At 35.3% G+C, this 72,089-nt stretch overlaps 1 protein-coding gene across 1 annotated transcript; it reads left to right on the top strand.

Moving 5' to 3' along the window:
- The first annotated feature begins 34,925 nt into the window (after positions 1-34,925).
- Positions 34,926-69,411, top strand: LOC145690927 (uncharacterized). Its single transcript, XM_081766374.1, has 2 exons — positions 34,926-35,955; positions 63,300-69,411. Exon 1 carries the CDS (start codon positions 35,314-35,316, stop codon positions 35,689-35,691), a length of 378 nt encoding a protein of 125 aa, XP_081622500.1. The 5' UTR covers positions 34,926-35,313; the 3' UTR covers positions 35,692-35,955; positions 63,300-69,411.
- Positions 69,412-72,089: the final 2,678 nt, after the last annotated feature.

Here is a 72,089-nt window from a genome sequence, read left to right as displayed (position 1 = left end):
GCATATATAATTATTAATTATGCATTTTATTACGTGTCTTTCTCTGTAATCAATTGTCAGAAACATTGCTTTTAAAAAGTATATGATTCTTTGCACATTTCTCATTGACATAAAATAATAATACACGTCAATATCGTGACAGATGTTAAATTATTATTAATTGAAAATGGAAAAGTGCATTGCTGATACTACTGAATTCCGTATGAGGAGCAAACTTTCAGTTTTGAGCACTATTTTTGTGGAAAATACTTTATTTATTTTTATATATTCCATATCAGGCAAATCCCTATATATTTATCTTTTGATTGGTACCACAGTTTTGGATATAGACATATGCACTTGAAAACAAGAAATGAAATAATTTCGTAATATGTAAAATGCCACCCTCTTGGTTTGTGAGGTGGCGCCTCCCACTTCAGGCGACGTTTTTTTTTCGGAACTTCTTGCAGTCTGGATAAGTCTTGACAGAGTTACCAACGCGCAGTTTTATTCAGCTAGTGTTTTAGAAATGGGTCGAACGCGGCGATGTCTTTCCAGAAGTAGGATGAGAAATAAGTTTTCTAAGGCTATTCGTTTATCTTGGATAAAGAGGCGTGAAATAGAAGATAGCTCCAAGTGTGACACTTCTGTTTCTGTATCTTTGAAGAAACAAGTGGAAGTTCTATGGATATTCCAATTGCAAGGGATGAATCAGATGATAAAGAAAGGTGAGATTTATTTTACTTTCCAACCTGATTATTAATTACTTTGAACCAACATAAAATTATTCTTTTATAAAATTGTTATCATTCTATCTAAATGTATACAGGGAAAGAACTTTGTAAATCCAGTTTTTTTGATTTTATACCAAAACTATTTTTGTAGTCTGACTGAGCGTGTTGTTTACGCATATAGCTGCTTTTAACACCAATTTACAGAGGAATGATCAAAATTGTTTTTACCACTTTGGGTAGTCTAAAACATCGTGTGCAACGCATACTTTTACGGTTGGGTGCAATCTCAAAATCGAAGAAAAAAATGTACTTACCCTGTTCTTTCCCTGTACCCTTCACATGTTTCACTAATATTTTAGTGGATTATTATAATATTGCTAGGTGTATTATTTTTAAAAATACAATTACGTGAAACATTTGCGTGTTTAATTTTATACAGCGATACATATAATAATACTATTATGCGCAATGTTATATATGAAGGGCTTGGAACAATATGCCACATTTAAAAAAATCACTATTTTTAGGATCCTTGCATATCTTACGACCTGCAATAGTCGATTTGGAAGTGGGGGAACACTATGTATTAATATAAAATGCTCTAATAGATTGAATAACAAAATTATTATCTAAGATTCCGGGGTAACGCGTCCCAGAATGAAATAAAGTAGGGGAACGGATATTCGATTTTCTGGTAAATGGAGAAACACGTTCTCCGTATTCCCTCCAAATCGATCACTGATAACCCGTTGATCTTGACAAGTTTGCAAAAATCGAAATTAGGGTCAGTAGATATCATAAGTATTCTTGTTTAAATTACTTCTTTATGATGCAATGGCAAATTTCACTTTTCTCTCGGATCATAAATATATATTAGTTTAGCGTCCCTTGTCAGCAGCGAGGCTATATGAAACATGGACCTACTGGTTAACATGATATCCGAACCATAATCGTTCTATGCTCTCCTTTCGGGACTCGAACCCAGGACCCCTTGCAGTGAAGCGCACGTGCTAGCCACTAGACCAGCGACATATATATATATATATATATATATATATATATATATATATATATATATATATATATATATATATATATAGCATCTTATGTCTGAATATTATGTGTTTGTATATGTAGGTATTTTAGGAAATGTATTCTACCTTATTTATTAAGTGTTTAGTTTTATTGGTTCAATAATATATATACCCTAATACACTTGAGATCTTCTTTGATACTGTTTAGAATTCACCTGAGTTAGATGCTTTACAAAAACTTGTTATAATATACAACTAAAATAAAAATTAGGAATTAACTGACAACATATAGAATTACAATAAGGATTAAACGATTATTTTACTTTAGGACTATTAATATTTCAGACTTGAAGAAATGTACTTTACTCGACTCATTCTATCATACATTTTATAATGGTTTACTGCTAAAATATGTACACTTCGAGGAAAATCACCTGTTAAAATGTTTATTGTAACTGAAGGTTTAGAGGAAAAAGTAATTATATCAATACGTAATTTATTAGTGGAAAGCTTTTTAAAAAATTATGCTTAATTTACAGATTATTCCTACTAAATAATTTTTAGAAATACTCGGTCAACTCACACCTGAAGGGGACTCAGCCTCCTACAACAACATTCAGTTGTTTGTTTACATCAAAGATTCCGGCAGCGTGATTTTCGCCTTCAACGTGTTTTTTTTTTTTTTGTTTTTTTTTTCGTCGTGGCTTTTACTCCACATGATTTTCTACTCTTGGTTATTCCCCGAAAAGTCATGAAACCAAGTCTAAAATTGCACTGTTTTAATCTATCTAAATTGCAAACGAAAGAACAAAACCAGTTTCACATTTGAACTTCCTATAAAATTTACTTTTTTGGTTCAATTTTCGAGCGACAATAGGAGATAATATAATAATCATAGAGAAGAAAATCTAATTCGAATTTTTAAAAAGATAAACACATTTCGTAGTCCTACATACAGGAAAAAAGTAATTTTTGACCATCTGTCCTTCAATCATTCACCCTATTCATATAAGCCATATCGTTCAACATATAAGCACTAAATTTCTATAAATTTCATTTTCATTTCTATAAATTTTATTATTATTATTATTATTATTATTATTATTATTATTATTATTATTATTATTAATTATTATTATTATTATTATTATTTTATGTCATTTCAGCTCTGAAACTGAGTCTCTACCATCTCTTGTAGTGGAGCCCGAAACAGAAATTGTTAGTCGCAATGACTTTTCAAATGGCTATGGAATTGTAAATTTGGGACACATTCTCAAGTGGTCCATAAAGCTCCAAGAAAACCACAAAAAAATATGTGTTTTAGGAAAAATGGATTTTCATAGAGAGAGACGTTCAGGACTAGTGTCTTACCTCTATTTCAAGTGCCGCGTGTGTAAACGCGAAGTATGTCACTCTACGGAGGAGGAACAACAGTCTAAAAGATCTGTAATCAATACTGCAGCTGTTTGGGGCACTGTTTCCATTGGAAGTGGGTATTCTCATCTAGAGGAATTCCTCAGTATTATGGATATCCCATGTATGAGCTTCAAACTATTCAACAAGATTGAACAAGATCTGGAACAGGTAAGAAATAATTGACAAATCCGTTTGATCTTCCCGAAAAAAAAACTGAAAAATAGACTTTCCTACTTATCAACAATATCACAAGTGGCTAATATAATAGTTGCATTGATATAGTTCTGTATAGAAGATTTTATCATAATAGCACTTGCGCAAAGCAGGCCCGCAACCAGCCATAGAAGTCTGGGGGTGCCATAAACATGTTAGGGGAGCCCAAGTCTTAAAATAATTGTTACAAATATACAAATTCATGATTTTTTTTGTTAATATAGTATATGATGCATTGAGATCTGCGAGCCATGAAAAATTTAGGGAGGTCTGCCCCATTGCCCCCTTCTATTTGCTGACCTGGTTACAAGGGCAACGTAGTAGTTTCAATTGCCAAGAATGTGGAAAACTCGAAAACGTAAATTAATCGTTAAAAAAGAAAAAGAAAAAACTTAAGCACATAAATCGGTGATTTCAGCTTTGATAGCGATCATATATGACGGATTTATAATAAATTACTTTTGCTTTTGAGAAAATCTTTTTTTTTCTTCTTCTGCACCGCGACTAAGGAAGGCGGTAATGATGAAATAAGCGATAATGGCGGAATGAAGGATGTGGAATGAAATTAGAGAACTCCAAGGGAAACACTTACGCGGTGTTTGTCCACATTGGTGGGATCGAGATGGAAGCAGGGACGCCCTCCGCTATAGGTGAGCGCTCCACCGCTGAACTACCGCGATCTCATAAGAAAAAAAATATATTGATGGGTCTCCCAAACGGCCAATTTTGAATTGTAAATAAATTAATGACAAATAAATTCATAATCACTTCATATTGAACGGGGGAGTCTGAAAGAAAGCATGCATTCGCCGCCTAATTGCGAATATTTTAGTCGTGGTGGATGGTAGAGCGTTCACCTGGTTCGTGGGTTTTCTGATTTGATCCCATCTCGCGCCAAACGGACAGATATCATTGCGTGAGTTTACTTGGAGGGTTCTTTTCTTTCCTCCACTTTCTTCATTCAACCATTTTATTCATTATCATAATCACCGTCTTCTTCAGGATCGGTGCATAAATTTCATATCTAAATGCGAATGCAGGATAAATTTGGGTTAAAGAAAATGGGGTCAACATAAGCAGCTGTTGAAAGGTGGGGTGTAGTGAGATTTTTGAACTCACCATACTTTTAATTTTGCAATTTCAACTCAAAATAATGGAAGAAAGATGTTATAAATAGTTCAATAATATATTAACAAGCAAATTTTATTACAATTAACGTACATAGTTAAAATCTACTTATTTTCAATCGCTGACTCCATTGGAGAAAATGATAAAATAACTTTAATCACAAGGAAATTGAGCGAGCGAGACCTTGATGTGAGGAGTTCGGCGTTTAGATTAATAAATAAAAAAACAGTATATACATCTGACCCACAAAACCGGGTTCCTAATGGTTAAAATACTAACCTAACCTATCTATTTGGAGAAGTATCAAAGTTGAATCTTCGATTTAGGGGTTTCTGATTACGTTGTCGAAGTTTGCACTACTCTGCGACCAAGCGTAGTCTCGCTATGATCCTCAACTTACATAACCCGCCATATAACGAATTGTGGATCACACCCGTTTTGCTGCTCTCGTGGAATTTTCATATTGATGTTGTCAAGAATACTTTATGGTGTGTGTGATGAGATGGTTGCGCACCGGAGCCATACGAGACTTTAATCTGTAAATTAACGTGAAATCCAAACCATTGATCTTTCACGAAATATTATCCGAATATCCCACACAGCAAGGGACAACGCTATTTGGCCACAATGAAATAGTTTTAGAAACCGTTCTGGAACAAATCCTCCGGTATTTAGACTGCAATTCAGCACTCTTGCACAGACATAAGGTGCGGAGCGGTAGGCTAACCAAACATTGATGATTTTACGTTTATGACATGGCGAGATCGGAGAGTGAGCATATGTGGGATTCAAGAGGTGAAGCCTCAGTCGCTATCTACATTTTATACAAAGTAAAATTCAAACTGATATTTACTGAACGCTGCTAGTCTTTGCAATGCATACTAGACAAAGCATACAGAGACAAAAAATAACTATTTATCCGTATAGTTTCTGCACAATCATAGAGAAACTGAGTCACATTCTCGATGACTAGGGAAATTTATCTTGTTCGTTATTGACATCACTCAAAGTAGAAAGTAAACGTAAAGTAAAGAAATTAAAGAAGTAAGTAGAAAGTAAAGAAATTCGGGAAATGTACAGGTATATGATATGAAGCACCATAGGCAGAGCAAATGTAGGGGATCTGAGCAGTAGCCTAACTAAAGGCTTGGGGGCCCTCCCGCAGACAGCGTGGAGTGGGCCTCCTTCCCTACTTCCCACTTCATGATTTGGGGGCCCTGATGGCTTGAGGCCCCCCGCAATACAGGGTCTACGGGCCCTTATTTACGCCCCTGGATCTGAGGGCGAAGCCCCCACGAACTCAACCTGACTCAACCTGCAAACCTGGGTTGTAGCTAATCCTTTCGCAACTTCAACTGAAATTGAATATGCTTGCAGGATTATAAGGTACGATGCCATAGGTCGAGTAAACGCCTAATGAGATGCGAGGCCGTACACGGTGCGAATTTCCGGATCTGAAATGAAATTCGGTGTGCTTGCAAGTTTATCAGATGCAACGCCGTTGGCCCATCAAAAGGGATAAGGGAGGCGAGGGCGAAGCCCCAAATGAAATTAAATATGGTTGCAGGGTCATAAAGTGAGAGGCCGTAGGCTGATCAAACGCCGATGGTTCTAGGTTCATGAACTGAGAGGCCTTAAGCCGAGCAAACTGGGAGATCTAGGGGTGAAGCCGACGAATATTTTATCTATATATTCAACTAACCACATTCTTTTAAAAATAATGTTTGTAAGTTGTAATTTCACCCTACCAATCATTGTGAAGATGGGAAATGAATTATTTTGTTTGCTATCCATGTTCTATTTGGGGTGACCCTCCCTGCTGGTCTAATCGCTATTATGCGCGAAACATAAAATCAAAAGTTCAACTTGGCATTCTTTTATGAGCACAAGTAATATAATTTTTGTTAGTATACATTCTGTGGAGATTGGGAACACCTCCCGACAACAACAGGGCTTTCAATAGTTTCCGCTTCCACTCCTGGCTGTGTTAATTTTTCGCGAAATATGTTCATATGAAACACCCAAATGAGCTCCGAAACATTCCTGAAAGCTTTCACAGATAAATGGACAAAGCAACCAATATTATTTTTCTTCAGAAGCAGAAATAGTCTTTTGTGAAGGTCACTGCAAATGGAGGTGGGGGATTATTGACCACGGAAGAGAAGACTGAAGAGCTGTTCCCATTTGCAGCCTTCCTTCTGCGAACTCGATATTATCTCATTGCCAGAAGCAACAGCTGAAGTGAAGGGATGAAATTTTATAACCACAATACCTTTTCCTTTTCCAGTACATTGTTTGCACTAGCTGATTGACAATTTAGACTAGCGGCAATTATCGTAGCCAAGATTCGAAGCACCTCGGTCTCCTTTCCCAACTGGGATAGGTGAGAAGAAAAAAAGACAATCTCTTGTTTCTGACCCTGCCGGCACGAATTATTTTTATACTCTTACATCTCGGCCGTGACAATAGCTGTCATATTCCATCGTCTAGTTTATTCCAGGAATTACAATCTTACTCCTAGCAGGTCACTTACAGTAATACATACAACATACAGTACTACACATTATACGCCGCGTTCCCAGTTTCCATTGTGATAAACAGCACGAAATATTTCAGAGCAGTGACTTATGCACACACACAAAACTTTGCGCAGGGATATGTACAGTTAGTCGGTAATCATTCGAGGAAGGGAAAAAGCAGTTAGGAACGTCCATTCGCAATATTTGAAGTACCGCTGTTCTATTCAATTTAGCAGAAAGCCTGCTCTCTGTTTCTTGTGCAGATGTACAGGAAAGAACAACGCCACACATGATCCCTTCGCCAAAAAAAAAAAAAAAAAAAAAAAGAAAAAATCGAGTTTCATTGCGATTTTTTGGTCAACTTCCTGGCCAGAGGTTTGTCTGCTGAAGCCAGTGTCGTAGCAGCTGCCCCCGCAACCCCCGCAGTGCGGGGGGCCCCGAGGTATGAGGGGGCCCCGAAGTCTTGCGATGAATAAAGTAGAACTTCAATCTTACTTCTGTCGGCTTTACAGCTAGGGCCCCTTCTCTGTACTTTGCGGGGAGCCCCGCAAAAGTGTGCTATGCCTCTGGCTGAAGCGGTTAGGATCCAAAGAGAAAAGTGTCATTTTGTTCGCTCTTTCGTTTCATTATTTTTTCTATCTACCGTATCTCCACACAAACAGTTGTTCTTCCTTATGCACAGAGAAAGTACGCACTCGTACCAGAGGAAATTGTATATTCCACTACCCAATTCTAAAATTATCGTACGTTTTATAATCAGTGAGCACAAAAATATCTGTTTTGATAATTATCGTACACTCTTGCGATGCTGTCTGAGTGTCGGCAGACAACTACCTTTATTCTGCCTGCTTTTTTACATACTTTTTGCGTTGGCATTATAATATAAAATGGCCTCTGTGCAATAAATGAAACATTGAATGTTCCTATGTATCGTAGGTGCGAGCGACCCTCTCTCTTCCTTCTGACTAATTTCAACCCCAAAGTATATAGGAGGACCCTCGCTTGGTCTAATAACTAGAGCGCTTGCCTTCGGTGCGCATGGTCCTGGGTTCGATTCCTGGTGGGGTACAACCGAAAAAAGTGGTTCAATCTCTCTATAATCAATAGGTATAGTCGACAGGGGCATCCAGTGTGGACCTCGATCTATACAGATATGCAGAACTACATATGATATTGCATGCTTCTACGATGCCTGGAAATGTGACAAGGGAATTTTTTATGATCGTTCCTCGTATATAAATTATTTCAAACAATTCGGTCATAAAATCTTAAATTAATTTGGTTATCATCACCCATGCCTTTTATAGATTCCTAATAACCAAATTTGTAAACAGTACCGTAACTTGGAACTTTTCCTGGTAAGGAGAATTTAAAATTTTATTGATACTTCTAAGGGTCCGAGTTGGCATTTAACTGACGTAGGACCCTGTTTATATTTATGTTTTATCTAACGGAAATATGCTTTGAACACATAACAGAGGAGCAGCAACTTCTTTGGGAATGGTATTGTGTGTCTATTTCACTCACCATATTCTAGTGCACAAAATACCAAAACATATTTTAGTGCAAAAATTCTATAAATGTTTTTCTTTTGATATTATGTAAATATTTACACTTGAAATATTGTGTAAATGTTTCATGTTAGTGATTCAGTGAATATTTGAAAAGCAGTGTTGGATAAAGATTTATGTAATATTAAATTACAATGTTCTACTTAAAAACAATATATTTTTGGTTTAATAATCATTCATAGAATATTTATAGTAACATAATTTCAATATTTAATAAATGTTCAATGTGTGGTCAAAAATAGGCCGGTTTTCAATATTCAATAAATATTCGACATCCAGAAACAAATGAAATTTCAATACTTTATAAATATTATTTCACGATTCCTTACTGTTAGGGGTGTTTTTCCATTTTACCATTGATTTTTAGTTATTTTTTTATTTACTAAGTTTTCCACATTTATTTCTCTGTCATAAACCGAACGGTGTAAGCATGAAACGAACAGTGTAAGCATGAAAAAAGTTTGCAGTAAGGAACATCATATATCACGGGGAGAGGGTATCATGATTTTACAGAGGCTTACGAGAGGCATCCCAATACTTTTGCCGGTAATGCCGGAGTCGCCTTGCTGATAGATTTCTTCAATCTAGCTACAGTGAGTGAGTGGCAAGGTGACTCCGGCATTACCGGCGAAAGTATTGGGATGCTTTACTAAAGTATTGGGTGTGTATTCTTGTTTCTTTTCCTGTATTTAGATTTTTATTTTACTTCAGTTTTTGTTATTTTCTTTCTTTCTTTCTTTCTTTTTCATCACTTTATTATATCACGAAGAATGAAATAATCAAAATGACTGTGAGTACTACAAACATAGCGGCTTGCTATTTACAAATTCTCAGCAAGGGAATTTCGGATCTTGTTTGAATGACCTAAATATGGCAACGCGGAAAATAAGTTTCACAGATGTATGTGTGTATATTAATTTGTTATCTTCTACAGCCGAAACTTACGATTTAAACAAAGGGGTCTTTGGATTCGTTTTGATAGAGAATATGTCTTAGCATATATGAATTCATAATTTAAAAACTCAACATGGTGGAAATGAACAAAATAGAGATATGAAGAAATCATAAATCTAGGGTAGTTGCCTATTGTTTATCCTGTTAATTATGCAACTCAGTATGTAGAGTATGGATAACCTTCATAATAAGAAAACAAGGGTTTAAATCGAAGAAGTAGGCATTTCCAAGCGTAACAAAGGTTGTAAATACAATTAAAGTAAATAAAAACTACACACAACTACAGAAAGAACTGAAAAATGCACCAGCAGAACAAGAAAACTTCCAGTCTTGTAATTGCATGCTGCTTTACCCTATAGATCATTATAAAAGTATTCATGTACTCTGTGTCTAGTCTGGCATTTGTTCCATAGAACGATTGTGGACTGAGTGAATAGGACACCGCAACGCTACCTCTTCAGAACCACCTATTATTATTATTATTATTATTATTATTATTAGTAGTAGTAGTAGTAGTAGTAGTAGTAGTAGTATTTTAAATATTATGATCTCAGCCTGTTTCAATATATTTCCGCATCTTTTCATATAATGTATAAAACGAACCTTCCACATGACGCACTGTCAGCAATGGATGGATCCAAATCTTTCTAGTACTGCTTTGTTTCCTTTTTCTTCGCTGTACGTACATCAAGGCAAGGAGATGTCGTTTGTTTATTGCTGGACTCATGTTCTATCCTTCACGTTCAAACTCAAACTACTTCTTGGCACCGGCATTACCGGGATGTGTGTGCAAAGCAGCGCCGGGCCCGGTTTTGCCGGCCGCGTGTGCAAAGCATCCTCGGTTCCGGTTCCGGCATTGTCGGTACCGGGGCCAGCATTGCCGTGGACGTGTGCAAACGCTCTAAGGCCTACACTGTGCTTTGTTAAATTTGAATACGTTTTACGTTTTATCGTGCATAATGCTGCTAATACTTAAATTTTACTTACATTGTTGTATATATTATCTTTTCCAGGCATGTATTCTTGGTCAAGAAACTAACAAGCTATTATTTTTGGGAGTGAGAAACAAATATTGTTCAGTGTGCGCTGCAGCGTCATCATCAAATAAAAAACCAAGCGACCATCGATGTTACCGCAACTGGTCCTTCTCATCTTCGTCTTCCTTGGTCATCCTGGTCATCTTCATCCTTGTTACTTTATATACATATCCTGCTTGTTATGCAACCGATCCGCGCAGAGAGCCAGTGTGAGTTCCGTATAAGCAAGGATATTTCATAACTTTCTTATGAACGTTGAACTTTAGATCTTAATAGTGTTGAAACACCCGATAGTATTGAAACACCCGATATATATGTAATATGTGTGTGTGTGACAAGGGATGCAGCGTATACCCACCTAAAAAATTAGCATTACATCACTGTATATATTGTATATATACAGGATGTTCCAGAAGTCCCCTAACATAGGGTAGATATTATCGGTTTTTCAACAAAACGTAAGAGGGGAAACCGTCACCAAATATGTTTTCCATCCAAAAGTGAAGGAATTTTTAAATCGGACTACTATTTGGGCTGTACACTCTTTATGCGTCCAATAATGAAAATTCAACGTTGCCATTTATCTGGATCAACAACATAAATGAATGAAGTTACTGTCTTTTACGCTAACGTGTCGATGGTCAGCCTCCATTGAAAACACAGCTCTCATTCCCCATACTGTGACAAAATTTATTCACCTCCTGAATCGCCCTTCCATCCTCCAGTCCCTCTATTAAAGGAAACGTTGCATTTTCATTTAACATTATGCACATAAAGACTACAGCTCAAACGGCTAGTCCGATTTAAAATATTCCCTCACTTTAGATTGAAAACATATTTGGAGACCGGTTCCCTCTTACATTTTGTTGTACATTTTGCTTGATAATAACAGAGTTACGCTATGTCAAGGAAGTTTTGAGACGCACTGTATTTAAATGGCAAGGGTAAACTACCCAGTTATGGGCCCGGAGGAAGTTAAAAAAAAAATTATGTATTTCACACATTGTATCACTAAATTTTGTGAGTTTCTTTATTTCATGAACAAATAAATTTTTCCTGAAAGGAAGTCTATTTAGACATAGTAAAATCAGAATGTATTTATTTATTTATCTTTTAATGAGAAACCGAAAATGACTAGTTTTTGGTGCTTACCAAATAGTCATTTTGCACTTTTAAGCCTAATTATTTGCACTTTATATTTAACTTATATGTTAGTCCTACCAATGTACACATTTGCGCGAGGAATGAAATGGATAATTCTCCCACTCATTTTTTTTTTTTTTTTTTTTTTTTTTTTGCTAAAGATCATGAAGAAATAAACCAATTTTTAGAGTTCATCAAATGTTTTGGTAAGCAGTAACTTTGTTATACATGGTGTTTTAGAACAAGACCGGCAACGTTTGAGAGGTGATTCCTAACACCAAAATAAGACAAAAAGTATTGATCAGCCTATGGTCAAAAGTGCATAGTTTGGGAGTTAGAGGCTGCTGAAAACGTGATAAAATTAACTTAAAAGGCCCATTGCTACACTACTATCAGACTGATCGCAGTTGGGTCAATACATCTTTTAGGTATTAATATGCGTTCTATCTAAACATCTATGTTTCAGAATTCCCCGGTACTTGCGCAACAGTTTTTACAGAGGCAGTTGGAAAGTACTTCAAACCTTTTGAGTACTGTTCAGCTGCTTCTCCAAAAATTCTTGTGCAAATTCCGGGAGATTCTGAAACATGCATATTTGGATACAACACGTGCTAGTTTCTAAGTGATGTTTTGGCCCGACTCCAATCGGTCCCATAGCAGTGTAGGGATTGACCTTTAAATTAATTTTTTTCACGTTTTCGGCAGTTTGTAACTCCAAAACTGTGCACTTTTGACCGTAGGTTGGTATACAATTTTTATTTTGGTCACCTCCGAAACGTTGTCGGTGTTATTTTAAAACATCCTGTAAAATAGGGCCGGGGGGGATCCAGGACGGACTTTAACGGGGGTGGCGAGAGGGGAACAGTCTGGTTTGTGGCGGTAAAATATTCCACTGGTGATCTGTAGTTGGTACAAATTGCTACTTAGGTACACTGTTCATGGTGTGGGATTTCCCTGAATTCATTTATAAATAGTAGTATATACATCTAAAAAATATTTACCTCAAGACTTACTCAGACACAGATGCGCAGCCAGAATTTTTTGTATTGAGAGGTGTCCAGTACTACAAGACAGTGCTTGTATGTAATATTGAAACGATTCTGCACTTGAAAAAAAATATACATATTTAAAATTTTACCAAACTTCCCTATGATAGAATTATATTATTATTTTTTTTTAAATTAGGATTTATAGTACAGATGAAATGTAAAATCAAATTATGAGAATACACCAACAATTTTTCTGCTAAGGAAGTGTTGTTTTATTACGGAAGTGTACGGAATCTTTTGAGTTATTGTTTTTGAGGATCTGGTGTAAGCGGAGTAACCCGTTGGTGCGCTCGTGCTCAGAAATAAGCTTAGTGGCTAAGGCATAAGATTCTACAAGACAGTTAGTGACCAGTTGGGATAATATTTTTTAAATTAAAAATCAAGAAAATCATTATTTTTTTTTATTTTGACGCTTTACTCTTATTCCATGGTGGCTGTAGGAGATCTACTGCCTTTAGTGGTATCTGAACATTTTTTTATTGTTCTACTGTACCCTATCTCTTATCGGAATTGAACCCTGGATAGCGAGCTCCGAAGGCAAGTGTGCTAGATACTAGACCAAGTAGAAGGCCTTAAAATCAAATTAATCTTTAGTAGACTGTCATCTTGAATAGTATCAAATTAATATCTCTAGAACTGCTTTATATCCTTGTGCCAAGCAAAGGGAGTCTATGTACACTCATGTCTAAAATTATTGTCGCATATCTATAACTGTCTTCTTGTAAGAATATAATTTGATAATGATTTTGCAGGTTGCTTTTAATACTGATACTATGTGGATAATCGGTAAATGTATGTTTGTGGTAAATTTCATAGGAAAAGAATTATAAATACGAAAATTATAATGAGTAAAATAAAATGTTGCTAAATGGACAAGGCAATTTTCTTTTCGTTTTATTGTACCTATTTACTGCTCTTTTGACATGAAATTTGCCACATATAGTCTATGTTTTGGCATGTCATTTGAAATTTGCCACATATACACATACTAACATTGTAAGAAATACTGGGCGGACTCGTTATCAAATTTTATTTCTAGAACAACATATTTATAGGCATGCGACAATACTTTTGGACATGAGTGTACATTAGAAATCCTAATTTTTTATACCGTTCAGGAACGTAGCTAGAGTTCTGATTTTGGGAAGCCATATTATAAAATGGGCTCCTTCATATAAATAACTTTAAATAAATATTTAAAGGGCTAAGACAACTTTTAGGGGGTACGTGGGCCCCCATGTCCTCTCCTAGCTACGTTCCTGGCACCGTTGTAAGCATGCGACGAATATACAATTTTTAGCAGTATGGCATAAATGCACATTAGCGTTTAACGAAGCAATCAACATAAAATATGTGCAACATTTCCATTAGAACAATAAATAACGCGAAAACACTGAAAGCATATTGCTTAACGTATTGCCTAGAATCGAGTAGAAAACTTGAATATCATGAAAACCTTTCACTTAAACGCGATTTTTTTTACAATAAATTAAAAAAAAATAAACAGACGCCACTTGGAAATGTCATCGACGAAAGACAGGGGAAAAAGTAGAAAACGCCGATGTTAATAAATCTGCAAAATCTACAAAATAAAAAAAAAACTGGTCTGTGCCAATTTCAGGGTGATTTACCCTGTACTTGCGAAACCTTTTGGTATGTTGGAATGGAAACACTTTACTTTACATTAAGAAGCTAGTTCCAACTTGAGCTCACTACAAACGCTAGAAGCGACCTACGCAGGTGACCTCTGTTGACACTGACACAAACTGCGTAGTAGATCCGCCCGCTTTAAACATATATTTTGAAAATTTATTGCCAATCCAAAAATAAGAGTTGTTTAATTTAGTGCGAAAGTCAAAATTTGCAATTTTCACCAAAAGAAGGGAACACATTTCATAAATCAACATACAATTAGGAAACATTGATACATTCTTTTTATTGTTCTATTTTTCGCTTGTTTCTGTTGTACTAGAGAAGAAACACCTCCTCCAGTTCCCTTCCAGGCGGCAACGTACCAAGAACTGACGAAACGTTGCCACGTTGGACCGCAATGGATATACGTTGGAATAAGAAGGATGCTGAACGAACATCTCCAGAAACGACAGATATGCGTCTGCCTACCTCTGATAAAATCAAGGCTTCTAGAACCCCATGCTCCACTGGTCTCGAAAGCTATTGGAGCAAATATAAATTTATCGAGGAGATTATTGTATTTCCTTTCCTTTTCTGCCTCTCTACGTCTAGCAACTTCTCCAGCATTCACAACAGTCAATGGCAGGCTTGAATGGGCGAATGTGTCCGAACATGTAAAATCCCATACTATAAAATTGCCTCTCATCCAAGGTATTAATGTCATGCCATCAGGTCGTTTACCACCGGAACGACAACAGCCTGACGGTTCACGAATCGAAGGAATTCCTGCCGTCGTGAGGGCTCGCAAAATGATGTCATTAACAGATGTTTCTGCCTATGCTCTTCATGCATGAGAGGCCATGCAGGCCGCGTTGGGTAACTTGATCCCTGCAAGCTGGACAGCGATGTGGCTCACAAACAGCTGAACGTAGTCTTAGGGCTACTGCGATTCGAAAGGTTTCATTAGACATGTGAAGACCTAATTGGGGAGAAGGTAACGCATTTAACCATGCACCAGCATGGGGAGATGACGCAGCAAGAAGTCTAGCTTTATCCTCTGGAACAGCAACGGATTGTAAAAGAAGTTTATGGAAATGTACTGCTATTGGTGTGTACCAAGATGCCTGATAACCTCTTTTGCTGATTTCTGGAAGGTCCGTATTTGTTATATTTATCCATTTGATAGAGCCTTCTTCAACTATCCCATCTGGGTCCAGGTGGTAGCATTGAGGAAGGAGAGCCTCGATTAAACCAAGGGATCCGTGGTAGGACGCTAAAAAGGTAGGAATCGCCATATTAACGGTTCGTCGAATACCAAGGCCTCCTAATCCAACAGGTAAGGATGCTTGCATCCAAGATTCGTCACTCAAGGTGCAGTTCAAAATTGACTCCAGACCCATTTTGAGGATATGATCATATTTCTTCAGCAGTGGAGTCTCATTCCAAGATGGAAAGCACCGTAGAAAGTAGTTTAGGCGAGGGATTGACAATGAAGCACGTAGAAGAAAAAAGCTCCGTGTGCTGAAATCGAGTCAAGACGAGACAGAAAATATTCTAATTTGGATATTTTGGTTGATAGCACAGTTGAGTCAATTTCGATTCAATATGGCGTATATTTTCTTTGCGGCTTGTCGATCATCCCTATTAAAAGAAGTTGGAATCGAGTGAAAAATGAATCTAACTTTTTCAATTTTATGTCCAACGATTATACCCTGAAGACTAAGGGAGACGATGACTAAGGAAAGTGAATTATTATGGTAGACTTAGTGGAATGATACTGTGAGAGGAAACGGAAGTACGCCGGCTGGCAAGAATTAGGTGTTGAATTACTTTACCCTGCCTTTTTAAAAAGATCCAGTATAACTTCTGTAAAAAGTATTTAATTTTTTAAAAAATATGGTACGAATGTAATTTCCAGTTTATTAACAAGCCTCACGTTTACGAGTAAAATTAGTCAAGAATGACCAGTCGCCCCCTCCTGATCATGTCCCTTTGCAAAATGCCAAATATTATTTGTAGTTTCCCAATTATCTCCGCTGTTTGGAATTATAATTGGTCAATAATAAAGGAGTAAATTTTATCCCTGTTGTCAAGTAACAAGAAATATTTCGTGCAAATTAGAGTTTTGTGAAACATAATGTGTTTTATTTGAAATTACAGCTTAAAGCTATTGTTTGGAGTTGAGGTTGAAGGAAAAAAGGTAAATTAATTTCATTTCGTGAAACTGTTAATATTTTTCTCCAAAGTTCACAATTTTCATGAATAGTAGGTATGTTTTCTTTCAGGCTGTAGTTAGGACTATTGTTTATTCCGTTACGCATGAGAGTTTGGGGAAACTAAGCCATCTTCAAGATTATGTTTTAGGATAACTTCTATGCTTTTGTTAAAAGTGATTTCATGAAGCAACATTTTTTAAAATGTACGAACTACTGTTGTTGGTTGGGACTGAAACTGATGAAGAGAAAGATAATGTAAATGTAAAAGTTGAAAAGAAATCCGCTCGCTTCTTTAACACCCATCAGCAGTAGTGGTGATAGAACGTTATTTTGTAAAGAAGAAATAAAATATATAATTCTAGCCCCAAATGTCTTTTGGTCATTAATTAGGAAAAAATATTAAAACTGATTTTTCTAAAAACGAAATAAAATATTTAACTTTAGCTCCAAAGATCTCTTGGGCATTAATTGCGACGAAAATAAAATCAAAGATGAATTTGATGAAGAAAACATAAAACATTTAATCCAGCTTTAAATGTCTTTTAGGTTAATTGAGAACAAAAATGAAATGTATAAGTTCTTTACCATGGAACAAAACAAGAAAAGATCAATAAAAGGCTAATACTTGGAAATGAAAGAATTCTAGTATTTTGTGTAGTCACCTTCTGCTTCTATGCCGCCTCCCAAAGGATTAGGTATACTAGCTACAAGACTCGAGCACATAGTTGAATGTTGTTGGAAATGATTCCAGAGTTCTATTACATGTGCCTCAAGAATTTCTTTGTTTCGGTCTTGTCGACGTTATTCCCACACTTGAACCATTAAAGCGCAAAGATGTTCTATGTGGTTAAGGTCTGGCGATCGAGGAGGCCATTATATAGATATTAGCTCTGGATGATCTTCCAACCATGCTTGAGTTTGCCTCGCGGTATGAACACGACTGTTGTCTTGCATAAACACGAATTCCTCTTGTTCTGGAAACTTTTCGTGTAGAGACGAAAGCAGTGTATTCTCCACTACTTGGATATAAGTCGCACTAGACATTCGTTCAGGAACCCGGACCTTCAGCTGTCATATAGCCTCAAAAATGAGCTGAAACGTCCCGAATGCTCGGTGCGAATGACATGTTGTGGGAGATATCATTTCCCGCGTAGCCTGTGTAATAGCATTCTCCCTTGCTGATCAGAGAGGAACACCTTCTCATCAGACTAGATGACGAGATACCAATAGGGTTATGGAAGACTCACGTCTTCTCAATCCATTCTAAACGCCTTTCCTTGTGGTAATCTGTCAAAACAGTTCTCATAGCTGGTCGTGCGTGATGGAGTCTAGCCGCAGTAAGATGTTGCCTTACTGTCTCGTGTGAACATCCTAGTTCAACAGCTTTGTCTCTGAAGACAGACCGATGACGCAAAGGATGGTTCCGTACTTCTTCAACGAGAGCTTCATCTTTGGTCGTTGATGTTGCCCATGGTCTTCCACTTCTGGGTTTTGACTTAGTCCATTATCTGTTTCCGTGCTCCCCATGACGATCCACCCACTTCCTCACGGTTCTAGGATCACACTCGAAATCTTTAGCAATGAGAGACAATTTCTCACCATTAGCAGACGGCCAATAATCTCGCCTTTTTGAGCGGCAGTTAACTCCAAAGCGCCTTTAGTTCTAGGCATTTTTCTGACACTAGAATCACACACGAAATACTTCACAGGATGAATGAATGTGAAGGCGTGTACTAAGGATCAGAGTAATATTATGTGTTGATTTATTAATTGACGCGTGTTCATTGTGGGTATTATTAATTTTATTTTTGTAAAGAAGCAAGTTCCTACCCGCAAATATAAATATAATTCTAACTATATTTTTTCTATTTTTGACAAAATAATATGACGAGTGTGGATCTTTTTATTTGTTTTTTTTGTGTGTGTGTGTGAGACTGTTCACCCAATACAATTTGCTTCAGTAGTAAGCTACTACTTATTCAGCGAGTCATCACTAAACGCTATAGGCAACGAAAGGCAAAGCATTATCGCCTGAAGGTTGTTTGAAATGCGTGTCTTGTCTCTGTTTTACCAGTGAAGTGAAGACACTTTGCTTCCCAAACTTGGTTCTGAATAGGTTTGCTTCCCAAACTAGGGTGTTTTATAAACGTTCATTTATATGTAATTTTTTGGCAATTTTTATTGAACGACTTTTAATTCATTTTGATTTCATGATAATCATAATATATTTTTTTGATTTATGGTTACATAAGTAAAATCTTACCAGGACACTATTATCATGTTGACGATATTATATCTCAAATTAATCATGAAAGTTATTACAGACTGTAATATACATGGACAACATTAAGAAATAAACATAACAATCTTTCCATTGTTACTTCAACGCAACGTTTCAACAATAAGGTAATAGAATAATCACCGCAACAACAACAAAGGAATCTACATGAATTGAAAAACATTCCAATGAACATAGGACTAAATACTGCATGTATATATAACGCGTGAATAGCAACTAACAAGGAAGGGTCACGCAGCGGCTCCGCTGAGATCCGAATGAGACAATTGTGTTTGCATTTGATATGTTATAATTAGACGAATCCCAAAGTTATACGTGCCACCGAGCGGAATATCGTGAGTTACAACATATTTTGTAATGTAAAAGTTACGAAAAAATTACATTGTAAAATAATTTGAAACGGGCCATTTGTTCGGAAACGATTGGATAAATGGAAAACTCGGTGAACACGTGTCCCATAATTTTCAAGGGAGTACTTCTGGGGCTAAAATTTTTTGCCCCAGGGTCCTCTGTAGGGTCCCAGACGGGGTCCAACTCAAAAGTTTCAAATGGCAAGGGGGGTTAAGTCGCACATCGTTTGAAAGCTGTTGTTAAATGAAAGAAGATGGAGCAAGTCTCGACTCTCTACGACAACTCTGTGCAAAATCGCGGAGGGTCAAAATGTAAACAAAAACTTAATTGAAAAGTCCAAGGTAAACATAAATCGGAAACGGTGAGACAAATGTGAAAACAGGAAAGGACGTGTGGTATTACTTCCAAAGTACAACGATTTAAGTTAAAACGTCTTGTTCTAGGGCCCTCACAGGGTCCCAGGTGGGGTCCAACTCATAAGTGTCAACCGGCAAGGGGGGTTAAGTAGCATATCGTTTGAAAGCTGTTGTTAAATGAAAGAAGATGGAGGAAGTCTCGACTCTCTACGACAACCCTGTGCAAAATGGCGGAGGGTCAAAATGTAAACAAAAGCTAAATTGAAAAATCTATGGCCACCTTGAATCCAAGATGGCCGCTTAAAACCTATGTCGAAAGTATAGGCATACCAAACTGCAACTACCCATTCGTACATGATCATGCCAAGTATTTCGATGGATGGAACACTATTACCACATATGTAAGTTCTTGTTCCAGAACCAACTGGAGAATTTCCTGCCAATTTCCAAATCGATTTACCTAACATCAAAGCCTTTGCTGGTAAATCTGCAAACATGTCAAAGAATGACCTTACTGTTTTCTTAACGGATGTCTTATGGCCAGATTTGCAGGGTAAAAAGCAAGTTCTACTACTAGTTGATTCGTGGACATCCAATAAGGATTCTGACCTATATAACTCTACTGTTCCTGCAGGTGTGGAACTTATCAAAGAATTGATACCACCTAAGTGTACAGGACTTATTCAACCAGCAGATGTTTACTTTTTCAGACCTTATAAGAATATGGTACGATTCATCACAGATACCGTTCTCACACAATTTGATATCAATTTGTGGCATAGAGATCATTTTCTTCGGCTTCAGTCTTTCGTACATTATCAGTTCATGACGGACAGATTTAAAAACATGATAAAGTATGCGTTTTTCGCAAGTGGTTATGTTGATGACAAGCCAGAAAAGTTCGTAACGCCTCTGGAGTATTGTTTTGAAGCTGGATTGCTAGACAATTGTGCTATGGACAATTGTCAAACGCCAGCTTTCATGAAATGTGCTCATTGTAACAAATGTTTTTGCCTCAATCACACTTTGCTTGCATGTTTGCACACCTTTTGCACTGCTTCACTTACATAGATATGTTAAACATAGATATTCAGTTGTTAAGTACAATATCCTATGATATTTGTTTCATTTGTACAATTTTGCGTATTCTATATTAAGTCTTTCCGGTTGCATTACATTTTGTATCTGTTCAATATCATTTTGCTATTGTGTACATTCATAACAGTACAAATGTAAATTTCCACTTTTCTCTATTATGTATTTAGAAACAATAGGAATATTAAAGAACAACTGAATTTCGATTCACTTCAACTATTATTTCATTCCGTAATAACACATATATGTTTTGTTCCTAATGTACGATCGTCACGGTTCTTTCGATATCACTTACGTGAAAATAATGAATATGCAATGAACACATAACTCTGACTTTCTATTCATAATGCTAAACAAAAGTTGAATATCTTCGGGACTTTTCTAATTTTCTCATAAGTAGTTAATACATAAAGGACTTGCTGCACCAGTTAGGTTGAGAGCTCTATTGTAACGTATTCTTGATGGTTATATTTGTATGCCATTAGTTGGTTTGATCACAATGTTTCAAGCAATACTAGATATAAAACAAAACATTCATTTACAAGATTGGCGAGCAGTACCAACCACGTGCAAATCACTCCAGTACATCGAGCTGCGTCAAAGTTTGTTGGTTTGGTCATAATACTCCAAATAACATATTTATATACAAACTCATTTTTCACGCTGGCAGACATAATGGATTATAGATGATACGCCTTTGATATTTTCTGGATATCTACTATTGACCATAAACGTAAATACCACATTTCGCTTCTCCAATTCCAGTGGTTTGAGCTGGACATGGTTCGATAAATAGTGTGGCATTTTGAACACAAGATGTCACTTTTTGAATATTTCGTATCCTCTTGTCACTTATTTTTCCTGATCAGGATTCATACCAAATTTAGCTTTCCTAGCTTCAGCAGTTTGGTATGCCTATACTTTCGACATAGGTTTTAAGCGGCCATCTTGGATTCAAGGTGGCCATAGATTTTTCAATTTAGCTTTTGTTTACATTTTGACCCTCCGCCATTTTGCACAGGGTTGTCGTAGAGAGTCGAGACTTCCTCCATCTTCTTTCATTTAACAACAGCTTTCAAACGATATGCTACTTAACCCCCCTTGCCGGTTGACACTTATGAGTTGGACCCCACCTGGGACCCTGTGAGGGCCCTAGAACAAGACGTTTTAACTTAAATCGTTGTACTCTGGAAGTAATACCACACGTCCTTTCCTGTTTTCACATTTGTCTCACCGTTTCCGATTTATAGGGGTGGCCATGGACTTTTCAATTAAGTTTTTGTTTACATTTTGACCCTCCGCGATTTTGCACAGAGTTGTCGTAGAGAGTCGAGACTTGCTCCATCTTCTTTCATTTAACAACAGCTTTCAAACGATGTGCGACTTAACCCCCCTTGCCATTTGAAACTTTTGAGTTGGACCCCGTCTGGGACCCTACAGAGGACCCTGGGGCAAAAATTTTTAGCCCCAGAAATACTCCCTTGAAAATTATGGGACACGTGTTCACCGAGTTTTCCATTTATCCAATCGTTTCCGAACAAATGGCCCGTTTCAAATTATTTTACAATGTAATTTTTTCGTAACTTTTACATTACAAAATATGTTGTAACTCACGATATTCCGCTCGGTGGCACGTATAACTTTGGGATTCGTCTAATTATAACATATCAAATGCAAACACAATTGTCTCATTCGGATCTCAGCGGAGCCGCTGCGTGACCCTTCCTTGTAAGAAACCAGACACGAACAATTTTACACACAACCCACTCCGCATTAAGTCCGCTGGCAAAACTACAAAATATTACATTCCTTGAACAGTGCACAATTTACATTTTACAGAATATCAAAATATAATTATTCACTAATACACGTTATTGTGATAAGCCTTGCAACAGCATCCTCAAACCTTCGCCGAGATTACAGACAAAGATCTCCTCCAGTTCCTTACCAGAGGGTAGCGTTCCCAAAACTGATGCAACGTTCCCTCTTTGTACTGCCATGCTGATGCGTTGCAGTAGAAAAGAGGTTGCTCTAGCATCTCCTGACGATAAATAAATGCGGCGACCAACTTCTTTTATAAAGTTAAGGCCTTCGGGACCCCATGAACCACCCGATTCGACAGCTAGAGCGACAAAATGATATTTGTCAAGTAAATTGCTATACTTCCTGCGCTTTTCTGTTTCCCGGCGAGCAGCCACGTTGCCAGCTTGTGCTGAGGAAGAATGTAGATTTGAAGGGGCGAAGGTGTCGGAACAAGTAAAATCCCATAGAAGTGCTTTTCCTTTCTTCCACGGTATTAGGGTCATACCATATGGCCTCTTACCGTCTGCACGACTGCACCCCAACGGTTGACATATAGAAGGAACGCCTGCTAAAATTAGTGCCCTCATGATAATGTCGTAGACGCTGGAGTGTCGTGAATGTCTGCCCGCACTATCGGCACAGGAGAGTCCATGAAGGCCCTTCATGTCTACGACTCGATTGATTGTCTCGATTGAAAAATTGTCTCGATTGAAAAAAAATTGGCATGTATTTTTATTTTTATTTTTCTTAGGCCTATAAGTTTTAAGTGTGACTTACAAGAACAGTGTTATTTAGAGTACAAGCAGGTTCTTCAGAAACATTAAATATAAGTAACCTTACGTACGTTATTGTAATTACTGTATGTACTGAATAACCACTGTATCGATAGGAGAACATACCGTACAGTATATGTAAGCCTAAATTGCATTTTCTTGGTCATTTTCGAAAATCCGAACAATTTGAAAATCCGAAATACCTCTGGTCCCAATTAGTTCGGATTTTCGACTTCCCACTGTATATGCTGCAGACATGTTACAGCAAGTAAGATTACTAGCATCAGGCCAACAAATAGATTTTAAAGTATATTTTTCCTGTTTTTGCCAATATTTCCGAACAAATGACTTTTCTAATGGTTTCAAAATGTCCTGAATTTTACATAGAACAAGAAAGACACCTCCATGAAATAAATGTTTGATTTAACGTATTAACTAAAATAATTCTGTGATTAACTAAAATGATGATTCTGATAATACCCACATTTTCCGTTTTTTCCAGCCCGGGAAAACCGTAAAAAATGGTTTTTACCCAAAATTTCCGTTTATTTTCATAGACCTTCACAACACTAGTCTGAACACACAGTGCACCGAACATTCATAACGATGGCGAATGTTAACACCACGACATCGGCAAGTACAACTGCAATGAACACATAACTATTGCCACTCGACCTTGGCACAATGGCAGAGCGTTGAATTGTCTGATGAATACCGATATCTTCATCATGACGATGTGAGGGTGCGAATCCTCCGTGTTCCAAGGGAACAGCTCCTTGACATCTGTACTGCGGGACGGAGACAAGCTGGCTGCGGCTTAATTATTATCTGGGGAACATTCAGGTGATCATCCATGTGTCTAGTGGAGCTCGAGCAAGGCACCATGAGGGCCGAGGCGTATCGCACCCTGTTTGCACACTACGTACACCCCTTCATGACGGCCATGTTTCTCATCGGTAGTGTCATTTTTCGACAAGATAATGCACCATGTCACAAGGTCAGGAGTGTGATGGAGTGATTCGAGGAACACAAGGGCGTGTTCCAAGTGATGTGTTGACCCTCAAACTCTCCGGATCTGATTCCAATCGATCACATCTGGGATGTGATTGAACGTGACGTGAGGGCGCATCACCCCCTCTGCGGAATTTAGAGGAATTAGATTACCTGTGTGTGCATATGTGGGGCCAACTCTCTCCAGCGACACACCGAGGAATATTCCGACCATGCCAAGACGCGTTGCCGTTGCTATTCGTGCCAAAAGGTGAACATATTAACAATTAGGTAGGTAGTCATAATGGTCTGGCTGATGTGTGTGTACATTTTATCTTGTATATTTTGTCTAGACTCGAATTCGAGTCAAGTCGAGACAAAAACATATCTTAGAGTCGAGACAACATTTTCTCGAGACGAGTCGAGACAGGCTTGAATCTCGACTCGACTCGACTCGTGCGCATCAATATCTACAGAGCATTTTCTTCATAATAACAAGCATTCTGTTAAAAAACACCGAATTATTCAGAAACCTATCAAAACAATTCAAAATGGATTGATGTAGTAACCTCTACCAAAAATAAGTTCTACCATGCAAATTGGGCTATTTTAGCATTGTTCGATTTGATCAGTTGCTACATTTGCTAATGAAAGGTTGACGTTACATGTTCTCCCTGAAATTTATGCAAAGGAGAAAATATCTTGATCAAATATCCGGCTTTAGATACGTCGATTTTTATAAAAATATCGGCAAACAGGAGTTGGTTTAGTTAGACACTCCCGGGATTTATCCTTGCAAGCCGGCGTACTTCCGTTTCCTTCTACATTATCATTCCACCAAGTCTACCATCATAATTCACTTCCCTTAATCATTTTCCCTTAGTCTACAGGGCATAATCGTTGGACATAGTGGAGGCGCGGTGGCTAAGTGGTGCTTGGGGTCCCTGGGTCGATGCCAGCTCACGCTGTGTGGACTTTGTGGTAAACGAACACGGTGGTCGTGGGTTTTCCCGGGGTTCTCCCGTTTCCTCCCACTTTATTTACTCCACCATTTCACTCATCTCTCATTATAACCTTCTTCTTTATTCTAACAGGCATAACCGTGGAAAGTAAAACTTAAAAATTTCATTTTTTTCGTTGAATAAAACTGAAAGAGTTAATTTCATTTTTTCTTGATTCCAATTAACTTCGCTTAATAGGGATGATCGAAAAGCCGCAAAGAAAATATAAGCCATATTGAATCGAAATTGACTCAATATGGTTAAAGTTATTTTTAAAAATATTTTATTATAATATTTAAAAAATTAAGTTTCGAAGTTCAGAGGAACTTGGTCCCTTTTACCCTATAATCCATTGCCAATTTCACCTGCAACCAATCCGAATGATGCGGATGGCCGAAAGTAAAAATAGGCTGTTTTGTCTAATCAAATTATCTTCCACGTTGTTTTGCCTATACCACAAAAATGTTTCTATGTATATGTGTATAGGGTGAGTGTTTCAGCTTTCACCCCTTATTCTTGCTAGAATTAAATCCCAAACAATAGGATTATTATTTGAAACCATAAGCCAATTTTCATTAAAATGAAACAAAAACACTAGAAGGTAGTTGTGGAACAGACAAACGGCCGCAAATACTCACAAATGTTAGTTGAATCGAATTATAGCGCTAGTTTCAAGTTTAAGTAATGTGCATTGTAGAAGTGAGCGAAGTTTTTTTCATTCCTCTTTGATGAATTTCACTATGTTTCATAAAAATAGGATTTGTTTAAAGATGTCTTCGCGGAACAGCTTTCAAATCCGGGAGGGATAATTAACTTCCTCGTTATTGACTGATTTCTGCCCCAAGCAGTAGAATTATGGGAAAGGCTTATAGAACATATACTTCATATTGCATTAGCATCTAATCACTTTTACGAATCTGGAGCCGGCTCGGTAGGTTGAGGTGTGGACTCGGCTCGAGAACATATTATACATAATATGTATTTCATTTATTTATTTATTTAGTAAAATACTTTTATGATACAGCCAAAAGATCATTATTTTTGTAAAATGTTTATTATTTTCATGAAGCAGAGTGAATATTCTACTTGGGTTTAGAACTATCGCATACTACACTTTTAATTGACAACTAATAGTTTACGTTCATTATTTCTGTCCATTTTCTACAAATTACTCGCAGAGACTATTCGGAGTAAATGTTTTACTTAGGTAATGTTTCATTAAAGTTTAGTCATATGTTAATAACCATTTCAAATATGTATTTCCCGTTAGGATAATGATTAAAATGAAGTTTCCTTTTTTATAAAATTCTTTATAATTGTAATACTTTATTTAAAGCACGTAATTCTGTATTATTTGGATATATTAAAATAAACTAGAATGAAGACGATAATACTAAGCAACTTTATTAGAACAAAACATTGCTGTTTAAGAAATTGACCGAATCAATCTCTGCTAAAAAGTAAAAAGGGTGCGTAGGGGATTCGAACTGATGATCGTGAATAAAAACGAAATACTGCGGGTGCGTGCGCTAACCGTCCATTTTACGGAGGGATGTTAAGGTTCATTCTCTTAGTAAACGCATATTAGAAAATCACTGCCAAAAACTGTCTGATCGCTTCGCATCTTTTATGGCTTATTTCCTTTTATCTGTTTTTTTATGTATAAAATGTATAATATCTGTTATTATTAGTGCTGTGCAATATGTATATTAACTAACATTATGAAATATTTATGCATAGCGTTCTAATAAAGCATAGAGTTCCCTCTCTCTGTGTCTATAAATTTCGGCGCACGTTTGCAACGCTTACGAAAACGGAACTTAAGATTGTGGCTTCGTTACCTCGATCTGTGTGCGAATTTATACAACTAACTCGGTCTTCAAATTTTATTCGTGATTTCGCCAACAGGTGATTATTAGCTTTATCGCTATATGAAACGTTGATAAGGCACTAAAGGAATAACACAAATTACAAATAGAGATCGAACTTACAACTCTATTCAAGGTGTCATCTCACCTTCCTATCTAGGAAACGACCCGGGTTAGATTCCCGGCGGGATCTCATGTGGTTCGGATCCCTCGTTAAAGAGTTGGTCCCATCTCATTTAGCCCTTCTACTGAAAGAGGCGTTAAACTCAAAATCAACTCAACCTATCTAGAAAAAGGGCAAAACAAAACTCATTACTGCTACCAGCTAACAATTATTTATACTCCATTTCTTGTTCTCATAAAATAGTAATTCTATGTCTCAATCTTTAAATGTAATAATTTTATTACGTTCATGGGTAAACCTAAAAGGAATCTGATATACAGTATATATCTTCCGTTCCTATCAATAGCTTCTACTATGTTTCTTTTTCTTTCCTTATTTTGTCAGTCTCGTAATAATAATAATAATAATAATAATAATAATAATAATAATAATAATAATAATAATAATAATAATTATTATTATTATTATTATTATTATTATTATTATTATTATTATTATTATTATTATTAGTATTATTATTATTATTATTATTATTATTATTAGTATTATTATTATAAATGGACACTGTTTTCTTCAGAAACTTGCGACATTAAGGTCTACAGTGTAGAGCTCTGCCGACAACAACACATTGGACGTTGTTTGTAAAAAGACCGTAAAACATTATTCACTAACATATTGTCTACGGTTTGAACTGCAAGAAATGATCATATTTCCTCGCGATAATATGAATACAAAAGTGAAATGTTGTGTTTCTACACACTTTACTTTTCTCGCATGACAGGTCAGTTTTAAAAAAAAGCTATTCTTGTAAAGAAAATAAGAAGCATGTGTTCACGGGGAATCGATCTGACGACCCCGTTAACTTGAGCCCATGGTGTTATCAATTACACAATCAAGACCTGCTTTCATGGGAAGCACTACATAGAGTGATTTGTCGAAAGAGTGTACATCGCATTGTATTTTTCTCTTGTTTCCTTGTTTTTATTGCGTTTACTCTTTGTGTAGTTCGTAGAATGCACGAAAAAGCAAATACATTTTTCGCCACGATGTACAGGAATATGTTTTAACTGATCAGCAAATAGGAAGCTACTGGCGAAATGCTATGGGGTACTGTGTAGTATTTTATTTTCATAGGAGCAAGGGCAAGATACTATCCCGCGGGTAACATGCATAAACTTTCTTGACAGAGTATACACCCACTGAAAATTAATGAAATATGCATTTCTGGATTGCGTATGCGTTACTTCCTTTACCTGATAGGGTTCACAATCCACAATTTCTGGAATTGAAATAGGTCATATTGAAGTTTTGCTTTTTCGCGATTTGGGGCAGCTCTAGCTCTGAAACTATGCACTTTTCCCCACAGGTCCATGTGAACTTTTTCTCTTATTTTGATGTAAGGAATCACTTATTAGAGTTTGTCGGTATAGTTCATTAACACCCTTTATAAAACTCTAATACTACAAGTAATGGCTGTTCCTTTGACGAAAAGATAAAAAGTAAATATTACAAGTAACGGCTGCTCCTTCGGCGAGAAAAAACAAAATAGGCGAGGACGAGGACTCGAACATTGATCAACTGATTAGTAAAGTAGAACGTTATCTACTACGCCACATACTGAGGTGCTTATTTTTGTTCTACTCACTTTAAACTTCCAGTTTGTGATTTTTTTCTGTTGTCTTACCATATAACAGTTTCTCTACTTTCCCTGGTTGTCACACTATTGGTGTTATTTGTTGTGTATATTGCATCTGCAAACGTAATATATTTTGTTGATTTACCAGCATCCAGAGCTTTTAAAGTTTTTATGGTCAATTACATTAACTGGCCCGATTTTCTCGTATCTTCCATCACGTCAAGAAGCAGCACATAGAATCCTGCGGAGAACATGCATTTTCTTATGGGACAAACAATACCTATTCGACCCTGAGTGCAATTACTTCTTTCTACACCATTTCCCCTGGTTCGGATCAACTTCGTGCCCCTTCGTGTGCTACGAAGAAAGCCGAAGGATCGCGGTCGACACAGTTTCTCTTCAGGCTATCGAGTCAGAGTGATTGAATTATATAATTGTATTTTTTTATTTATTTACTAAACAAATTTTCGATACAGCAAAAATACCATTATTTTTGTAAAATGTTTATTATTTTCATGAAGCAGAGATACTTTTCTACTTGGCTTTAGAACTATCCCTACTAATTTTTAATCGACATCTAATAGTTTGCGTTCATTATTTCTGTATATTTCCTACATATTACTTGCAGAAACTTTGCGGAGTATTTTTTTTATTTAATTACTGTTTTATGAAAGTTTAGTAATATGTTAATTGAAATTCCACTATCTGCAAGTTTCTCATTTCGGTTATGAAAATGATTATAAACGAAGCTTGTGCTTTTTGATAATTTTAATGTTTTTAAATATGTAATTCTAAATTATTTGGAAATATTCAAATAAACTAGAATGAAGAGCATAGTACTAAGGAGCATTATTACAACAAAACATTGTTCCTTATGGAACCCACAGAATGAAGCTTTTCGTAAAAAAAGATACTGTAGGGTAGGGGATACGAAGTGCTGATCCTGGATAAATAAAGTATGTAAAGAACAAGCTTCAACCGACTACTCTACAAAGGCACGGTAAGGACTCTGCACCTTCGCAGGCGCATATAACGAAACCACGAACACAAAATGCCTGATCGCTTCGCACATTTTGTAGCTCATTTCTATTTAGTCCTCTGTATAACTGGAAAATGCTTAATAGCAATGATTGTTAGTGCTGTGCCACATGTATAGTAGCAAATCTTATGGCAGATTTTCGCTGTATTTCTAACAAAGCAAAAAATTCCCTCCCTCTTTGTAAATTTCGCTGCGCGTTTGCCACATTTACGAAAATAAAACTTAAAATTTTTGGATGAAAATTCCGAGATTTCTTTTTTAATTATAACGTGCTTTTTTCTTAATTTTTTATTGAAATATTTTTTGGAAATATGTGTTTTGTTTTTTTTTGCTTATTTGCAAGAAAAATGTGACATTTTCTATCACAAGAAAGAGAGTTATTTCTATTTATGTAATTTCAACATACGTGCGACCACAATTTTGTACATACGTGTACACAAAACATTTTGAGTATTTCTTCGAAAATATTTTCTCTCTCAACGTTGAAAACATATTACATTACATTCAGCGCAATATTTCTAGTACAGTTTGTGAAAATTTTCCTAACATTCTTTTATTCCTAACGTTCAAAAAAATGCAATTCCTGTACTCCATAAAAGGTTTTCCAAACATATTTTAAAAAAATATTTCCGGTAAATATTTGGGATAATTCTGATATAATAAGGAAAATATTTTCTCCAGTAACGGAAGAGTATATTCTATAAAAATGTAAAAATGTTTCTCTAGTATGCCAGAAAATGTTGTTCACTAAAAATACACAATATTTTACAAAACACAACGGAAAACCTTTTCTGTACATTTTAATGAGTCTCCTCTTCCCTGTCTAAAGTTTTGTAATCAAAATTGGATAAATTATTTTGGAAATAATACTGAAATATTGCACGAAAATATTTCATTTAAGTTATAAGCGAAGATTACTAAAATAGTTTTGTAAAAATTATGTAACCTTTTTAAAAATATTTCTTATATTAAAATAATTTATTTTTAAAATATTCTATATTTAAAAAAAAATATATATATAATATGTTTCCTCGTAAAAATAGAAAATATTTTAAAGATCGTATTGGGAAATAGTTTTTTTAAAAATATATGGAATATATTTTGTTTTATTGTTTTCAATATCATACGTGGAAAACATTTTTAGTATCATTTAGAAAATATTTATCTTCTCAACAGCAAAAACATATTACATTGCATCCAATACAATATTTCCAATACATTTTGTGAATATTTTCCTGGATTTACTTTCCGACGACCATTCTCAAAATGTACTTTCTTTATTTTCTAAAATGTTTTCAAACATTACTGGAAAAATATTTTCGGCAAATATTCGGAATATATTGGGAAAACCAGCATGGAAATCTCCAGAGAAGGAAAACCTTTTGGAAACCAAGGAAAATATTTTCTTTTGGTTAAGAAAATATTCCTCGGTGTGTGGGAATGTATACGAGCATGAAATTGTTTACTACCATTTTTTTTTTGCGTACAGAATCACTCGATAATTTAAAAGAAAAAAAATACATTTTTTTCGCATAAGGTATTCAATTTAGTGCAATTCGAAATGTAAAGAGATCTTTGCACAGTTTTAATCTACGGATGCACTGATTGTAAAATGTACGGAAAAAAATGAGGAAGCTTTTAATTTGCCTATTTTTTGTAGAGAACAGAACCCAACGAACTTCTTCAGTACTGTTAACCGGTTTCCACTACCACTACTACTACTACTACTACTTATGCTATGGATCAGTTTTGAATTCAGACATTTTAACACGGGGGGAACGTGAACTCTTCGGGAGAGTGAGGTGCTTTTTTGTATTTTTCAGGAAAGCAGTATATCTAATAATTCAATTAACATGCACATTTTATATATTTGGTCTAGGAATTAATTCGTGCGGTTGGTACGCACACATTGAAGCTGTATTACAAACACAAAATACATAAATACCTTAAGAAAAATATTGTCCATCGCTAGCCACCACTTTCGCCCATCTGTCAGGCAATGTACGGATTCCGTGGCGAAAGAAGTCCTCATCCTTGGAAGCGATCCAGTCAGAGACCCATGTTTCGATATCTTCTGAAGAAGTAAACCGCTGTCCAATCAAATCGTTGTTCATGCAATCGAACAAGTAGTAGTCCGAAGGAGCAACGTCTGGTGAATACGGCGGGTGGTGTAAAACTTCCCATCCGATATTTTCTAAATAGGTTTTGACCGGTTTTGCGACATATGGGCGAGCGTTATCATGTTGAACAATAAGTTTATCATGTCTGTTCTCCTATTCTGGTCGTGTTCTGGCCAGAGCTTGCTTCAAACGCATTAATTGTCGTCGATAACGTTCTCCATTCATAGTTTCACCCGGTTGCAGCAGCTCATAGTACACCACACCTTTCATATCCCACCATATGCACAGCATAACCTTTGCACAGTGAATATCTCGTTTTGGTTGTGATGGACCTGGTTCACCTGGTTTCACCCAGGCCTTTTTTCGTTTTGGGTTCTCGTAATGGATCCACTTCTCATCACCCGTAATAATTCGATGCAGAAACCCCTTTCTGCTCTATCGTTGAAGCAGCAATTCGCAAATGGTTTTTCGTCTTTCAACGTCTCTGTCTTTCAATTCATGTGGAACCCAATGTGACATCTTTTGAATCATTTCCATGGCTTCCAAGCGTTTGGAGACTGTTGTTTGATCAACGCCTAATGCTGCTGCAAGTTGTTTCTGCGTTTGACACGAATCCTGCTCGAGCAATGCTGGCAATTCTTCGTCTTGAAATTTTTTTGACTGTCCAGCTCGCTCTTGGTCTGCCAAGCCGAAACCACCACTTCTAAACCGTGCAAACTACTTCTGACACGTTCGCTCAGCTAGAGCATGGTCACCATACACTTCCACCAAAATACGATGACTTTCAGTCGCACTTTTCTGCATGTTAAAGTAATGCAGCAGGACACTCCGCAAAAACACTTTACAGGCACAAATTGCGCCATGTTCACTTAACTACAAACTGGTGTTGTTGACGCTTTAATCCACTGCCCTATACTACGAACGATACGCGATGACAGAGGTTTGTAACACATGTGTGGATATACGGAACTGTGGGACGCTCCGTTCGTTGCGCCATCTCTTGTCCACCCGCAAGAATTAATTCCTAGACCAAATAATTCTGAGACTAATTGCGGATAAATATCTAAAATAAAATTAAAATAAAAAAGCAATTGTTATTTTTTATCTAAAACATTTAATAACTATAAAGACTGGCAAAATTATTTTAGACTAAACTTTAGTTACTATTTACTGTACTTATTATTGTTATTATTTCCTTTTTACAGTAGTTACTGTTTGGTATTAATATGGAAATTTGGTAAAAGGTTTAAAATAACTCAAACGTGTTAATTGTCCTAAAACAAACATGTATAGAAAAAGTTTAATAAAAGATTCAGATTCTTCCTCTCACTTCTGATTCTAAATAGAGCATATTCGCCTTGGCTTCTTCGCTGCGTAGACATCAATAACTTTGTTCACAAAATCCTCGGTAAGATCTTGATCACCTTCAATACCAATCTTTCATTAATATACTACTATTCTATTGATAAAATCTATATAAATCTCAAACTCAGGAGGGACAACTGTTTCTGCCTGATACCTCTCAGTGAAGCCCTCTGAATCTCACTCTGTAACTAACTTCAATGTTTTTTAAAGCAAGTTGTACTCGCTCTAACAATAATTCTAAAACACATTATTGTCTGTTTCTTCCGATGCAAAAAGTGGGATTTAAGTCGCTCTATTTCAAATAATGCAAGAACTGTTCATTTTCAAGAACTGAAGTCTGTTGACGTCATAAATCATATTGAATGATCGAAGGATCTTCCTTATCTTTCCTTTCCTATTTCAATTTGTACTAATATATAATATAGGGCGAGATTATAGTACCTATTAAAATACCAATATTTCATCATCTCTTGAAAATTTTATGTTCTGCCAAACTCGCTCATAGTGTTAAGAAACATATGTTTTATTTACTAGTTGGTATTTTATCTTAGGTGTTACATGTTTGATATTTATATAAGATTAGTCAGCGTCTTATTAAAAGATTAAATTTTGTCAGCACGTGCAGATAGGAAGTCAAATAATTAGGTAAAGCAATTTCTACATAGTGCGATTGAAATTTTGTTTCTCCAGTGGAAATGAACTTTCTCCGAGGCGATATTCCCCCCGGAACTACAACCTGAATTCATACCTGTTAAAGATGCGTATAGTAAAACTGAACCGAAATTTGTTAAATACAGGATATTAGTACATAAACAATACGTTGTCTATAGCCGGATAACATCTGTAAATATTATTTATCTGTCTACCTAGCTACAATCTTTGACAACATCTATTTCAACAAATTTTCATGAAATGGCAAACAAAAATATCTTAAATTAGAAAAAAAGTTCTAAACGCTATGTTTCCAACCCTGTTTATAACAAACGTCTTTTCTGCTCGTAGAAGCTACCAACCAAGTGTTGAAATGTATTCCGGGGGAGTTCGACAGCGGCTGTGCTAGTGCGTGCCCCGTAGCTGCTAGTGCTCCCAGAGGAAGAAGATTAAGTGGGCCCAGTGATACACCTTCACTACACTTACACTTACTGTTCCATTTACACGTACATACATTCCCTTCTTTTTATACTCTTTCTCTTTTCTATTTTGATTTTACACTCCCCACTTTCCTCTACTTTTTTGCCCTCTTCACCTTGGCTTTTCGCCTTCTTTCCCTGTCTGAACTCCTTTCCCGACTTTGACTTTGCCTTTTTCCTGATTTTGATTTTTTCCCGGCTTATGTCAATTCTTCCCGATTGTGTCCTGTATCTTATTCTATTTTGTTTTTCAATCATAAATCCTCTGTTTGAGGTACACATTTGACCAATTAGCACTAGTAGCACATTTGCCTAGAAAGCTGGTGCACCTACCTATTTGACTGTTAATAGTCTTATGAAGAGAAGAGAAGAACGTATTCCTATTCGTGTCACTGCGTGGGAGTTGGTAAAAACCTCTCATTGTACACTTATCTCTCTATTCGTAGACACCGTTTGTTATGTAATACGATTTATTAATTTATTATACGATTAATACTTTTAATAACTACCCAACTGTCTTCGTTACCTGAAGCATTAAACTGGAAAGGAAGAAGAAGACCTATTGTTTTCAAAAATCAATTATATACAGTACGTTATTAAAACCTGATTGTTTGTTTGATTGGAAGTATAAAGTTGCTTCTGAGAACGTTCTTGTACATCATTTCATTAACAGTGGCAGCATAAACTACAAGGAAAGTATAAGAACAGGGTCAAATTCTTCTTAAATCTTAAGTCATAATGGCTGGAGACGAGTCTGTTAAGTTGGAATTGATGTGTAAAGAAGAAATTGATTATGACTTACCTCAGGAAGATCCACTCGAGGGGAAAGGGTGGACATACGAACTTATGACTGACAACAAAGAATTAATATTATCTACAACGCAAGGAGAGCAAACAATGGAGAAGGATGCAGCTAAGTTTTCTTTGGATGCGAAACTAAGCGTTGGTACAGTGAAATCAGAATCTGCAGTACAAGATCATCCTGCATTTGAAAGTAATACAGAAACGCTAAAAAAAATAGTGGTAGAAAAGACTTGCGCGTCGCACTCTAATGGGGCGTTTACACCTAGTCGATTTGCGTTCGATTCAGTTGAATTGACGTCACTTTCAACTTAATCGACCGTGTAAACGGGACTTCAACTTAATCGCTTTTTGATCAAAGGCGACTAGTCGACTGGCAACTGAATTGAAAGACGTTCTATTTTCTGTGGTTGAAATAATTGAACACATCCATCGATCTGATTCGGCCTAGTTGCTTCGATTTAGTGGCAAATGCTGCGAGTCGATTTAGTCGTGCGACTAAATCGACCAAGTGTAAACGCCCCATAAGGACTCCCAACATTTAACAGCAAGAAGTTCAAGTTCAGTTCGGCCAGAAAGGTAATGTTCAATTTTTCATAAAGTAATTGGCTCAGATTGATAATATGGTTCGGAAAGTTTATAGATTAAAAACAATACTACATGATAAATATTTAGGTAAGGGACGTGTAAATTAATAATCTTCAACTTGGAAACGGAATGGCACATATAGACCAGCTGTGGCGTATACCAAATAATAATAATAATAATATCCGTAACATCCATACAAATTTTTAGTAGTTCTTATCTTGATGAAATAATGATTACTTTATTATTGATTACAAATTTCTCAACATTTTTTGTATATATTTACAATATGGGTGCTCCACGATAATGTTTTATTTATATAGAGGCTTTTGCAAAGAAAAAATCGGGAGAATGAAATTTATCCCAAAATTTTGAAAATTTACACGTGAAATGTGTTATACTGGAACAAAAAGTATGGACATTTGTGGTTTTACTCAGGATGTAGCTCGAATGGGTCTAGCCTCACTTTTCCGGAGGGCTTCGAAAGACATTAACAAAATACAAGATAAAAAAGAATTCTAACCAACAATGGGTGTTCAGTAATTGTACAGGTCCATACACAAATTCATTTCATACTCATTTGTTTTTAAGGAATTGGTCGTTTTGTATTTTCAGCAATCATTTCTAGGGTATGGACTTCCAATTCTCCATACAAGTTCACTTTAGGTGGTTAGAGCACGTACGCGATACAAGGATTATTGTACAAACGAAATGTGCTGGATGGCCGGTAAAAGAAAAATTTGCTATGTAACTTAGAGAAGGGTGCAGGTTAGTGATGGGCAGTGGGAATATTCCCGGTGGGAAGGAATTTAAAAATGGGAATATTCCCGGGTTTTTTCCCTGGCCTATAAATTCCCGGGAAGGAATTTATTTCCATTTCTTTACTTTAACTTCCAAATTATAAAAACAATATGACCAAATACTTTATTTTAATATATTATGATTTAATTCTAGGTTTTAAAGAATTTGGAGGTTAAAAAATCTAAAATTATTTCACTGTACTTTATATAACTAATAATATTTATTTATTTGCCTGTTTATCATACAAATAAGAGTGTTCTCGAGCACGCATACAGTTGTCAAAATTACAAAATAATTACACATATACTACAAAAAAAAACTACAAATAAAGTAATAAATACACAACTATGACTTTTATAAGCTTATACATTCATATAATTAACAAAAAAGAACATTTATATATTGTCTTCAAAAAACTCATTTACCGAGTAGTAACATTTATATACTAAAAACTCGTGTAGATCCGATTTAAACATAAAATATGATTTGTTTTGCTTTAGAAAGTCAGGTAACTTATTGAAAATTTTTGTACAGTTAATATATACGCTTTTTTGAAAAAAACGAGAAATTTTGAGAGATAACATGCAAATTATTAACGAGTCGAGTATTGTATTTATGGACTTTACTGTTTTCAATAAATAAGTGTTTGTTACTTACGGTAAACAAGATAATTTTATATAGATACACACAAGGTAATGGTAATATTTTTGTCCTCGAAAGATGGGGTTGCAAGAAGACTTTGGTGACAATCCAAAGAAAACCCTTAGTGCTTTCTTTTGTAAGCGAAACGTGCCAATACATTCAGTAGAATAACCCCAAAAAATAATACCGTAAGTTATTAAAATGGAATTTTGCATAGTACACCGAAACTAAGGCCTCAGTTGTGACATTACCTCTTAGTCTACGGAGGCCGAAACAAATACTACTTAATATTTTGTTGAGTTGAGAAATATGCTCATTCCAAGTTAGTTTCGAACTTATGGTGGCACGAAGAAATTTAGTTGAAATAGAAAAGTTGACTTTTTTTATTCACCATTACGTAAGGAATAAATTGATTTTGAAGAGGATAACAAGAATTTAGCAAGGAAGTTTTATCATTGTTTAGAACTAAATTATTGTTACTGAACCAGTTACTTAATCGTGAAAACGCAGTGTTTAGATTATATTCAATATCATGTCGTGAGTTACCTGTAATAATAACATTGATGTCATCAGCAAATAAAACATTTATTAGGCAAAATTTCATGTGTCAAATCATTGACGTAAATAAGAAAGAGCAATGGACCAAGCACTGATCCTTGAGGTACAGCAGTTAGTATTGTACCTTTGTAACTACTAAACTTATGCATTTTGCCATTATTTTCGTTCGTAATTTGAACTATCTGATACCTATCTTTCAAGTAAGACTCGATCCACTTATTGGCAGTTCCTCTTATACCCTAAAAGTTTAATTTTTTGAGTAAGAGATCATGATTTACATTTTATTTTACAATATATTTTTTGTTCCATTTTCATTTGCACTAAAAAGTAAGGTAATTGTTTAGAATTGGGGGGCCAAAACTAGCAAAGGTTAGGATAGTTTCGAAAGAAATGAGTTGATAGTGATGTTCAAGTAGTCAAGAAAGTATCGAACATATTTTTTTTAGGGCAGTACGGGATTTATACAAAACGGAATGGAAAGTGGAAGTGATTTATGTGAGAAAAGAAAGTGAATTGTTGGTAACGAAGATAGAAAACAACGTGCCATGCGGGGCTTTAAACCAGCATCATTCGCCAACGCTCGCTCTGCACCGCTGTTCTGAATTTAATGTTGGTAACGTAATTTAACGTACGAAACCATAAAACAAACGTATCGGAATAGAAGATCGCAAAGAAGTAGGTGCAAATCTGACCCCCAATGCTAAAGAACAGCTAAAATTAGCAAAGTGCTAATTTAAAATGATGAAAAGGAACCATTTTGTAAAGTAATTTAGAATTATGTAGAGATAGAGATGAAGTGCTATTGATAAACCCTGAACCACCATTAGTAATAGATGTCTGTCTGTCTCCTCTCTTTGACTCGAATTTCTGAAGAAGTACTCGGACTTCTTTTACATGTGAATTAACGTATGGAATTTCGAGAAATAGGTAGAACGAAAGGTCGTGTATGGCAATGTTACGTGCTAAAATATAAAGATAAGTAAGTATCTTACAAATTTTGTGAACATAAATATGTATTTGCAAATGTTGATAAATTGGTGAGACATGTATCTTCTAGTATTTACCCAATCTAATTACTTTATAACATTTATAAATTTAATGTGCTTATAATATTAGCAATAGAGTCAAGTTGAGCAAATCCGCTTACAAATAAATTTACACTGTTACTATATAATTTTTTCACACATATTTAATTGATAGAACATATTGTAAATAAATAAACATTTATGCGTACTTTCTAAATATAATAAAGTGTTAATAAAGTAACATGGTACCATTCAGAATATACATTTTAAAGAATCCTCTGCGGCAGCAGTAATAATATGCTGTGATATAAAAATTAATTCAACTTTGAAATCATAATATAGTAATAGAATGCAATTTTCTTTCTGATTGATCATAAATTCCCATTTTGGGAATCTTCCCGGGAATCTTCCCAGGGAATATTCCCGAAAAATATCTTCCCGGGAATTTACCCATCACTAGTGCAGGATGTTGTTTCGCTTTGGGGTTATTATGCAACAACCGGGTTATGCTGGAAGGGGTCACATGAGATTAAAGCGGAGTCCAAACCGCTTCTCGGGTTACATCCAAGAGAAATTGTCTTCCTCTAAGCTCGGAACTGGGACTAATTAGTCAAAATGTGGTACGTCTGCCGACTTCTCACAAAGGACGCCTGATAAAATACTTTGTTCTGATCTTTACGAACTTGTTAATATTTTTCTACTCGAACTTAACTCTGAGATTCATTTAAACACTTAGTAAATCTAGCTTTTTCCGTATTCCAAATTCTGTAAGAATGTTGCACAATGTTTCCCTCCTAACCGAGTTGTAAGCCTTTCTAAAATCAATAAAGAGTTGATGTACTGGGTAATATATTCCCATTTCTTTTGTAGTATTTGTCGAATGGTAAATATCTTGGCGATTTCGAGTAAATCCGCACTAATAATCTCCAATAATTTCATCTGCGTATGGGCTCAATCATATTAATACAATGTTAAGAGAAATGCTTCGATTATTATTACAATCAATTTTATCGTCTTGTGAATTGGAACAGTAATTGGTTACTCTTTTTAAATGTATTCCAATACTTTTCTTGTAGAAAAAAGTTTCCTAACGATGTAAACCGTTATGGTGGTTAGTTATATGTTCTACAGCCTAGGAAAACATACGCTCGGATGAACCGTCTATTACGAATATGATCCATGAACAGAAAATTCGATGCTTTCCCGATTCTGAACAAGCTTAAGGAACAGTCAGTGCCTTACAGAATTTGGTGCTTTACCGATTTTGCAGATCCGAAACACCTGAGAGGTGGTAACAGATTATTACATATGTGATCAGTCAGTAAAAAATTTGTTCGAAATATTCATACAATGTATATGAAAGTTAAAGCTTAACTGAAAAATTTCAAGAATATGCAGAACCACCTGAAACAAAGCTCTTGAAGTGCAGATTTCTCTCATGTTTTTCTTTATTTTGCTTGAAAAGGAGGGTGTGTGATATTTTGAAGTAAAAATACTACATACAATTTTGCTACGTATTTGTGTATCATTGTTTAACTATTTATTGTATATAAGAGGTTAAAATATTATTACATATATTGGTTAATCCTTTGGAATTCATAATGTAAATATATTAAAATTTAAGAAAACCTCTTTGAAAGTCATGGTTTATTTTCGAGGTTTCATATTATTATTTGCATCAACCACTAATTAAATGAGTTTTTTGTTGCAGAAAAGCGAAAGAGAGTCTGCATTATCAGTTTAAAGCAAAATTTTCAAAACAGCCCAACATTTCCCAAGCGAAAAAGGGAAGCAGAAAAAAACGAGTTTTTCTTGCAAAATACCTATTTTTTCCAAACCCTTACATATCTAATGTTATCTCGTGCCGCTTGATTAGTTTTTTCTAATACCAATTGTATTCTCATTTTTACAATTATGAGAATGGGAATCTGTGGTGGGCGCAGACTTGAAATCATAGGAGGGTGCACTTTGTCTAGCATTAATGTTTAATGTCGCATTTTATGTTTGATTGGCTGATCAACTGTAGTATATAAATTCCTATTAGAAAAATGTCGTTGCATACCGTTTAGGCGCTCAAAATTAAAGTTTCAAAACCAGATACTGTTATTCCGTTACACTCAATAAACCAGCTACATCAAACATAAACTGAGGACCTTAGAAGTCTAGGGCAGTAACTGACTTTTGGAGTAAATTTATTTATGCCCAGGAAATGGATTGTCCATAGTGAAATATATAAACTGAAAAGAGAACCACGACGTAACTCATTCATTGGTAGACCTTCGAGTGGACTGCGATGTGGTTCTTCTAGTTTGCATATTGTGCTGCGGAGAATACTTCTCAGAATATAAATAAACCTTTTTGGAAAAGTCATTTATAACTTAGATCCCTTTTATTATGTGGGCCTCAATTGAGCTGTCTGATAACAGTGCACTAATTGCACTTTCAAAGTCAGTAAGGAGAATGTGGATGTGGATTTTCAAGATTTGTGATAAACTAGTACTTTTTGAAGCAGTGGTAAATAAACTCACCTGAAAGTGTGATGTAAAAATGTGGCAATTATCATTTTTGTGGTAACTGATATTCTGAGTTTTGCTCGTACTTGTTGACAGCTCGAAAATACAGTTATGAGAGTTCACTTTGGTTTCAGACAGCTTAATTACTATTGATACAATGCCACTGTTTGCATGACAAGAATCAAGGACATTCTTACCTTTCGGAAATCTTATCATTTGTGCACTATCATGAGAGAGTTTGTTAATGATGACACATTTATTCACTTTATTTAGTATATCTCTTTCATACTGCATTAACAGAAACGATTCAAATTTATCTTGACCGAGATTCGCCCTTAATCTAGATTTAATAATCTTGAGTTTGGAAAACGCTCGTTCACAACTTACTTGTGTATGAGTGGTCGTATGGGGGAATTTGTACACTTTAAAAAGCTATGTATAATGTAAGGCTTACATGCGATATTCATATATAATTCTGAACGCATACGTGAGGCAAGACTTGCAACTTCTCTTTGTGTTTATTTTCTACAACGTTGGTTCAATATCGTGTCACCATGTTTCCTCTTCATACTCACTACTTAATTATTCACTATCCTATTCACTCACAGCATCTCCGTGCGATGTCTTGGAACAAACTTCTAGAAATAATTTTAGTTTTCTGTACGTTTCCCTTTATCTATACTGGAGCTGACAGATTTTGTTCATTGCATTTGTAGGTAGTTCGTCTTTTAAATCCAAAATCTGCCTTGGATCCAAAAACACCAACTTGTGATAAAGATTTTCTTGTTTCGAAAACCAGTTAGTCTTATTCTGATTGAATTTATGAAGGACATCATTGAAAACACAGAATCTGAAATTTCTCTATTCCCTTTGATTTCATGAGATGCCAATTCAGATCACACGGTTACATTCTATTGAATGAAGATTTTTGCACTATCGCAAGATGGGCACAGTTTATATGGGTGATCACAGCGAAACGCATACGTCCTCCTGGTGTCTTCGGCACCACCAACTACCGCTCCGCGCGAAAACCAATCTCTTACGCACCTCGTGGCTTAAAGCGACATCCCTTTTACTAAACCACTGTTACCTTTTTATCAAAACCTGGCGTGAAATGACCGAAAGGGAATTTCTCTGTGATGAACAACGCAGTTTCTGAACTGGAGCGCATTAACGGATGCAACATACCTTTTTCATCATTTTGTCCAAGTACTTTGGGAATCGTCAAACAATTTAAATGAAATTTTTATTTCGTGGTTATTGCAATGAAGAATTTGTTAAATAATTCGTGTATAATTTAAGTCAGTGTGATGTAAAAAGTCACGAAATATGAAAACTGTACGTGAGGTGGAAACAATATATATCATGACATGGCATCATATGATTCGTGTACTACTTCCCTAGTGCAATCATTAACGAACGAACTGACACCAGCGGAACTATTTCAAAACAAGCAAATGAAATGAAGTGAATAGTTTATACCCAGTCAGGAATGTCTGGAGAAATGGTAATTGTATTAGCATCAATAGAACTGTATTTAAGCGCAGAATCCAACTTTAACTAACTTGAAACCACAAACTTAATGAAACGACCTAATGATTTTACCTTTCTTCACACACTATTACGTTTTGACCTTAAATTTCACCATGAAATCATTCCTGTCAGGAATATTATAAACACATAAAACTTGAAAGCAAGATAAGGTTGGTAGCTTCTCTTTACAGCTCTTAAACGTTACAACTTCTAAAGTATTCTTCTTACCTTCTTCTTCCGAAACAAAACGCAGTGAACGCAGCGAAATATTAGCTATTCCACAATATTCTACCAGGTTTGGAAATTTGTGGAAAGAGGTACCGTACTAATTCATCAAAATTGACAGAAGCCCATTTTATAAATTTTACATTTCAAAGCAGTTGTTTAATCGAATATTTCTGATTAAAGCCTACACATTCGGGATAACATTGATACTAACTTCAAATGTGCAGAATATCGTTAGAAAACCAAATATCTAAACATGTAGAAATTTGGGCCTGAATTCCAAATTAAACATTGAATATATTACAATCACAAAAATAGAAAAAAAATGAAATGAAATCTTTGAATTTTGCGTCCGACGCTTCACAAAAATAGACTAAACATATACATAGATTATTTATCTCTATCGTTTCAAACTTCAGAAAAACGATCATGTGACACTTCACTATATTTGACCCAAAAGCTGTTGCTTGTAGGAAGCGTAAACCGTAAGCCGTTAGGTTGGTCCAACGCAGCTTCTTCCGGCGTTTGATATACCATGCAGTAACATGGTTAATCATATTCGATATTTAATCTTTTAGTATAATAATTAAAGGAACCATGATTTTTAACAATTTCCATGTTTTCTTTGTTTAATTCTCTTTTCCCTTTCGTAATTTTATTTGTCCGAGTGTATTATTCCAATTTGTGCTTTTTGCTTAACTTTTATCATTTTATGCTATTTCTTTCGATGATTGCGTTTAGCTACATTACTAATTGTAATTTTTCCACATATTTTAGAAATATTTGCTAATTACTTCTTTTAACCCAATTTTGTATCACTTGTAGTTAGCCAATCACTAAAGTTTATGGAGGTTGGCCTTCTAAGAAATAGTACTTCCATCCTCCAGTAGAATTGTTTCAGTGTATGTCTGATAGCTGGACACCGAACATGATGATACTTACATGCCCCAAGACATGTTATGCCAGGTTATTTCTCCAATTGGAGCAAGAAAGAATGAATATTTCGGCATCGCTTGGATAACCACTAGATAGAAAGGATAAATTGCATCACGTTGAGTTCCAAGAGATGAAAATAAATGCAGAGGAAATGAATATAATAATATTCATCATGCAGAGACAGAGAAAGCATGGACAGAACAACGAAATTTAAAGTCATAAGCATAAACAATCTGCGTTTCCCTCCTGCCCCATGTTTCTGTCTTCGGTTTTCTCTACCCTTAAGGAATAAATCTCTTTTAGTAGCAATAGCTACATAATTTACAATGCTTAATTCCCTCGAAACCAAACTCTAATACCAGACTTTGAATCGAACGCAGAACATTTCGAATGAGTCTCACACGCTTTTTCCGTAGGTGCACAATCTAAAGTGTGTGTTTAGATAAACCATGAAACTCCACACTGCCATAAAGTTGCCCCGGTTCCATCTGAAGTTTGAAATTTATTTACGGTCTTTAAACGTCTATAGGTTGACATTTGGCTTCAGAAAAAAGCATTCGACCTGTAGATCAAGATCAGATAAAACTTAATCCACAATCTTCAGAAATTAGGGGCCGCGGTGGCTCAGTGGTAGAGCGTTCACCTCTGGTTCTTGGGGTCCCGGGTTCGATCCCAGCCCCCGCCAAGTGAACTTTGTGGTGGACAAACACCGTGTGCGTGGGTTTTCTCGGGGTTCTCCCGTTTCCTCCCACTTTCTTCATTCCACCATTTCATTCATTTCTCATAATCACCGTCTCCTTTAGCCTAACCGGCATAACCGTGGGACGTAAAACTCAAAGATTTCATTTCATTTCAGAAATTAGTGTTGCAGCTACATATATGTGGAACTAATCGAGGATTTGTATTGAGAAAAGCTAAAATATCCGAGCTGGAAGGATTTAAAATGTGTTATTGGCCCACAATGCTGGACCGAAAGGAAAAGGAGTGAATAAGGACTAAAGCTAATGAAGGACGATAGATCATGAAGGTAGTAGGAAAATGAAGAATCAGCGTGCTTGGCTGTTTTATTCGGCACTCCGATTGGGTAGGGAAAGGTAATAGGAATATCATAAAGAGGAAGACCAAGGACTCATATTATAAACTGTTACGTAGAAGAGTCCTTATCAAGGTATAAATCTAATCTCCCAAGACAGTGAAAAGTTTCAAAATTTCCATGTTGCCCACCAACCTATGGTTGGGGTAAACAAGAAGAAATCGAGGATTTAAAGTTTTGTTTCCTAAATTTGCGATATGAGCACTAGTCCTTTAAGGAGGATTAAAAAAATGATTTCATAAATCTATAAGGCCAGCCCTAGCTCTTGAAGGAATGTGTTCTTACCAGTAATCCGTGCGTGAATGACATCTCGTAGCATTGTTAGGTAATATAAAAGCTAATATACAAGTGAAGATAAAACTTCGAAAATGCTAATTGCAAGCTTTCACATAAATACGACGATACGGTGTCGTGTTATTCTATGAAAAAACCCGCGTTCAAATATCGGCTGGTACAAGTTATTTTTTTACTCTCAAACTACATTCTTCTCTTAATATATATATATATATATATATATATATATATATATATATATATATATATATATATATGCATTTCTTGTGGATTTTTTTAAATTTTATTGACCAGTGTTTGGTGGATTCTATACTGGATTCCACCTTTTCATCAGAGCACTTCGTGCCTCGATGCCGCTCCTCTTCACCGACTCGGCAACTTGCTGCGTTGTCGCTTCGTCATAAACGCAGAATTAGAGAATTCGTATAGCTACTCGTGCGAGGGAGAGAGAGAGCGATCTGGCTGAGGCTCTGCTGTGCATAGAGTGAACGAGTTCGATTCAACTGTAATTTATTGAGCGGAACGATTTGAGACCCACTTTATAGAAAAGTGCAGGTACTTTTCTTATGAAATGCTATGTAATGCTCGAAGGAAAATTAATTTTGGTTCTGAAAGCAAGAACCAACGAATAAATAAAGCACATTTTGGATATGCCCGCATAAAAGCCAATTTATAATATGTAAAATGTATATAGCAATCAAAACACTATAGTCAGTGTATATGGGAATCAGACACCGGGCGGAAAGAGCGGTGTCCAGAAGGAATGAGGTAGACTCGTAGCGCGTCATGAGTAATTGAAAAGGGCATAAATATTTCACCTGATTTAATTTTCCGCCTAAAGTTATATATATATATATATATATATATATATATATATATATATATATATATATATTGCACGTTCACATTACAGTAACTGGTTTTTAAATAATGCAACTGGACTACCTCAGCCATTACCATTGCGAGTGATTACAAATATTCAGAAAGATAATGTTTGATATTTGAGGGGATGGCTCCAGGTATGTAATAATATCTAGAGATTAAAATAACGTTTTTGTTAAATTTTAAGACTCTATGGTTTTGCGATCTAAATAAAGATGTGTTACGCTACTCTCTTTCTCTCCAAATAATAATAATAATAATAAATATTTCCACCCTAAATTCCCCTGAAAAATTCATGTACTTTTCGCTTTATAGTTTCCCGGGTAAAATTGTCATAAATGTCGATACCAGGCCGGTAACCAGCCGAAAAAAGTAGGGGGGCCCGGCCGAAGTTAAAGGGGGGTCCGATCTAACCATATTATAGCTTATCACCATATTATAGTTCATTTGCCAGCCTACCGTTAAAATTTTAGGTGGCCAGTGAAAATTTAGCGGGAGCCCCCTAGACACCCCTGGATACGTGTCTGGTGGACACGTGTCATTCGCTTTTCACTTTTTCTTTCTTTGCGTGGGGTTTTTAAGCTACCGTTGTTCATTAAATGCTGCTTTCTTATACACAGTAGATTTCGCAACGAGAGTGGTCGGAGCAGTTTTATCCACAGCCTCCCGTACGGAAGTTTTTCTTTCCCCTTCCTGTTCTTGTAAGCGGAAATACGTATAAACGTTAAGAATATCTGTCGCTCTCCACTTTCAAGAATACGATTTTTTCTTTCCTCCAATCCTATAACATTCGGGTGACAGCACAGATGTTGATGGTTCCATTATTTACAATTAACTATTTACAAAAATCAATACTATATACAAGAAGCATAAATGGGGGATGACACACAAACACGAACGCAAACACACACACACACAGCAAATCTTGAGACGATACATAAATATACACACACAATCACCGACAATAACTTAAACTCTGCAAATAGAACTTCCGCACTAAAAACAATAATGTATATACATAGTACAATTGATATATTTACATTAATATTACTAAATATTTTCGACAGATATATACGCAAAGTAACGAGGCAATAGATCGCTTTCTCTAGAACAGTAAAGTGGCTCTTCAGCGGTCGTTGACGTTTGGCAACAAAGGTTGACATCCTCTCACTGGGGGTGGATGAGTTGTAGTGTTGCTTACTCCTCTTCTTGAGATCCTCGTACCTATGACCAATGAATCGAACTGTGGAGGCCCTAAATGAATAGAAGAAAAGATACAATTCTACTGTTCTTAGTCATTTGGAATCGCATCATCAATTCCAATACTTGAAAACAACGCTAACGTTAAGTTTATTACTCTCATAGCGCTATATGAAATTCATATGGCAAAATCTTCATAAGACAGCAATTCTCATGATAAGCATGTCACGAGGGAATACACTCAAAGGGAAAATTCGTTTGTTGGGTTTTTAGTCGTCTTTACCCAACAGCGGGACTATATAGAGAATGGGATTACAGGTTATAGTGCAATCCTTGGGCCGGACTCAGGCCTACAAAGGATATATCACTTCGGGCCCGGGCCGGGCCGTAAATTTTTAAATATACAATAATATTTCTCGGGCCTTTTGGGGCCTAACTTTGTAAATGTACTGTACAACAATATTTATTGGACGTTTGGAGCATTCTTTCTTAACAACTTTTAAAGCAGAACTGCAATATTAAACTTCTAATTGCTGTAAATAAAAAAAGAAAATACAATCTTGAGTAAATTATAAAGTTTATGTAATTCGGGTTTATTTCGGCCTCATTTGATTACCACATGAGCTCGTGCCTAAATGCTAAAACATATTTTGGACTCGGGTCGGACCTCACATTATAAACTCACGAGCCGGGCCGGGCCCGGGCTAAAAATTCCGGCCTGTGCAGACCTCTATCACGTGCACCGAAGGCGAGTGGTCTGAAGTAACGAGGGTTTCCTTAGATGTGTTATTTTATTTTCGTATTTAAAAATGGCAGAGTTACGAAATGACATTTTCTTTCACTCAACCATTTCCACAATTTTTATTTATTTATTTATTTATTTGTTTGTTTTACAAATTCATTCTCAAAGTGAACAATGATTTTTCTCCAAGGGGGAATGGACACATAAAGAGAAACAAGAGAACATGTTATAGATGTAAAACTATATAAAGAGGAAAAGAGAAAATAATTAAAGAAATACGTCTCTTTCATATATGAAGTTTGAGCTGTGAAACATCGTATTGAAGTTGACATCAGTAAAAATCTTGATTTGAAGACGTCCGAATCAAAAAGCACTTGAGCATCAGACAAAACTTTTCAAGAGCAGCAAAAAAAAAAAAAAAAAAACTGCAAGTGGAATCAATGCTTTCTTATGTAAACGCTATAGTGTAGACGTGTTTTTCGAACTGAAAGAACATTTTCATAACAAAAAGGACTTGATAATGATAATAACACTTGAATAGCAACGTGGTATTTCCTTTGAAGAGGGTATTAGCCAATAGGTATCTGTAAGAAGTTTAAATTTAGAAAATAGGTAAGTAGGTTTAATAGATTTGAGTTATTTTGTATAAAATGATAAGAGCGTGAATACGAAGACACTATTCTTGCTGTGGATAACAGTGGTTCTCGTAGCAAAAGGTTTCTTTATAAATTGCGAAAAGTTCTGCAGAAAAATAGCAAGAACATTCTCACGACAAAATCCCTTATCTGCTGAGAACCTGAAAACATGTGCGAAAAGGAAAAAAAAAAACGCATGGAAAGTCCAGGTGCATACTAATAATGAAACTATAAATGGAGTACAAATTCAGTAATGAATGGAGTAATTTTTCGTTGCTCAGTTGGTATAGAGAGCTCCCGCTGCTCCTCTGGTATAGTGGGCTCCCGGAGTGGTCGCGGGATCGACTCCCACCGGAAGATCACTTTGAATGGAGTGGTTCGGATCCCACTTCCAACTGTAGGTCCATGTTTCTATATAGCCCCGCTGTTGAAAAAGAACTTAAGACCCTTAACAATTTCACATTTTAGCTGGTATAGCATTGGCTTAGCACTCGGAAGATCACGGAACTAAATCACGCGCCAGGACATCATGCATGAGGTTTTACTCACTAAGTCAATGGTTTATCTTGTGTTATTCATTCTGCACCCTTTGAAACCACATATGCCTGCGAAAAGTTAAATAATTTTAACTTCTTCGTCGTAATTTGAAAAGACGCGGAGAATAAGTGCTCTAAATTTGTCTGAGCTCTTAGTATTTAAGAATGTGCTGAACGAAAATTCAACCAGATGTTTTCCTCAGTAGTGGATATTGAGACAATCGTGTTTGTCAACAGACGGAGATGCAAAGCATTGTGTTAAAAAGAAAAAAAAGAGCCAAAAAAAATAAACACATTTCCTTCAGGGTTCTATTTTCTGTAAAATTTGTTTTCTAAAAAGCTTAGTACGCGAAGGGTATTCTTGAGCAGATTTACTAAATATAAAGTAATTGTGCAGACTTGTACAAGCTTCGAAAGAGCAGGTCTGCTGATACCCATGAAAATGGAATCGACAACACTGAGCAGCTTAAAGAGATTTTTGCAATGCCATTTTGATTTTCTCTTTGTCCGTATTTAAAACCCGTTTTGTAGTATTTATAGTTGAGTATAAAGAAACATAATAATAATTTTGTAATTGAAATTTCTTAAAACGCGCTAATTAATTACAAGATAATTAATAATTAATCACTAATTAAAAATTTTCTTTTCGGCCCAACGAATGAAATTCAAAGCACCAACTCTGCAGGAAACGATTAATTACTTTTAATGTATACGATAAAATAATTTGCAAAGCTTCATTTACCAATAGACACGCTATATTTTATTTTAATTCCTTGATCTCCTAAAAATTCTATTAGTTCAATTAAATATTAAGTGACTATGTGTAACTGATGATTTGTAAATTATTTTATCCTATAGAGGAAGAGGAACTTAGTCATTATTTGCAGGGTTGGTTGGTTGAGTTTCCTTCGTTGGGATTCAAAGTAAAAATTAAGTTATTAACTAATTATTAATTATCTCGCAATTACTTAGCATATTTAAAAAATCAATTACAAAAAATCATAATATTATGTAACTTCTTATTTGCAACTATAACTACTAGAAAATATGTTTTAATTACGGAAAAGAAAAAAAAGAAATATGGCAAGGCAACGATCTCCTTAATTTACGTATTTATTATTTTCAATAATAGGAGGTTAATCAATAATATCCTTAATATATTTAGAAATTGTTGTGTCACAAACATATAAGTTTTCGAAAACTCATGTGATAACTGACAGCGAACGTAAAATGACTTGGAAGAAAAGTTGCTGACTTCGATACACTGTCGTTAAAAAGCGCTGGGGTCTTGAGCGAGTTCTCTGCCAGTAGCAGACAAAAACCGAAGTGCTCTGTTCAAAAGGTGGTCACAAAAATAGATTTGGTCAAATATCTTCACACTTCGCTTTCTTTCTTTTGACTGCCTGGATTATTTCTGCATCTTAGATTATGTGTTCATAGATTAGGGTAGGTTAAATCAGATTCCATTATATATGATTACACTTTTGTATCTTTTTTTCAAAATGGATTTCTGTGTTCATATTTATTAATAATTATTTATTTATTTCAAATTTAATGGTCGTGGATTAGCAGTGATTAGGTAAGGATGTGTTCGCAAAAAATACAGAACGATGTCATAGCACATTTTTTTTTTTACATCAATGTTTTATTTTTCCTTTACTCAGAAAGTTACTGCCAGTGTGTGCTATGCAGCTAAACCTTTTACTCAGTGTTGGTGCTGCAGCCTCAGTTTTCTGAAAATAATCGCTCTGTCAAATCACGTATTTAACCACTCATTATGTGTCAGCATATCTTTAAAAATGTCCTATGGATTTTTATCCTGATATAAAAGAAATTATGTGTGTTAAAATTGTATTCGTTTTATTTGTACACACACACTTTTACACTACATTTTAGAACAGGCATACCAAATCTTGTTTCGAATCTGGCGTAATATGATGACTAATTTTTTGAACTATATATGTAAATCTCAATGTTGTGCTATTGTTCATAACGTACATAAATACAAACGCAGGTTTTTAGACTAGAACTATGCTGTGTGTAAGTGACGGCAGTCCTCTAGAACGGATTTGCTCCTCCGTCCGTCTGTGAACAGGTATCAGAGCAAAATGGTTAAAAATATATTGAGAAACGTTTTGTTGCAACTGATTCAGCCTAAGAGAATAGGTTCCATCTCCTTACGTAACTCTCTATTCAAACCTGATTTGATTTAAATTAACCATTTCCAACTTCAACGTTTATTGCTATAGAATGAATATTGTAATATAGCGAAAAGTATTTATTTCCAATACTTCTCAGCGTCTTAGCACAACTTTCGCGACTATCCAATGTACTTTACCAACACCGAAGATAGTTCAAATTTACTAATCCATCCAGTTCCGAAAGTGATTTCCATATTGAATAAAGAGTAAAGGCTTTAATGATGCTGCTTGTTATAAATATTTCTTCGTTCCTCGAATAGATTCAATTTCGCCTTTTTAACACTATACTCTAACGGAAATTTCTTCAGACTAGCAATTAGTTTGAGACTTAACTAACAAAACCAGAGAACGAAACCTTAACTGATAACGAGAAGTGATTATTTACAAATGATCCTCTCTATACACAAGACATAATCACTGTCTGAAACGCTCTGCCAAAATGGGCAGTTTTTGAAATTCTCTACTATTGCAGTTTCAATACCAGTGTCGACGTTTATTACCGTAGAACGATAACGAAGACAGAGAAGGTTTGCTGCCAAGAATTGAGCGTCTCAAAACAACATACCGTTACTATGCTGCATATTACTATTACTTCTGGTTTCAAAATTTATTTCTGAATAATGAACACTGTTAAAGGTATCATGAAGCGACATTTTTGCATTGGATGACCATCTCAAGCATAGGCTCCATCTTCTGTATCAGAATCCTGTTCAAACCATACCTGGTTAATACTAGCCACTTCGGTTTGAACTTTTATCACCAGAGAACGAAAACAGGAAGAAGACTTCTTTCAACAGACAATTGAGAGTCAAAAATAAGATGACTCTTGGCAACGCTCTACCAAAACTGGAAATGGCTTAAATTTAGTGTAAATTTAGATTTCAATACCTATTTCTATATGGCAATCGTGGTAAGAGTTATGGAGATGCGCTTTTACAATCAACTCAGCATTCTAAGATAAGGATGCACATTTTCCGCTAACCCGTATTCAAAGCAGAGCGATGGAAATTAACCATTTCTGGTCTTAACATTTGTTATCATAGGACGGAAACCGTAACAGACATTAACAAACAGTTTGTACAACCGATTGAGGGTCTTGAGTGAATATATGACAAGCCATAACACTTTACCAAAATCGGAAGTAGTTGAAATTTTCTAAACATTTAATTTCAATACTGATTTTTGTAGAATAGGTCCATCTTCTCCGTCACCCTAAATTGAAACCGTAAGCATTTCTAATTAGCAATTTCCGGTTTCAGCAATTATCCATACAGAACGGAAAATGTAACAAATAGCTAAAGGCGGATTTCTGTAACCAATTTAATGTTTAAATTGTTCATATCGGATTACCCACAGAACTCTACCAGAAACGAACATGGTTCAAATTTACTACTACATCCGATTTCAATATATTTTTCAACTTTGTTGCCATAGAATAAGAAAGACACCATATAACCGCAATCAGTTTTCTGCAATCGAGTGAACGTCTCAATACAATATATAATGACTATTCTTGACAGTGTCAAAGACGGAAGGAGTTCAAATTTACTATTACATCCAATTTCAACACTTATTTTCTTAGAAGAAGAATAATAAAATCTACCAGGATGCAGTTTCTTGTAATCGATTCTGCATTCAAATTCAATTCAAAGATGAACCTTGAACCATTACTGGTTGTTAGAATGAACCATTGCTAGTTTCAATGTTTATCGCCACAAAACAAAACGGTCATAAATAATGAGAAGCATTTTGTGCAAACGTTCTAGGATCTTGACGTTTTTACCTATCTTTACTGTTCACAGCACTATATCAGATCCGCAAGTGCTTCAAACTTGCTATTTCATCTGATTTCCGTAAAGCAAAAATGGTAAGAGATATTGAAATATGTTTTTCTACAATCGAATCAGCTTGCTTATGAAACGATCTATCTTTCTCGTTAAAGCTTTGTTCAAATTGGAGATGGTTAAAATTATCCGTCTCCGGCTTCAACATTTATCGCTATAAAACGAAAATAACAACATATATTCTAAATGCTCCAAATTTACCCCTAATTTCATTTTTCACTAAAACGCATATTTTGCGCCATTGCTCAAATTACACCGTTGTTGAAAGTGAATGCCTCTTAATTGTAGTTGCTCTTAAACGTTGGACTCAATTGTTGTATGGAAGACATTTAAAAGTTTATACAGATAAGCTTTTTGTATATTTGCATAAAACGAGACAATAGATTTCTAGACTTGCTCGTTGGAGTATACAAATTCAGAAATTTGACATACAAATTCTGTATACAAAGGTCCATGATAATCGAGCTAGCGACGCATAGCCACGTATCATTTTGTCTCCAGAAACTGAAAGATACTAAGTTAAGAAAAAAAAAAACATCCACAGTACGAAAATACCATGAAATATTTGGATAGCACCCATGATCCTGAAAAATCGCAGTATTGCTGAATTTTACAAAATTGAAAATTTTGTTTTGCTAAATCATAGTTACCATTTTCCTGACCATTGGAAAACTTGTATCCTTCCATGTCTTGTGAATGATGTAATTGTGAATTATCTTGAACAAGGGCATTTTCGTTGTGGAAAGATTTTAAGTTTCATAAGCGACTCCTTTAATTGAAATCTATGCGCACAGATATTAGCAACTATTTACGTGATAGTACTAATTGTAAACCTACGAAGTTTGAAACTTCAACACGCCAGACCTGTGCAAACTATTGCCGTGAAGAATGTAATTCACAAGGTTCAATTGACTTATTAGGCCCCTACCCATCTTCTCATAATGGAAATAAATTTGCATTGTCAATTTTAGATGTATTTGGTAAATATTACCCGGTGTTTCTCTTTAGTAATGTCACCACCATTTGTGTTTTAAGATGCTTAGAATATTACTACTTTGTATCCATGAAAATTCCGAAATCTATAATGGTAGACAATGGTGGATATTTTATATCAGCTAAATTTAAGTCTAAAATTGAAGAATATGGTATTACAATTCAAAACTCCTTACCATCCGAAGAGCTGTAGTGTGGAACGAATTCATAGAAAACAAAAAGTTTGTTTAAACTGTTGTGTAATTAAGACCATACTTCTTGGAAGAGATACATACTCCAAATTGTAGTTTTGCTGCATTATTCTGTATGTAGTAGTTTAGGTGTCAGCCTTGCGTGTCTTCACTTGAACGCAAAACCTAATTATTCTCTATTGAAGCATTTTACCATTGTAGCAAATGAAAGTTGGCGAAAACAAACCTGTATATTGGGAGAATAAACTCATAATGGCTGACTACGGTAGGAATGAGAAGGTGACAAAAAGAAATCAAAAATTCAACACAACCGAGGATGGAAAATATAAAATGAAAGGAAATGATTTAAAGTTTTTGTTGTAATCACGTTTGAGCTCAACTGTAAATAAAAAGATTAGTAAATTTTCATGCTCTATAAAGGTCCTTTATTATGGAAAATTAGGATCTCAGATAAAGATTTTGAACTTATAGTTCCTTAGAGTGGAGAATTTTGTAGCGTACATTCTGTTGATCGTATGAGAGTGTGGAGATGCACTCAAAAAACTAAAAACATATTTTTAAAATTACATAAGAAGCACCTTCGTGAAAAACAATTTGATTCTGTAAAACTAAACAGCAAAAAGGTAGATTTTTTGAGCCTGAAACTCTGGTAAATATATTTTTTTCGAATGTGACTAAAGTTAGTTTGTATCTAACGCAAGCGAATGTAACAAGTTTAATTCCAGCTACTTCTGAGAGAGCTATTGAAACGTGACTTGTATTTACAATAGTTGAATGTTAAGTTCGAGTGTCAAAGACGCACTTCCATATTGACTTTAAATCATTTGTTAAATCCAAAGTTGAATAGACGTGACATGTAAGAGAAGTCACGAATGCGGTTTATATGTTAAGGAACATTCTATGTCAAATAATTGTCTAGCAATCTAATATTACATAAAAGAGATATGAGCTGAAAACTCTCATTTATCATAGTGGCCATATTTTCTCGATGCTTATGCGACAAGTTATTGTAACTTGTAGTAAGATCTTAAACCACCCTCAGAACAAGGTGAGTCGCCTAGCGTTTATGTAATACAGGGTTTTCATAAAGAATGGACGGATTTAATTCGCTTATAATTTACATAAAAATGCTCATATTGAAATCAAATAAAGTGCAAACGGTAGCGGAAGGATTAAATTTTTACCTGTAATCTGCACCAGGTCAGTTCATACACCACCACACCTCTAACTGGGCGCCATTTACGTCCACAGATTCGCGTAGGCGGCGCTGGAATCCACTCACAGCGTTCCGCCGTGTTTGATCCGAAATACCAGCCACAGACGCCCTCATTTTGTCCTTTACGTTCTCCAAACCACTTGGCTTCTTTGCATAAACTTCCGTTTTCACATGACCCAAAAGCCAGAAGTCGCAGGCTGTTGATGACTTCTGGCTTTGGGCTTTGAATCGACTTCTATGAGCTGTTGATGATGCTTTCCTTTACCCTGCTCTCTGATGTTGGCGGCCTCCCACTTTAAGGACGGTCCAGGACGCTTCCTGTCTCCAAGAACTTAGCATGCAACTTTCGGATTGCACTCTCAGTTGGTGCCGGCTTTTTGAACTCTGGTGAACTTTCGACAAACCGGAATTGGTGATTTTAGTCCTGCGTACCACAGAACACATTGCGCTTTCTCTTTCACCGACGCCGTCTTTGATACGGTAAAAAAATAGTCTTCTCAGAGGAGTTTTTCATTTATTTATTTCTTTAAAAGACACACATACCAATACAGCTTACAACTTACTTTTAACAGTCAACATTGAAACAACAATGAAAACAACAGTGGATGGAATTTGGTATGAAACTGACCCCTTGCCCTCCCTCTCCCTCTCTCAACGCGTTCAGAGTTGCCGCTTATCTAACAGTGTTGCCAACTAAACATTTAATCCTTCCGCTAGCGTTGGATTTTATTTGATTTCAGTATGAGCATTTTTATGAAAATTATAAGCAAATTACATCCGTCCAGACTTAATGAAAACCCTGTATTGTTGGTGTAAACTAATGCACATTCTGAGTTTACTAGAACGAAAAAAGTTTTTCTGTGTTACTGGAAATATTATTAGACGAGTATTCTGTTATGAATGGCAACTCCCTTCTATTTTCATTTTAACCTAGGGCTTATTTTCCGTATTATTTTTTATTCCTACCTCACTAGAAGGTCTTGTTGCCATTCCGAAGGGTTGAGAAGATACTTTAAATGTATGGTGGGAGAAGGTACACTTGTAAATTTAAGTTAATAGACGCTGAATAGTATAAGAGTGGTAAGTAATTTATTTCATATGGGTATTGTATGATAATGTGTAACCTGTAGTTCTCATTTATAATTATTTTATTGGTATGTTATTGCGTTAGAACGGTATGAGTAGTTTGAAAATGTTTTCTTATGTATACACAATTTTAAATGTAGTATATATATAGTAAGTTCACTTACTTTCATTTATAGAATATGAAAGCTATTTTAATTAATGTATGTTTCATCTATTCGCGTGATAAAACCAACAATTCGTAATATCCTGTGAATTTTATATCTGTATTTTCAAGAAGTTGCATTTATTTTTAGAAAAAGTTATTATAACTATATTTTATTTCCGTAAACTATGTTTTGATGCAAACTAATAGATACATGTTTTAGTTCTTTTGTAAAGTGAACATGTATTTATGATGATTCAATGAATGTAACTCAACGATTCAATGAATGAAAAAAATAAATTATATACGTTATAATGTTAATATAAAATATGTAATGTTAATATGTTTTGCATCTAATATATATTAAGTTTTTCATAATTTACTTGTATTACTGGTGGTGGTAAAGGCGCATATTTTTAAAAAATATCATGATATTCATTTATGTGTCAAAATAAAAGTCATGCACATGATATTGTTTATCCTAGTAACAGTGCCTGAAAGAATGAACTTCAAGTGAAGAAAGGCTTTACATATAAATGCCCCATGAGTTCATTTTATATGTATTTAAGGGTCCCGTAATTTCGTTATTTTTCTTCGTTGAAATAAGTCACTTTCTTCTGATGAAGTGATCGCCAAGCAAAACTACCTACAGAATTCCCAGTGAACTGGTGAATTGCCTTTTAAATGGTGCTTTCAGTTGAAGAGAAATCACGTTATAGGGATCTTGAAACTCTACAATTATTTAATGGTGCACATACATTCCTTTCGACCGCCAACGTAACTGATGCAAATTTAACGCCTAATTACATTTTTCACTCAAACGCATATTTTGCCTTTGGTGTTCAATAGTGATGATATTCCAAATTGATTTAGTTCGCCTTCTGTGTGCCATTATTCGATTATGCTGTCACCTGTTTGTACCAAAGGAAACATTGGTAGAAGAAAGGAAGAAAAGGGAAAACTGAAGAATGTGGAATGTTCACGAAAGTTGTCTATGTGTTAGTGCAAATCATTAATGCATTTTGCATTTTTAGAAAATCATGTTAACGTGATGTAAGTGCATGACGTTCATTGTGACCAATATACGAGACTAGATGTTAATTTCACCTGTTCTCAATATTACATTTTAAATCGTCTAACAGATGCTACCACCCGAAACAGGATGGTAGACGATTAGTTTGTGTGCATTGAGTAGATTCGTTGAGTGACAACCGGAGATAGGTATTGTGTGATCCGATCCTGTAGGTAATACAGGGCAAGGCTGTGTTGAGCGTGGTGAGGAACCGAGCAGATCCTGTGAGGGTTACTGAATGAAGAAATTGGTTTGTCCAAGATGCGCGAAACCGTAGTATCGAGGAGATGTTGTTCTGGAAAATATTAGTCCATCTGTTATCTGATTTTCATAAAGAAAAACTGTATAAAATATCTATAAGTTCTTTTGCGATCAGCGTCCCAACAATACTTGCTATCTCCTACCTTAACATTCTGTTCAAATTGTAAGTGTTGCAAATTAACTGCTTCCTCAACATTTATTTCTAGACTTAAAAGGGAAATGGATAACTAGTAATAGCTTTTTGAGATGCGTCCAGTGTAAAAGAAAGAGATTCTATCTTCGATTTTGTTACTCTATTGAAACCTGTTGTTACAGATGTACTACTTCAAGTTCGAGCACTTAATTCGTATATTTTGGAGGTCTTAGTTTCACACTGTGAAACGATATAAACTTTTTTAAACTTGGTATTGTATAACACGTTTAATACACCCCATCAGGTTCATACTGTTAGTCATACATAAAAGAGTAGGAGCAGATATTTGGCAGAAGTTATGGGAATGGTTAAAGAAAATATGCAGTCTTCAGACTGTCCTACACTGCCATCAATTTACACTTATATCCTGATTTGAAATATTATCCTGTATACAGGGATGCTGTTATTTTGTTCGTCTTTCAGCCAATGATATATGTTTTAACCACGACAATTTTTACCATTCCCACTTTTACGTCGGTTATTTCACACGTTCCGCTAAGACCGTAACACTTGTTAATGAACGCAAATATTTTCGAAATTTTGTAACATTTTGAATTTGAAGATGATAGTTGTTGTAGTGTAAGCATAATGTTTCTCTTAGATTTTTGAACACTTTATTATTTCTTTATTTACATTTGTATGCAATACTTTGCCCGCTTCTTTCCTTGTACTAACTAGCTTATAGAGGAAAGTTGAAGATATTAGCTCTCTGGTAAAGCCCAGAACTTACAGCAAAAGCGTAAGTTAATGAGCTTTATTCCCGTTTGTGTCAACTTTTTAGTACATAATGATATATTTCTTAGTGCATAAATAAATTATGTTCATAAAGTTTTGTTCCGTTGATTTAACTTTAGTTGATATGTGTGCCTCCGAAGTATACTAGTTTGTAAAATTCTAAGGTCAATACTAGTAGGAGAAATTTGTTTGGATGTATAAAAATTATGTAATTATTAGTTGTTGCTGTAATCAATAGAATAAATTTTGTTGTTAGAATAGACCTATCACGCAGCTACAGTTTTACTTGCAATCCATCAGGAGGAAGATAATGTCAGTTGACCCGTTTTAAAAATGTCATCTCAAATGTAAATAAATCTCAAGAAAGAACAAATTGAGAAAAGGATGATTTTCTCGTCTATCTCACCTTCAATTAAACTTAATTGTCACAAGTCCAGGGTATCGATCTATATCCCTTTGCACTTGGACAATTTCTTTAAAAATATTTAAAAGGAAACAAACAAAGAAACGTGTTTTTCTAATCTATTATGATCTAGTAATCTTCATAAATATGATCTAGTTTTTTCGAATAGTAGCTTTCGGAAAAATTAACCTGCACAATTGTGCATGTTCGGCCTATATTGTATATGTTAGTGATTCTATGTACCTGCACAATTGTGTAGGTGAGGGCTGAAAGGGTTAAAGAATGTTACTATCACGCAGCAAAAAGACTGCTAAATTTTTAATAACTTAATTATCGAGAGATGAAGAAAAATAATGTTTACATCGTGATATGTATAGTTAACATTTACAATAGTAAGAAATCATATATTTTTAGAGAATGAAACCGATATTTCTACGATAAGCGGGACACGTCGCTTGCGTTAGTAATGCGCATGGGAGCTGTAAAATTCTTCGGAAACGTTGTTATGTTAAAAACTATAAGATAATATTTTAGAGTAAGATACTCTAAGATTAGGTTATGATAATGCAAGTTAACACGGTTTAATGTAGGATGATATCCAGTTGGGAATTTAAATTTATGAGGTCTGGGACCTAGGCATTGATTAATACTGGCTGAATGAGTTTCGTATATTCCCGAATGTAAACCAAAGTTTAAGGTGAGGAATATATTTTATTTTCTTGAGCTTTTAAATTTGCTGCTAAAATAGCACAGTGAAAATTATCATGAAAAATTCAAATGAACGTCACGTTTGTTCCACATAATTAACTCATTCGGCCGTCATTCCTAATTTCGCGAACGTGTGCACAGTATGTTGTACCGGCTTGTAACCAGCGAAACACACACCTGATCACACCTGACCTCTACAATAGAATGTGCAGAAAACCAATGCTTAACTTTAATTTTGAGATTTCGCGGATCGTTCGGTAAATAAAACCCTGAGCTAACTTACGCTTATTGTCCCTAGTTCAAAATTTGTGCAGGATCGTGTTTTTAATTCTTATTTTAATGAGATGTGGACCGGTATCAAGACGCATTTCTGCATATAAACTTGCACGTTGGCAAAGACAATGTAAATAAAATGTATATCTCCTTCGGAATGTGTTTTTTTTTGAAGTTGGAAAAAGTTTGTTTCTTAAAAACTTTATTTTAATTGTGCATTATCTTTTTGTAGTTTTTACGTTGTAAGGATTTATGAAAGTCCAGTGTTCTTAAGCATATACTCTTACGTAATATTTATTACGTAAAATTTGTGTTTAAAAAAGTCATATTATATATAAAGCCCTCAATCTACGTAGACATACTTAGCGAAGAGTGTCCATAAGTTTTGTCCCGTCAGTATTGTATTGTAGTAAAGCTTAAATGAAACTGGTAATATAAATATGAATTATTGAGGAAGAAATATCGATTGTATAATGCTCCATATCAGTATGAAACCACGTTTGGAAAGGATATAGGCGTTATTTGAAAGAGAAATGTTGAAAATACTTTGTTTCCCAGTAAATAATTCTAACGTCGTATACTACAAGCTTTTTTTACTGTTTTTGACGTTGCACGTGTTGAAACAACTAAAGAAGTCTATAAGAGGATTTCAAGTTATATGGGTTTACAGCTTATTTCACAACATCCGCTTCAAACGTAGTTTTCTTTAAATATGCTAGCAAAAATTTGAACACTTAACTGCATCAGGCAATGCGTGATGGAGATCTATATATTATATTTAACTTTATATCATGGTAAATTTATATATTAAGAAATTTACGGAAATTGCCCGTTTTCACCTCGTCGGGCGTAGGTCACTTGCTCGCTGGTATTGAGAAAAAGATTTTATAGGACATATTTCACCTCTCTAACACAATCCACTCGTCAGATGCTCTCATTTTCACGTAAAATTTAAATCTCTTTTCTTTCTCGTAGGATCTTCATTCTAATGACAGTAACGTAAAAAGGAAAGAAAGAAATTTTCTGGCTGAGATACAGGTGCTAGCTTCACTGTAAAATTTAATTTCTCTCAGTTCACCCATTTCCTTAGCTAATACCAGATTAGCTGGATGTCAAGTTTGTACTGAGATAAAATATGCAGATTGTTCATATTTTCCCTCTTGAATGTTGTATTTCCCAAAACACTGATACAAGCAACAGCTTTTTAAAACTAAAAAGCTAGTGAGCAACTGTCCTCTCTCTAACGAGAAAGACTCGTCAGATCATGATTTTTGTCGTACAAATACAATCCTTTTTCCGCCCTTATGATTCCCATTTCAATGAATATAACATGTTAAAATGCCACTTAATTGTAGACACTCAACATATTAAAAGAAAAAAGAATATTTCAAACAGTTCAGCTTCCTGTCTCTTATAATGTGATGGAAAACATATTTCTTCCATTTTTCGGTATTCAGATTTTAGCATTTATCATCACACGCCCCTTTTTACTTTTAACGTATGAAAACAATAAAGACTAAAGTGTTTCACATTCCTAATAATACTCGAGAAACACTGTTTAGAAAACATTCTGTAACAACTAGCTTCCAAACCCAGTAGAGAATTTTGATTTCTACTAATGGCATTACACCAGGTTATAAGAAATTTGAATTCTATGTTTTAAGCACAAACGTACATTCATTAGTAATAATCTAAGGGTGACGAAAGTGCATGCTTGTCCACAATCCCTTAACGTGAAATTCAGGAGTCATGGTATGTATTTCCAAAAAATAGACACAAGAAATTGAAATATCTCTGCTTCTCAAATGTATTCATTTCATAATTGGGCTTAAATATGTATCAGATGTAACCCACATAGCTATATATTAATAGATGCAAAGATTGTAGTACCTATGAGAATTTACTTTGAAACAGCTTGAGATTTTATACTGATTAAAATGAGGATTTTTTTTTTTTTTTTGAAAAATTTAAAAGTTGTTATATTTTTCCTTTGTTTCTTGGTCGTCATAATAACAGTATTTTGTAGCTGCAATTGAAACAAGTTCTCGCGATTGTTAAATTTTCTGATACAAATATTTTTAGGAAAAATTGATCTCCATTTTTACTTATAATAATAATAAAACGTATATTCAACGTAGCACAAAATAGGTATGTTTGTTGTTCCTTGAGTTAACTCTGATATCGTATATACAAATAATTGTACAAATTGGCATTAAAAGCAGACTATGTACTCTTATTTTTACAATAGAGACATATGGAATCACCTTGTGAGTTGTCGGTTACATATTCATACAAAATTTCATGTTAATGGAACAGAAATATGAGATTCAAGAATGATTTCATTTTTTGTTTTTACTTATTAATTACCTTCATTTACACTTCCGTATTTATTGTATTTGTTACAGGCGCTATAGCGAATTTGTTCTTCACAGAGAAGCGAATACCTTTATTGCTTTAAGAGAAAAGTTTTCTTATTCCGATGAGAAATCTCCAAAGCAGTCTGATAATGGATTTAATCGATCACCTTCACGTACCGAAAGAGTAATAAAAGCTATAGTCAAAGATCAACATTGTCAAAAGAAAAATTAGTACATACAGGTGAGGAAACGCACATCTGCGGAGAGTGTGGAATGTTATTTAGTGTACGTTCAAATTTTGTTACACATATGTTAACCCACACAAAAGAAAAACCTCTCACATGTGAAGAGTGTGGACGTGCATTTCATCAACGTTCAAGTTTGGCTAGACACATGTTAGTCCATATAGGTGAAAAAACTCACGCATGCGAACAGTGTGGCAGGGGATTTACCCAACGCCATCACTTGGCTGCACACATGTTCATCCACACAGGAGAAAAACATAACACATGCCAAGAGTGTGGAAAAGCATTTTATCAACGTTCTAATTTGGCTACACACATGTTAATCCATACAGAAGAGAGACCTTACACATGCGAAGAGTGTGGTAAGGGATTTAGACAACGCCATCATTTGGCTGCACACATGTTGATCCACACAGATGAAAAGCAACACATATGCCAAGAGTGTGGAAAAGCATTTAATCAACGTTTTAGTTTGGCTACACACATGAAAATCCATACAGGTGAAAAAATTCAGGCATGCGAAGAGTGTGGCAAGGGATTTAGTCTACGATCTCATTTGGCTAGACACATGTTAATCCATACAGGAGAAAAAATTCAGGCATGCGAAGAGTGTGGCAAGGGATTTAGTCTACGATCTCATTTGGCTAGACACATGTTAATCCATAGAGGAGAAAAAACTCACGCATGCGAAGATTGTGGCTAGGCATTTAGTCTACGATCTCATTTGGCTAGACACATGTTAATCCATACAGATATAAACCTGACGCATGCGAAGAGTGTGGAAAGGGATTTAGTCTACGTTCTGCTACGTTAATCCATACATGATAAAAATATACGTGCCAAGAATGTGGGAGGGGATATAGTCATGGTAATGAAATTGCAAAAAAGCACGTTGATAAGTACAGGTAAAAACTCCCATCTGCAGAGAGTGTGGAAAACATTAGTAAACGTTCAAATTAAGCTACGCACATATTAGGCCACACGGGCTAGAAATCTCACGCATTTCCAGACTGTGGAAATCTATTTAAAAGACGTTCAGCCAGAAAAACGCATACTCATTAACAAAGATGAAAAATTCAAGATCTGTTGTTAATGTAAAAAGGTGTTTACTGTGAGTTCAAACATGAACACACACATGCCATGCCGCACATTGGAAATTGCTGACAAATTCTAAGAATGTTATAAGCAGTTTTGTGTACCCTCAAACTTTATTACACAATTGTTATCTACACTGAGGAAAATTCGTTCAAATGCCAACAGTGTGGAATGGGATACGTGTCTGGTGGACACGTGTCATTCGCTTTTCACTTTTTCTTTGCGTGGGGTTTTTAAGCTACCGTTGTTCGTTAAATGCTGCTTTCTTATATCATACACAGTAGATTTCGAAACGAGAGTGGTCGGAGCAGTTTAATCCACAGCCTGCCGTACGGAAGTTTTCCTTTCCCCTTCCTGTTCTTGTAAGCGGACATACGTATAAACGTTAAGAATATCTGTCGCTCTCCACTTACAAGAATACGATTTTTTCTTTCCTCCAATCCTACAACATTCGGGTGGCACCACAGATGTTGAAGGTTCCATTATTTACAATTAACTATTTACAAAAAACAATACTATATACAAGAAGCATAAATGGGGGATGACACACAAACACGAACGCAAACACACACACACACACAGCAAATCCTGAGACGATACATAAATATACACACACAATCACCGACAATAACTTAAACTCTGCAAATAGAACTTCCGCACTAAAAACAATAATGTATATATACAGTACAATTGATATATTAACATAAATATTACTAAATATTGTCGATGGATATACGCAAAGTAACGAGGCAATAGAAGGCATTCTCTAGAACAGTAAAGTGGCTCTTCAGCGGTCGTTGACGTTTGGCAACAAAGGTTGACATCCTCTCACTGGGGGTGGATGAGTTGTAGTGTTGCTTACTCCTCTTCTTGAGATCCTCGTACCTATGACCAATGAATCGAACTGTGGAGGCCCCAAATGAATAGAAGAAAAGATACAATTCTACTGTTCTTAGCCATATGGAATCGCATCATCAATTCCAATACTTGAAAACAACGCTAACGGTAAGTTTATTACTCTCATAGCGCTAAATGAAATACATATGGCAAAATCTTCAAAAGACAGCAATTCTCATGATAAGCATGCCACGAGGGAATACACTCAAAGGGAAAATTCGTTTGTTGGGTTTTTAGTCGTCTTTACCTAACAGCGAGACTATATATATAGAATAGGTTTACAGGTTATAGTGCAATCCGCGGGCCGGATTCGGGCCTACAAAGGATATATCACTTCGGGCCCGGGCCGGGCCGTAAATTTTTAAATATACAATAATATTTCTCGGGCCTTATGGGGCCTAAATTTGCAAATGTACTGTACAACAATATTTATTAGACGTTTGGAGCATTCTTTCTTAAGAACTTTTAAAGCAGAACTGCAATATTAAACTTCTAATTGCTGTAAATAAAAAAATACAATCTTGAGTAAATTATAAAGTTTGTGTAATTCGGGTTTATTTCGGCCTCATTTGATTACCACATGAGCTCGTGCCTAAATGCTAAAACATATTTTGGACTCGGGTCGGACCTCACATTATAAACTCACGAGCCGGGCCGGGCCCGGGCTAAAAATTCCGGCCTGTGCAGACCTCTATCACGTGCACCGAAGGCGAGTGGTCTGAAGTAACGAGGGTTTCCTTAGATGTGTTATTTTATTTTCGTATTTAAAAATGGCAGAGTTACGAAATGACATTTTCTTTCACTCAACCATTTCCACAATTTGTATTTATTTATTTACTTATTTATTTGTTTTACAAATTCATTCTCAAAGTGAACAATGATTTTTCACCAAGGGGGAATGGACACATAAAGAGAAACAAGAGAACATGTTATAGATGTAAAACTATATAAAGAGGAAAAGAAAAAATAATTAAAGAAATACGTCTCTTTCATATATGAAGTTTGAGCTGTGACACATCGTATTGACGTTGACATCAGTAAAAATCTTGATTTGAAGACGTCCGAATCAAAAAGCACTTGACCATCAGAAAAAACTTTTAAAGAGCAGCAAAAAAAAAAAAAAAAAAACTGCAAGTAGAATCAATGCTTTCTTTTGTAAACGCGATAGTGTAGATGCGTTTTTCGAACTGAAAGAACATTTTCATAACAAAAAGGACTTGATAAAAAATAATAACACTTGAACAGCAAGGTGGTATTTCCTTCGAAGAGGGTATTAGCCAATAGGTATCCCTAAGAAATTTAAATTTAGAAAATAGGTAAATAGGTTTATTAGATATGAGTTATTTTGTATAAAATGATAAGAGCGTGAATACGAAGACACTATTCTTGCTGTGGATAACAGTGGTTCTCGTAGCAAAAGGTTTCTTTATAAAGTGCGAAAAGTTCTGCAGAAAAATAGCAAGAACATTCTCACGACAAAATCCCTTATCTGCTGAAAACCTGAAAACACGTGCGAAAAGGAAAGAAAAAAAAACGCATGGAAAGTCCAGGTGCATACTAATAATGAAACTATAAATGGAGTACAAATTCAGTAATAAATGGAGTAATTTTTTGTTGCTCAGTTGGTATAGAGAGATCCCGTTGCTCCGCTGGTATAGCGCGCTCCCCCGAGTGGTCGCGGGATCGACTCCCACCGGAAGCTCACCTTGAATGGAGAGGTTCGGATCCCACTTCCAACTGTAGGTCCATGTTTCTATATAGCCCCGCTGTTGGAAAAGGACTTAAAACCCTTAACAATTTCACATTTTAGCTGGTATAGCATTGGCTTAGCACTCGGAAGATCACGGAACTAAATCACGCGCCAGGACATCATGCATGTGGTTTTACTCACTAAGTCAATGATTTATCTTGTGTTATTCATTCTTCTTCCTTTGAAACCACATATGCCTCCGAAAAGTTAAATAATTTTAACTTCGTCGTAATTTGAAATGACTCGGAGAATAAGTGCTCTAAATTTGTCTGAGCTCTTTGTATTTAAGATTGTGCTGAACGAAAATTCAACCAGATGTTTTCCTCAGTAGTGGATATTGAGACAATCGTGTTTGTCAACAGACGGAGATGCAAAGCATTGTGTTAAAAAGAAAAAAAAAGAGCCAAAAAAATAAACACATTTCTTTCAACGTTCTATTTTCTGTAAAATTTGTTTTCTAACAAGCTTAGTGCGCGAAGGTTATTCCTGAGCAGATTTACTAAATATAAAGTAATTGTACAGACTTGTACAAGCTTCGAAAGAGCAGGTCTGCTGATACCCATGAAAATGGAATCGACAACACTGAGCAGCTTAAAGAGATTTTTGCAATGCCATTTTGATTTTCTCTTTGTCCGTAATTAAAACCCGTTTTCTAGTATTTATAGTTGAGTATAAAGAAACATAATAATAATTTTTTAATTGAAATTTCTTAAAACGCGCTAATTAATTACAAGATAATTAATAATTAATCACTAATTAAAAATTTTCTTTTCGGCCCAAGGAAGGAAATTCAAAGCACCAACTCTGCAGAAAACGATTAATTACTTTTAATGTATGCGATAAAATAATTTGCAAAGCTTCATTTACCAATAATCACGCTATATTTTATTTTAATTCCTTGATCTCCTAAAAATTCTATTAGTTCAATTAAATATTAAGTGACTATATGTAACTGATGATTTGTAAATTATTTTATCCTATAGAGAAAGAATACCTTAGTCATTATTTGCAGGGTTGGTTGGTTGAGTTAGCTTCGTTGGGATTCAAAGTAAAAAGTTAAATTATTAACTAATTATTAATTATCTTGCAATTACTTAGCATATTTAAAAAATCAATTACAAAAATCATAATATTATGTAACTTCTTATTTGCAACTATAACTACTAGAAAATATGTTTTAATTACGGAAAAGAAAAAAAGAAATATGGCAAGGCAACCATCCCCTTAATTTACGTATTTATTATTTTCAATAATAGGAGGTTAATCAATAATAATCAATAAGTATTTATTTCCAATACTTCTCAGCGTCTTAGCACAACTTTCACGACTATCCAATGTACTTTACCAACACCGAAGATAGTTCAAATTTACTAATCCATCCAGTTCCGAAAGTGATTTCCATAATGAATAAAGAGTAAAGGCTTTAATGATGCTGCTTGTTATAAATATTTCTTTGTTCCTCGAATAGATTCAATTTCGCCCTTTTAACACTACTCTAACGGAAATTTCTTCAGACTAGCAATTAGTTTGAGACTTAACTAACAAAACCAGAGAACGAAACCTTAACTGATAACGAGAAGTGATTATTTACAAATGATCCTCTCTATACACAAGACATAATCACTGTCTGAAACGCTCTGCCAAAATGGGCAGTTTTTGAAACTCTCTACTATTGCAGTTTCAATACTAGTGTCAATGTTTATTACCGTAGAACGATAACGAAGACAGAGAAGGTTTGCTGCCAAGAATTGAGCGTCTCAAAACAACATACCGTTACTATGCTGCATATTACTATTACTTCTGGTTTCAAAATTTATTTCTGAATAATGAACACTGTTAAAGGTATCATGAAGCGACATTTTTGCATTGGGTTACCATCTCAAGCATAGGCTCTATCTTCTGTATCAGAATTTTTTTTCAAACCATACCTGGTTAATACTAGCCACTTCGGTTTGAACTTTTATCACCAGAGAACGAAAACAGGAAGAAGACTTCTTTCAACACACAATTGAGAGTCAAACATAAGATGACTCTTGGCAACGCTCTACCAAAACTGGAAATGGCTTAAATTTAGTGTAAATTTAGATTTCAATACCTATTTCTATATGTCAATCGTGGTAAGAGTTATGGAGATGCGCTTTTACAATCAACTCAGCATTCTAAGATAAGGATGCACATTTTCCGCTAACCCGTATTCAAAGCAGAGCGATGGAAATTAACCATTTCTGGCCTTAACATTTGTTATCATAGGACGGAAACCGTAACATACATTAACAAACAGTTTGTACAACCGATTGAGGGTCTTGAGTGAATATATGACAAGCCATAACACTTTACCAAAATCGGAAATAGTTGAAATTTTCTAAGCATTTAATTTCAATACTGATTTTTGTAGAATAGGTCCATCTTCTCCGTCACCCTCAATTGAAACCGTAAGCATTTCTAATTAGCAATTTCCGGTTTCAGCAATTATCCATACAGAACGGAAAATGTAACAAATAGCTAAAGGCGGATTTCTGTAACCAATTTAATGTTTAAATTGTTCATATCGGATTACCCACAGAACTCTACCAGAAACGAACATGGTTCAAATTTACTACTACATCCGATTTCAATATATTTTTCAACTTTTATTGCCATAGAATAAGAAAGACACCATATAACCGCAATCAGTTTTCTGCAATCGAGTGAACGTCTCAATACAATATATAATGACTATTCTTGACAGTGTCAAAGACGGAAGGAGTTCAAATTTACTATTACATCCAATTTCAACACTTATTTTCTTAGAAGAAGAATAATAAAATCTACCAGGATGCAGTTTCTTGTAATCGATTCTGCATTCAAATTCAATTCAAAGATGAACCTTGAACCATTACTGGTTGTTAGAATGAACCATTGCTAGTTTCAATGTTTATCGCCACAAAACAAAACGGTCATAAATAATGAGAAGCATTTTGTGAAACGTTCTATGATCTTCAACGTTTTAACCTATCTTTACTGTTCACAGCACTATATAAGATCCACAAGTGCTTCAAACTTGCTATTTCATCTGATTTCCGAAAAGCAAAAATGGTAAGAGATATTGAAATCTGTTTTTCTACAATCGAATCAGCTTTCTTATGAAACGATCTATCTTTCTCGTTAAAGCTTTGTTCAAATTGGAGATGGTTAAAATTATCCGTCTCCGGCTTCAACATTTATCGCTATAAAACGAAAATAACAACATATATTCTAAAAGCTCCAAATTTAAGTCTAATTTCATTTTTCACTAAAACGCATATTTTGCGCTATTGCTCAAATTACATCGTTGTTGAACGTGAATGCCTTTTAGTTGTAGTTGCTCTTAAACGTTGGACTCAATTGTTGTATGGAAGACATGTAAAACTTTATACAGATAAGCTTTTTGTATATTTGCATAAAACGAGACAGTGGATTTCTAGACTTGCTCGTTGGAGTATACAAATTCAGAAATTTGACATACAAATTCTGTATACAAAGGTCCATGATAATCGAGCTAGCGACGCATTGCCACGTGTCATTTTGTCTCCAGAAACTGAAAGATACTAAGTTAAGAAAAAAAAAAACATCCACAGTACGAAAATACCATGAAATATTTGGATAGCCCCAGTGATCCTGATGTTAAGGTTAAAAATCGCAGTATTGCTGAATTTTACAAAATTGAAAATGGTATTTTGTTAAATCATAGTTACCATTTTCCTGACCATTGGAAAACTTGTACCCCTCCATGTCTTGTGAATGATGTAATTGTGAATTATCTTGAACAAGGGCATTTTGGTTGTGGAAAGATTTTAAGTTTCATAAGCGACTCCTTTAACTGAAATCTATGCGCACAGATATTAGCAACTATTTACGTGATAGTACTAATTGCGAACCTACGAAGTTTGAAACTTCAACCCCAGCCAGACCTGTGCAAACTGTTGCCGTGAAGAATGTAATTCACAAGGTTCAATTGATTTATTAGGCCCTTACTCATCTTCTCATAATGGAAATAAATTTGCATTGTCAATTTTAGATGTATTTGGTAAATATTACCCGGCGTTTCTCATTAGGAATGTCACCACCATTTGTGTTTTAAGATGCTTAGAATATTACTACTTTGTATCCATGAAAATTCCGAAATCTATAATGATAGACAATGGTGGATATTTTATATCAGCTAAATTTAAGTCTAAAATTGAAGAATATGGTATTACAATTCAAAACTCCTTACCATCCGAAGAGCTATAGTGTGGAACGAATTCATAGAAAACAGAAAGTTTGTTTAAACTGTTGTGTAATTAAGACCATACTTCTTGGAAGAGGTACACACTCCAAATTGTAGTTTTGCTGCATTATTCTGTATGTAGTAGTTTAGGTGTCAGCCTTGCGTGTCTTCACTTGAACGCAAAACCTAATTATTCTCTATTGAAGCATTTTACCATTGTAACAAATGAAAGTTGGCGAAAACAAACCTGTATATTGGGAGAATAAACTCATAATGGCTGACTACGGTAGGAATGAGAAGGTGACAAAAAGAAATCAAAAATTCAACACAACCGAGGATGGAAAATATAAAATGAAAGGAAATGATTTAAAGTTTTTGTTGTAATCAGGTTTGAGCTCAGCTGTAAATAAAAAGATTAGTAAATTCTTCATGCTCTATAAAGATCCTTTATTATGGAAAATTAGGATCTCAGATAAAGTTTTTGAACTTATAGTTCCTTTGAGTGGAGAATGTTGTAGCGTACATTCTGTTGATCGTATGAGAGTGTGGAGATACACTCAAAAAACTAAAAACATATTTTTAAAATTAGATAAGAAGCACCTTCGTGAAAAACAATTTGATTC

This window comes from Thermobia domestica, chromosome 7 (assembly GCF_964235325.1).
Source record: "Thermobia domestica chromosome 7, izTheDome1.hap1.1, whole genome shotgun sequence".
NCBI lineage: Eukaryota > Metazoa > Arthropoda > Insecta > Zygentoma > Lepismatidae > Thermobia > Thermobia domestica.
Note: the sequence above shows the minus strand (reverse complement) of the source record. Positions and strands in the feature narration are given on the sequence as shown.

Bases quoted from the DNA above. Each gene is read 5' to 3' on its own strand.
- LOC145690927 (XM_081766374.1), top strand. From the start codon at position 35,314: ATGGCTGGAGACGAGTCTGTTAAGTTGGAATTGATGTGTAAAGAAGAA.